The 61,780-nt window shown below is 41.1% G+C and overlaps 1 protein-coding gene and 1 non-coding gene across 2 annotated transcripts; both read right to left on the bottom strand.

Moving 5' to 3' along the window:
* Window positions 1-8,325: 8,325 nt before the first annotated feature.
* On the bottom strand, window positions 8,326-40,723 carry Sbspon (somatomedin B and thrombospondin type 1 domain containing). The gene is made up of 5 exons (XM_047561009.1): window positions 40,230-40,723; window positions 26,401-26,595; window positions 13,932-14,022; window positions 11,279-11,455; window positions 8,326-8,918 (listed from the first exon to the last, which is right to left on the bottom strand). Exons 1-5 carry the CDS (start codon window positions 40,441-40,443, stop codon window positions 8,801-8,803), a joined length of 795 nt encoding a protein of 264 aa, XP_047416965.1. The 5' UTR covers window positions 40,444-40,723; the 3' UTR covers window positions 8,326-8,800.
* A 12,331-nt stretch (window positions 40,724-53,054) lies between these two features.
* On the bottom strand, window positions 53,055-53,158 carry LOC124968218 (U6 spliceosomal RNA). The gene has a single exon (XR_007105649.1). It is a non-coding gene; the product is annotated as a U6 spliceosomal RNA (small nuclear RNA).
* Window positions 53,159-61,780: the final 8,622 nt, after the last annotated feature.

Below are 61,780 nucleotides of genomic sequence, written 5' to 3'. Positions count from 1 at the left end.
ACCATACCACTCTCCCTGGCAACCACTAACATATCCTTCATTTCTAAAGTCTGATCATGTTAGAATATTATGTAGGGTGATATAATCAAAAATAGCATAGGGAACTCCCAAACTCTGTTCCTCTACTAAAATAACCATTAAGTTAAAAGGAGTCAAATTTTTGAAACCTCAATATCTAATAAAAACCTAGAACAACCAAGGAAATGCTTAATGAAGCAATTTTTTTTTTCTTTTTTTGCAGTACTGAGGATTAAACCTAGGGGTGTTCTACTACTGAGCTACATCCCTAGCCTTTTAATTTTTTGAGACAGGTGCTAACCAAGTTGCCCAGTCTGGCCTGGAACAAGATCTTCTTGCCTCAGCCCCCTGAGTTGGTGGAATTACAGGTGTGTACCATTACTCCTGGCTGAAAACGTAAATTTTGGTGGAAGTTTTGGTGTTTTTCCTTACCCTCCTACCATACCCTAGTCCCCAGCTTGGCAACTGCTGTGACAACTTAGTGCCAAAGAATGCAATGCAGACCTTGTCTTCAAAAAACTGGTTGTGCATTTTGACCTGTTTGTTCCTGAGGTTCAGCTCAGAAGTTTGCATTTGTTTCACCCCCTCTAAGTTAGACCAACCTCCCCAGTGGTGTTTGTCAAAAGCTTTTAAAATAGGCTGCCTGCAGCCACCTGGGGCAGAGGGAAGGGGATGGCATAAGCAGCAAACAGACCAAAAAACTTGGGAGGGAAAGGATGGGGAGGAGATGTGTGGGGGAGTTCGGGCTCTCATATATATAGGGAGTCTGGACATGCCCAGGACTAGACACATTTTTCAGAAAAACACCTGAGAGTACTAGAAACCTACATCTCTGACTGATCTTTAGGTTCTACAAAAGGAGGATGCTAAGTCAGAGTTGTAGGCGGCCTGGCCATGGGTTGAAGGATTCCTGTACTCCAATCTGCAAAATGTGGGAGAGTATCTTTTTTTGTTTTACTCCTGTGACATTAAGGGAATTAAATGTTCTAAGTATTCTTCACCATCTTTGACTCAATCCAAATTGTATGTAGCTGTGGCTTATTTTCATTTCTATATCATCCATTATATGGTTTTATCAGTTATTGTGCTATTGATGAACATTTGAGTTGTGAGAGTAGAGACCACCCAATAATGAAAATAAACACATTTATTCAGCACTTGCTGTAGCAAGAGTTCGTCACAATCCCTTAAATATGGCAGATGCATGTATTATATAGTGTAAAACTAACAGACTTCATACACTGGAAGTTTTTGACATGAGCAACCTGGACACAAATTAAATAGCAGCAGGCATTTTATGTGATTATTTTGGGGGAACATTTGACTTTTTCTGAGTCAGAGGTGAGGGCAAAATATTGGAATGTTGGTAGTCATTAGCCAAGTCCTGGCCATTGAATGGATCACTTCAGGGGTTTGGGTTTGGCTTCTAGAGGGCTGGTTACTGCAGAGGTGGTGTGTCACGGTTATGTTATCATATAGACTGTCCATTTATATATTCAGTTTCAGGGTTGTTTCCAATTTCTGGCCGCTAGGCTTTTATTTTCACATGAAATGTAATATTAGCTCAAACCATGAAAAGTTAGTTATAAATATTGCAGTCATTAGATTAAAAAATACACTAAGCCAGAAGTGGTGGCACACATGTGTAATCCCAGTGACTCTGGATGCCAAGGCAGGATGATTGCAAGTTCAAGGCCAGTCTCAGCAATATACTGAGGCCCAGTGTGAAAATAAAATAAAAAGGACTGGGGAGGAAGTGAGGGGGACTGGGGATAGACCTCAGTGGTAAAGTACCCTGGGTTAAATCCTGAGTACCAAAAAAAAAAAAAAAAAAATTCACTAAGTGATAATACAACCAATAGAGACTAAAATGCTTTACTAAAAATCATTTAATCCAAAAACAAAGGAGGGAAGCAAAAACAACAAGGACAAAAAATGGCACATCTATATCAAACCCCATCAATAGTTACATTAAATACTAACAATCTTAAGTCCTGGGATGGGATGGTTGTTGGCAAACTTTTTCTATAAAGGACCAGATAGTAAATATTGTGGGCTTCATAGGCCATAGTCTCTGCATTCTCTGCTTGAAATTAATTCTAGACAATATATATATATATATATATATCGGTGAGTGGGTATGGCTGTGTTCTGATAATTTTACAAATACTTTTATATTGTCAAGGGTTTTGTTGCTTAGTTTGGTTTTGGTTTTATCACTTATAATCTCTCTCTCTCTCTCATATATATATATGTATATAATTTACACATAATTTATAAAAACAGCAGGTTAGATTTAGCCTACTTGCTAAAGTTGGCTAATCCTTGCTGTTCTTGATTTTGCTTACTTCCTTTAACATTTATTGAATTTTTTTCTGGCCAGTGGTTATTCTGTTCTTTATTCTTTGTTGGTACTGGGCATTGAACTCAGGGTTGCTTAAGCACTGAGCCATATCCCCATCCCTTTTTGTTTTTTATTTTGAAATAGGCTCTAAGTTGCTGAATCTGGCCTCAAACTTGTGATCCTCCTGCCTAATCCTCCTGAGTTGCTGGGATTATAGGTGTGTGTCACCATGCCCTGCAGTTACTCTGTTTTGGTGCTGGGGATTGAACTCTCAAGCTGAGCACACACTGCCACTGAGCTATATCACCAGCAAAGCACAGCTGGAACAGAAGCAAGATGTGCTTTAGTCAGCTTCCATTGAGTATCCTTTTAAAAACCTCTTCTATCTTTCCAGGTCATTCTCTGTATCCTACCATACTTATATATAATTTTTTTTTTAAAAGGATATAGGCTGGGGATATAGCTCAGTTGGTAGAGTACTTGCCTGTCAAGCACAAGGCCCTGGGTTCAATTCCCAGCACCACACACACACACACACACACACACACACACACATACAAGATACAGAATGGCAGTAAATTGAGAGAAGGGCTTTTGTTCCTCCCAGTTTTAGTTTTCAGAGGTTATCACCCTAGCAGTTCTTAGTTTTACATGTTCTGGTGATTCTCCTCATCCCCATTCTAAACAACATGTTTGTTTCCATTCATTCCTTGGTTACTTAACCTTTGTTTGAAACCTTAACTGCAATTCATTGATGTAAGTCAAGATATTTAGCTCCTTGTGGGAATCCCTCTTCCTTTCCTGTGGTCCTCCTGAATTTGATTCGTTCATGTACTTGGATTTCTCTTTCTTGTGCCATCAACTTTAGACAGAATTCCTTTGCTCTGCCCTGTAGGATGAGGAAATCAGGACCTCTGCTCCTCTGCAACTCCGTGTGGCCCAGCTTCCCACTCCTGCCTCTAGTTGGCTATTACTTTTACATTGACAAGGAGGTTGTTGCAGACTTTTTAGGTATGGATTGATTCTAAAAAATCATAACCAACAAACCTACATTATGATCATATAGTATGCTATTTACATTTGATCCTATAAATATGGTTAATGCAAAAAAAAAAAAATACCCGTAATCCTGCATCACAAAATTTATATAACTCAAAGAAGTTTCAAGGTTAACATATTTTCTCTCCTTGTCTCTTTTTATTCCTCAACTAAGTAGCTCAGAACCATGCCACATTTTAACTAGTGTCATATTTTGATAATTCTTCCCCAAATTTTTATTTCCAATTTTATGAAAGGAATATATGTTCATAATGTTAAAACTAAAATTGTTCTACATGACTTAAATTAGAAAACACTCTTTCCCATCAGGTGTGGTGGCTCACACCTTTAATCCTAGCTATGGGGGAGACTGAGGCAGGAGGATCACAAGTTCAAGACCAGCCTCAGCAACTTAGCAAGGCCCTAAGCAATGGAGCAAGACCCTGTCTCAAAATAAAAAAAATAAAAAGGGCTAGGGATGTAGCTCAGTGGTAAAGCATCCCTAGGTTCAAGCCTCAGTACCAAAAAAAAAAAAAAAAGAGAGAGAAAGAAAAGGGGTCGGAGTGGGTTCAGGATGTAGCTCAGTGATAGAGTGCCCCTTGAGTTCATTCCTAATAACAACAACAACAAAAAAAAAACCTCATACTTCTGCTTGCTATTTTTCAGTATGAGGTATTGACCTCTTCCTGTGCTTGATGAAGTGTTGGGCCTCTTGCATAATCCCTGACTGCGCCCCACATACAGACATCCCATCCATACATGGTCTCCACCATTCTTTCAGCACAGCTGTCAGTTTTTTGACTAAATGAGTAGTGTTTATATTATTTTAACTTTGGACCTGTTATTTACCCCTGAGCTGTGTAGTTTCTATGTGCCTGTCACATATTCATCTCTAAATTCTCTAACCCAATCAAAAATCAATAAACCCCTTGAAGTATGTCGGCCTTCCCATTGGTGTAGTCTGGTTGAAGCCATTCATCCTCTGTTCTCAGGAGGCTGTTCCCAGGCCAACAGCAAGCTGTCTTCTCTCTCCTGGGCACTCCTCATTTCCTGTACCCTCTGCCTGGTTTACAGTATTGTTTAGGTTGAGCACCTCCTCCCAGAAAAGGTGCATAGAACAGAAATTTTTTCTATCTTACATGTGTGAGAATATCATCTATCCTCACATTTGATTAGTAATAATTTTATTGGACACAGAATTTTAGTTTGGAAAATGTTTTCTTTTTATTGCTCTATTACCTTCCTTCAAATTTTGCTTATTTTAGTCAGCTTTTCACTGCTATGACTAAGAGACTCAATCAGAACAACTGTAGAGGAAGAAGAGTTTACTTGGGAGCTCACAGTTTCAGAGGTCTCAATCCACAGAAGCCTAGCTCCGTTCCTTGGGGCTCAAGGTGAGGCAGAACATCATGGCGGGAGAGTGTGGTGGAGGGAAGCAGAGAGAGAGAAAAATCCACTCTCCAGATAGAAAATATATACAACCACACACCCTACCACTTTAGTTACCACTCAATTAATCCCTATCAGGGGATTAATTCACTGATTGGGTTAAGACTCACAGCCCAATCGTTTTTCCTCTGAACCTTCTTGCATTGTCTCACACATGAGCTTTTGGGGGACATCTCACATGCAAACTGTAACATTGCTTAGGTGAATAATTCAATATCATTTTAATTCAGGTGAGTAATTCAGTATCATTCTAATATTCAATATCATTCAATATTCTAATTACTGATCCTTCACATGTGACCTGCTTTTTTCCTCTCAGGTTTTAGATTCTTCTATATATCTGAAGATCTGGAATTTCATGATAATGTGCTTTGGTGCAATGCTTTTTTTTTTTTTTTTTTTTTTTTTTTTAAAGGAAAACTAATGAGCGAGGCACTCAGTGGACATTAGAGAACTCCCATTTCTCAGATGTTGGATCTCTTTGATCCTCTTGTATTTTCGTCTCCTAATTTGTTTTTCTTTTTTTAATCCTTTTTTTTTTTAATTTTATTTGTTCTAATTGGTTATATATAACAGTAGTTTTCTTAATCCTTGATTTTAAGTTTCACATTTTTGTCTCAAGGGGAAGGAACTTTTTAAAAAAATTATCTTATGCTCCATGGGCACATAAGATGCTCCCCACTCTAAGGAATAATGGCCTTTACATCTCATTCAACCATCTTCTCTACATGTTTGCAAGAACAGGTTCCTCTGGCTTATCCATCAGTAGAATCATTTGATCGTCACAAAGATTCTTTAAAATCACTGGGCTGATTCTACCCATCCTGCTTCTCATCTGTTTATGGATTCAGTCTCTTTGGTAAGTCCTGTAACCTCAAGTGGGTTTTAGGAAGAAGAGAGAGTGAATATGTGCATCGGTTACAGAAATCTAGAAGTTTCACTTCCCTTTAAAATGTTCATCTTCTGATTGCTTAACTGCAGAATACCTCGGCCTTGCTTTCTAAGTCAACTTGCAATTGTTGGTATGAACTTTCTTCACTAGAATATTCTTAAAGGGCACAAACCAGATTCTTCTACATCAGTTTTGTGCCTACCTAGAAAAAAGTGGTTAACTAAAATTTTTATGCCAAAAGAGACCCAAACAATATAAATTATTGCTATTGCTATTTATGCTTAATTCTGACATTCTCAAATAAAAACAAAGCAAGGCTCATAAAAAAAAAATTGGTGCAGTTATAGTTCATCTTGGTTTTTTTCCCAGTCTTTATTTTTCCTTCTCTTCCACTTTTCTACATGATCATTATTTCTAATTCCTTTCCCCTTCTTTCCTGGTGGGCATATTTATTTTTGTTCACGTTACTTTCCACATTCACTTTTGAAAATCAGTCTAATAAGTGATTTTGAGTCTGTAAATCATCGTAGACTGCCTGCGGGAAGGACCCTGACACTAAGGGGCTCATTAAAAAAGAATGCCAAGAGGTCTCTAAATACTTTGATCTTTAACTTTGAAAATAAAAACTTTTGGTTCTTCATTAATCACATGGACTGCATGTTTCAGTTCTGAAATGTTTCCTAGAACTTTGCTAGAATTAATAACGAGCTTTTCAAAACCATTATTTAAATAGTTAGGTCTTTTAGCCTATGAAATTTTCTCAAGAATAGAAACAGCAAAAATATAACTTCAATGTGAAAGTAATTAGTGGTTGTGCACCAAAATTAAATGCATAAGGTGAAAAATTGATTTTATACACCACAATTATGTTAAATGTTGTAACACATATTGGAACCATAAATGCATCAGAGCAAGATTGTTCTTAGTGGTTATTTCACCTATACCTATAAATTATGAAGGTTTTTTGTTTTGCTTTTGGTGAAATTTTTATGCATTGTCTGACTGGTCCAGAAGTTTTGGGTTACTTTTTAATCAAACAAGTGAAGAACTTTTATAAATGTGACAAAGTTTATTTATTGATATAAAATTTTTAAGTAACATTGGAAAGTAACCAGATATATCTTAAAAAAATTCTGCTTTATAATTATTTTAAAATGGATTTAAAATGTTAATACTGAAATTATAGTTGAAGTCACTAGCCTTGATGAGATTCATATTTTTATCATTAATTTCTAAAATTAATTTTCCATTAAAATAACTTTGGCAGTTAAGTCAGTATATATAGTCAGAAATATTACTACTCTCAGTACTAAATACTGGGGACTTTTCCATCCCTTTTCAATCTTGCTGTTGTCAGTCTGTTATTACATGATAAATTCCAAGAAATGTGTATCTTAGGGCATGGTTGCACACGCCTATAATCCCAGTGACTCAAGAGGCTGAGACAGGAAGATTGCAAGTTTGAAGTCAGCCTGGACAACTTAGAAAAACCCTGTCTTACAAATAAAAGGGGCTGGGTCTGTAGCTCAGTGGTCAAGTGCCTCTGCATTCAATCCCTGGTACTCTGCCCTTCCCCACCAGAAAAAGAAATATCTATTTTAGTTAACTGTTTATTACTAAATAACATTGAAATCAGAGGAATTTTATATGATTTAAATCTGAAGAGTCAATTCTTCAAAGGAAATATTCTGAATATAAAACCTGCTTCAAAACTGAAATGGGCTAATAAGCTCATTCAGCACAGTGTTCAGCTTTGTCAGCCCTTTTACTGAAGCTGAGCCCCCAGTGAGGAGCTGGGTCTAGGCTCTGTGGCTGTCTGCAGAATGACTTGTCATCCCAGATACTTTAGTGCATCATGTTGCCTTCTGTTCAGTAATCTTCCCATCCTAGAGGAAGGAGAGTGAGATCTGTCTTTGTGGGTGAGATCACAGCATTCACAGTGAAATCCATACCCTCCACCCCAAACATAAGAAAATGTGCACAAGGCCCTGGGTTCAATCCCCAGCACCGCCAAGAAAAAGAAAGAAAATGTATGCTGCAGGAAAAAGGCAGTATGTATGCACACTTCAAGTTTGGTTCTGAATAATTATTTTATTCAACTTAAGGTTTTAAGCCTCGGAAATAATCTTAGATGCAAATGGTGGTAGAATTTTTCTTAATGAAAGCAATTGTTTCATTCATCAGGACCAAAATTTCTCTTCATGAAAATTATAACATTGAAAGGAATTCTTGTTGGCCTAGAATGGGCATTTCACTCATCTTCCAATTAACTGAAGAAAATATTTTTAGCATAGACATTGGCTTTTCATTATAAAATATTCACTGAAATTTTAAACAACTTGCCCCATGGAAAATTACTTGGGATAATTTGCTTGGAATTATTGATTTAGGATTTATAGAATATTATATGGGAAATATGTGAGATTTTATATACACACCCGTATATTTGTGTGTGTGTGTGTGTGTGTGTGTGTGTGTGTATTAGTTGGGGATTGAACTCAGGGGTGCTCTACCATTGAGCTACATTCCCACACCTTTTTATTTGGAGATAGGGTCTTACTAAATTGCTGAGGCTGGCGCAATTCTCCTGCCTCAGCTCCTAAGTTACTGAGATGCTGAGATTTCAGACATGTGCCACAGTGCCTGGCTATATAACATTGTTTTTTAAAGTGAGGCACTTATAAGAGATATGGAATAGAGAGAAAAAGATGCAAGAGTCAAAGCGTAGCTACCCTTAAATAATAACTTACCAAAAAAGTGGACCATGGAATAGTAATTCTAGTGCAAATGGACATGTATTCTGTGTTTGAATGGAAGGTCGAGGACATACACCCTCAGGAGGTTTTTGTAAGCCCTCAACTTAGAAAAATAAAAATATACATTCCTTGAGAATGTTCCTTGAGAATTAGCCCCTAAATTTTCTTTCTCTGCTTCAGTGTGTGGCAATGATGTGTTCAGGAACTTTGGCACAACGGTTTTTAGAGTTTATGAAGTGTCAAACACAACCTAACAATATTTAGCATGCTTACAGACACGTCTTGAAATATTTACATGATGATCTATATAAAAATGAAACTGTGAACTGCTGGACAAGAACAGTGGTCTACTCGCCGGACTTTTTTCCAGGTTCCCTGACATCGAGGATTGCCGATTGCTTGCCAATGAAGAGTCTGATTTCTGAAACAATATTTTGAAAATATTAGTCACACTGAGGGCAAACCACTGAAAATTCTAATATGCAGAACTATACATTGAAGTGGTTTTTTTTTTGTTGTTGTTTTTAAAGATACAAGACCAGGTGCAGTAGTACATGTCTGTAATCCTTGCCACTCAGGAGGCTGAGCTCCAAGCTTGAAGATCACAAGTTTGAGGCCAGCCTCAACAACTGAGCAAGACCCTGTCTTGAAATAAGTAAAAAGGACTGGGAATGAAGCTCAATAGTAGAGCACCCCTGGGTTCAATCCCCAATATGGGGGGTGGGGGGGTAAGGAATCTGATCACACAGAATTTTGAAGTTCATTACAAAAAGAATTTAAAAAATATGACCACAAAAGAGATTTCGTTCCTTAGATTCCATCAAAGTAAGTTTCCAATTGATCCCTATCTAAGGACACTCTCATGTTGGGAGAGTTGTTTGGGTTCACTGTGTTCAGTTCTCCCACTTGATCTGAACACAAGTGCCACATAAAGGTGAATGGCTATTTCATGTATATTTAAGCTAGGAAGGTCTAAGCCCAGTTACCTCTTTCATCCCTTTCCAACTCTTCGATTTTGTAATAAAAAAAATGGAGTAGTGAAAAGAAAGTGAAGCCAGATTATTAAAATTATTATTTTTAAAGTCACTAGCACCTTAGCCAGGGCTTAAGTACTTTCTTTATTGGGTACAAGTTGAATTATAAAATCATTTAAAGTCAAAGTATGGATGAGGTATTCAGAAAAATATTAAGTCTAAATATTAAGTTTCATTTGATAGGCATTCCTCACCAACTTTATTGTTTGTATGGTGTATGCAATAGAGGCCTTTGGGCACAAGTGACTAATAAACATAAATTCAAATTATTAAGTATTAAAGCATACAAAGGGAATGAAAATTGACAGAAAAGTTCAATATTTTAGTTCTTAATCTGTTTTTTGACCAGTTTCACCTGACATACTTAAAACTATAATCCAAGTGTAACCTAAATTGATCCTTGTCCAATAGCTGGTCCAGTGTGAAATTGATTCCTCTCTTAGTTATAAATGGCGTTATCAGGTCTAGGATAGATTTATAGAATGGCAAATGTCTTTGGCATCAGTTCTTTCAGAAAATTCTATAAATGTATGTGGAATTATTACCCTGCAGAGCTGAGCCCACGACTCTATCCTGGTGATGATTTCATGAAAAAGCTCCTTTGGGCAGTAGTTCTGAAATGTCCCTGTGGGTTTGAATCACTGGGCAGGGTCAGCAAGCTGTGACCCCTCATAGGTCAAATCTGACTTGCTGCCTCTTTTTATATAGACTGTGAGTTATGAATAATCCATATGTTTTCAAGTGTTCAAAGGAAAATCAAGGGACCAGAGTTGTGGCTCAGTGGTAGAATGCTTTCCTAGCATGTGTGAGGCACTGGGTTTGATTCTCAGCACTGCACATAAATAAATGACTAAAATAAAGGTCTTTCAACGTCTAAAAAATTTTTTTTAAAAGGAAAACCAATAGAATGATATTTCATGACACATGAAAACCATATGAAATTCAAATTTAAGTATCCATAAATAAAGTTTTGTTTGAACAAAGCCAACATTTTACATAGCATCTATGGCTGCTTTCATGTCACAATGTCAGAGTTGAGTAGTTAAGACAGTGGCTAATGTATGGGATGTGAAACTGAAAATATCTACTCTCTGGCATTTTATAGAAGAAGTTTTCTGACCTCTGATCTAAGATTATTAAGAATCCACCCCAGTCAGGCCCGTTAGCACACATCTATAATCCCAAAGATTTCGGAGGCTGGGGCAGGAGGATCACAAGTATTGAGGTCAGCCTCAGCAATTTAGGGAGACTCAGCAACTTATTAAAACCCTGTCTCATAATAAAAAATAATAAGACTAGGGATGTAGCTCAGTGGGTAAAAGCACCTCTGGGTTCAATCCCCAGTAACAGGAAAAAAAAAAAAAAAAAAAAAACTCCCAAAGATTCTGATTTCAGCTGGTCTGACTGAAGTGGGATTAGGAATTTGCATATTTAAAGTCTCCATGCCAAGAGATTCAGATACAAGTTGTCTTCAAAACATGGCTTTGGAGCAATCAGATTTTTGGTGGTCATCTGGGAGCTTAAACTAAACTCCCAAAATCAAATTGACCCATGCAACTGTGGTAACTGAAAGCCTCTGAGTTCGCAGACAGAGCTGCAGCCCCAGGCTCTGGGACAGCTGCACAGATTGTACTCCTCATGGCCCCAATCATGTCTTTTTGTTACATACTGGTCAGCCACTCTGGCTGTGCAGAGGACAGACCCTCAACATGAGTAACAGGTCCTTCCATCGGTTTCCCTCCCTTACCCGTCAGAGTCCAGGCCATCTCCGGAACAACGAAGGCTCACAGAATTCATGGCTGGAGGGTGACAGTCCACACACACAGTGTATCCCTCTCGGAGGTACTGCATCCATCGAGTCAGGGGCCGGTTCTCCAGAGCACAGTGAGGCGTCAGGGACTCTGTTTTGAACTCCATACAGTATCTAGAGCAAAAGAAGTAATAATGTCCTTGCTGTTATCAGAGCAGGCCTGATGTTGTGGAAAGTCTTAGGAAGTCATCATCTTCAAGGGCATTGGGCAGACTGGAGCAGAGTCTGATCTTCACAAGCTACACACCAATCACAGAGGTCTTAAAGTTTCTTATTCACTAAACTCTGACAACATGCAACCAACAACCACAGAAAACCTTTTTGACTCTTTTCAATCCATTATTGGATTACCTGGTCAACACAAGTTTGCAGATTTAAATAGCTCATATCCTTTCCAATCAGATCACTAAATTGTGTGTAAGGCACATGTTTTAGGAGCAAATTAGCCCTTGGTAGCTTGGCTTATGTTCTAAAGAATTATGTAAATTGAGTCAAGTGTGACAGCATACGCCCGTAATCTCAGCAACCCAAGAGGCTGAGGCAGAAAGTTCACAAGTTCAAGGCCAGCCTGAGCAACTATGTGAGACCTTTGTTTCAAAAATTAAAGAAATGCCCAGGGATGCAGCTCAGTGGTACCCCCCCACCCAAAAAAAGATGGGGGGGGGGATGGGAGCCAGGCATGGTGGTGTACAACTGTTATCTCAGTGACTTAGGAGGCTGAGGCAGAAGGACCCCAAATTGGAGGTCAGCCTCAATAACTTAGCAAGATCCTGTCTCCAAATTTTATAAAAGGGCTGGGTACAGTGGCACATACCTATAATCCCAGCACCTTGGGAAGCTGAGGCAAGAGGAGACCAGCCTCAGCAACTTGGCAAAGCCCTAAGCAACTTAGTGAGATCCTCTCTCAAAAAATAACAAGAGTTAAGGATTAGCTCAATGGTAAAGCACCTCTGGGTTTGATCTCTGGTATGACAGGGGGGAAAAAAGTTACATAAATTGGACAAGATCTGAGAACCCTTAAGTATGAGTTCAGGAGGGTGTACCCTCAACACCCAGGGCAGCACCTATGCTGTTCATTCTCACAAATGTTCCCAGCCCTCACATTCCCTACCCAGCCCACTTGCATGATCGGGGATCTCTGATGAACATGTAAGTTTTATCAGAATCACAGATGAAGACAGAATTGGGGACTGAGCTACGTTTACTGTGACAAGTTAGTGTCACCTTACATTGACCTGTGGAAAACTCCAACATACATGTTTAGACTCTGAAGGTCCCAGGGGAGGATCCAGATATGGGCAAATATTTGAGAGTTGTTTAGTTAAAAGTAACATCATTTTCTAGTTCTCAGGGAAACAAAACACAGTCTAAAGCCTGAGTTGTAGAAGAAACTTGTTCCATTTTCAGTTCCATGGGATAATTTCCCATCCATCAAATTATAAGTTGTAATAGGTTACATGGAAAATGTTTGGAGAGTCTACTTCAAAGATCTTTAATAGCTCAGCACAGTGCCTGGAATCCCAGCAACTCAGGAGACTGAGGCAGGAGGATTGCAAGTTCAAGGCCAGCCTCAGCAACTTAGTGAAGCCCTAAGCAACTTAGTGAGACCCTGTCTCAAAATAAAAAGTAAAAAGGGCTGGGGATGTGGCTCAGTGGTAAATGGCCTCTAGGTTAAATCTCCAGAACCTAAAAGAGAGAGAGAGAGAGATCTTTAACAATGGTAAATGCTACTTATTAGTAACTAAAGGTAACTGGTATCTAGTTATTAGGGGAGGAAATTCTAAGATGCAGTTTCAGTCAGCCTCAGACGATGTAACCCAGACTTCTCTGCAATGCTGTATTTTCCTTAAGTGCACCTACCAACCCCATGTGGTAGGTACTAATATTCTTATTCTTTAAGAAGAAAAAATAGGTGGAACAACTTAAGTCTACTGAGTGGCACTGTGGGGATCTGAGCATGCAGTCATCTGATCTCCCTTAACTAATGGCAGAAGAGTGGACCCAGGTGAGCACAGGGGTGGTTTCAATAAGAAATCCTCTACCTAGGCATGGCGGTACATCCCTATAATCCCAGCTACTAGTTGGCTGAGATAGGAGGATCCCAAGTTTCGGCAACTTAGCAAGACTGTCTCAAAATAAAAAATAAAAAGAGCTGGGCACATAGCTCATTGGTAGTGTGCCACTGGGTTCAATCTCCAGCACTGGGGCGGGGTGGGGGGTGGGGGCACCGTGCAGGGTTTGGGCAAAAATCCTCAGGCTGAAGTGTGTGCCACTTTTAAATTCACCAGAGATGGTGCTAGAATCCGTGGTTCCCTAAACCTACAAGAGGAGCACCCTTAGTGTGATTAAATAATATCATCTCATTTTTATACAGTTTGCTTCTTTTTGGAGATAAGGCATCAGACTGTTAAATACAGTCCCACACAAACAGGGAGGGGATAAGTGCATTTCAACTCTGGTGAAGAATCATATTTTACTGGAAGTCAGTGAACAAATAACAGAAGAAAACAGTGGAACCAAGTTGACTCTTGCAAACAGACTTGTATAATCAAAAACATAATAAATTGTTCTTATAAAAGAACCAAATTACCCGGCATCCTCTGTGTGCGTAGACCACTGTGGAGACACAGCTTGTCTTGTTCTCTCCTTGTTGAAGGCAGAGGTAGTTATGAAGGCAGGGACTAGAAGAGGGAGAATTAGGTTGAATCCACAGTCAAAGTACTCAAAGCTAGGTTTCTCAAACTTGGTTTCATGCCTGTCTCAAGGTCTCCATCTCCAAAACCCGCGCACTTAGTACACATTCAGGGAGTGAAGTAAGGCTTAGTTCCAAGGTCTGCAGAACCAAATTGGCTAAAGACCTGTGTGCATGAAGACGGCAGAGAGAGCAACTGCAGGCCTCTGACAAGGATGTTCATCTGCAGTAATAAACCTGAGACAAAGGTGAGGAGCCAGGAAGAAAAGCCAGGAAATAATAAAGAGATGAGGCGAAAGCAAGCGGGGCGGGGACTGAGGCGATAGAGACTACAAGAGAAAGGCCTTTTTAAAAATGAAAGAGAAATAGAGAAGAAAAGGGAAAGTGAGGGGAAATAAAGTAAAAGAATAAACAGAAAAGAGAAGGAAGGAAGACCAAAGAGAGAGGAAAGGGAATGCAAGGAGAGAGAACAATCCAAGAGAGAGGAAATGAGAAAGGACAAACACAGGAGCAGAGGAAGGTGCTCCTTAGCGCCTGGAAGCTTTGCCCTCCACACAGCCCTGGGGAAAGGAAGTTCCCAGTGACCCCCTTCTTCTTCCTCCTCTTCCCCCAACCCCACCCCAACTCTGACAGTCTGGATCAGAGAAAAGAAAAGGAACCAGGAATCCCTCCTGCCTCTGTCTTCCCTTACTCTGTGTGTCCTGTCCCCATTTCATCACACAGTGGAGGGCAGCCTCTACTGCTATACACAGTACCCAGAATAGCCTCTTGATTCCACTTCACGGTCAGCTCAAGAAAAGCAGGGTGATCCCTTGTCTATTACCATACCCCTCACACATTGACACACTCGATAAGTAGTTGTGCAGCCCAGAACAGAGGTGCATGCCTGTAATCCCAGAGACTCAAGAAATGGAGGCAGGAGGATTGCAAGTTCGAGGCCAGCCTCAGCAACTTAATGAGTCCCGACTCAAAGCAAAATAAAACAAACAAAAAAATTAAAAAAGGCTGGGGATATCACTCAGTGGTAAAGCCTTCTGAGTTCAATCCCTACCGCCAAAAAAAATAAATAAATACAATAAATAGTTGTGCGGTGAATGGATGGGCCAGTACACTAAGGAATGAAGTCATCGATCGGACTACCACCAAAACACACAGGTCCTATGGTTTCCCCCATGGTTTTCTGTTTCTACACAGTTGATCCTCAGTATCCGTGGGTACTGTTATGGGGTACAACTTAAGAACAGACTGATCACCACTGAGAAGTCCAAATTTGAGAGTCTTTATTAAACCGGCCAGCTGAATGTCTCACACAATGCCCCCAAAAATGACTACTGGTAGAACAGCCCTGACCACAGTGCTGTAGGGGTTCTTTACCAAAAATCACATTAATCATAAGTATCTGTTGCTAGGATTCGAAATTACAAACTAGCATCATGAGATCATCAACAGAGGGGTTAGTGGGTCAAAATGACCCTTACCTAGGTACAAACTAAAGAATGTTTACTAACATCCACACAATCACCGTTCACACGGTACACTGTTTAGGAGCAATAGGAATCAAAAGAGCAATTTTTCATTACATAAGAATTGTCATTTTGTATCGCTAAACATGTCACACTAAGTAACATGATGGTTAAAGAGGTGGGATGTTCCCATGGGAGAAGCTTATTCCTACATAACATGGAGTCTCAGAGCAAAATGGAGTCTGTTTAGTCATTTCCCTTATAGTCTGGCCTATAACATTCTCATGGAGCCAGATCTGTCAGCCCATCACAGTACTTAGTTCTGGGGACCCAAGAGGACACCCAAAGCAGCAGATGCTTAGGTCCCTTAAGTAAAATGGCATAGTACTTGCATGTAACCTATGCACATACTTCCATATAGTAATTTTGTGTGTGTGCATGTGTGGTGCTGAGGGTTGAACCCAAGAATTTGTGCATGCTAAGCACACACTCTATCACTGAGCTACAGCCCCTCTCTTATACTTTAAATCATCTTTTTAAAATATTTTTTTAGTTGTAGATGGACACAATATCTTTATTTTGTTTACTGTGGTGCTGAGAATCAAATCCAGTGCCTCACTTGTGCAAGGCAAGCGCTCTACCATTGAGCTACAGCCCCAGCTCTAAATCATATCTTTTTTTCTTGGCAAGAAAAAAGTCTGCACATGTTCAGTACAGAACCGTTTTTGTTTTTCACCCAAATACTCTTCAGTCCTGATTGGTTGAATCCGCAGATGTAGAGTCTGTGGCTATGGAGGCCGACTGTACTTAGCCTGGCAACTGAGATGCTCAAAAAACTTCCTGCCTTTTGTTTTATAAACTCCCAGGAAGGGCAGATAGAGACTGATGTTGCGTGAGGGCACTGGATGCAAAAAAGATGTTTGTCTGGCTCCTTACTGCCACAAGATGGCAGACCTCAATTCCTTCTTAGATTTTCTGAATGAGGAGTCCGTTCGAATCCAAGACAAGAGCAATCCAACATCAGGTAGCTACTTACTCCCAAGAGTTGCAGGTATAGTTCTTGTGTCCTGTGGTTTGGTGCCTAATCTCCCCAGTATGACAACTGTCTACACCTAGAGTAACCCTTAGAGTCCTGGCTTGTGGGACTCTTTCTTGCAAAAAGTTTGTTTTCCAAAACAAGCATGTCATTCTTTCTAAATGTGGTTGTAGCTTTTGCATTTCTAAAATCCACAGACAGAATTAAGAGGAGCAAATGAGAGCATATATCCAGATCCTTCCCTGTGTCTCTCAGACCCAATCATCAGAAACAAAACAACTAAAGGATTTTAGCTTTCCCATATGTTTTTATTTCGGTTCTTTGACATATAACTGTGAAAAATAAATTTACTGCTAAGTCCTTGTAGCTTCACATAAGTCAGATATAAAACCTTCAGGATATGTCTCTTTAGCTCAAACCATGTGATCTAATTTGTCCTGTATATATCATTACAAAAGTTCAAAGAAAGGTGTGGTGGCGCACACCTGCAATCCCAGTGGCTCAGGAGGCTAAGCAAGAGGATTTATAATTTCAAGGACAACCTCAGCAATTTAGTGAGGCCCTAAGCAACTTAGCAAGACCCTGTGTCCAAAAAAGGGGGGGTTGCTCAGTGGTTAAGCACCCGTAGGTTCAATCCCTTGTACCAAAAAATTAAAAAAATTAAAAATTAAAATAGTTCAAAGGTATGGCACTTTAAGTATAGCTCAGAAAATAATGAGGTTAGGACGTAGAAGGGAAATAAATATATGACTATAGTTTCTAAATAGAATCCTTAGATAAGGTTCTGTAGTTACACAAGTAAAAGTTGACTGTTATGCACTTCTAGCTGGGCACAGGGATGCATGCCTGAGGCAGAAGGATCATAAATTTGAGGTGAGCTTGGACAACTTAGCAAAAACTTCTCTTAAAAAAAAGGAAAGAAAGAAAGACTGGGGATATATAGCTCAGTGGTAAAAGAACCCCTGAGTTCAATCCCGAGTAGTGAAAAAAAAAAACTGTGCACTTCTACATCCAGTCACAACACAATGCTAAGTTACTTTTCATATACTAGTTTCTTTTCATTCTTAAAATGCCCTCAGAGATCGATCCTATTATTTCCCATCTTCACAGACAAGAAAACTGTGACACAGAGAGGTTAAGAAATGTGTTCAAGGTTCATGTCTAAACATGGCAGAGCCAGGCAAGGTCTCCCAAGCATACTTTTTTTTTTTTTAAAAAATAACAATACTGGGGATTAAATCCAGGAGTGTTCTACCTTCTAATCTCATCCCCAGTCACTGCTTTTTAAAAATTTTATTTTGAGGCAAGGCCTCACTAAGTTGCTGAGGCTGGCCTCCGATTTGCAATCCTCCTGCTATAGCCTCCCACATAGCTGGGATTCCAGGCATGCCCCACTGCACCCGTCCCAAAGCATACTCTTCAGAGCTGCACTACGATAATGCAGATTATAGAATTCTGCTGTTCTGTGTGGCATATTTCCCATGAAGTATTTAAATTCTGCTCTTTTTTCCTCTTCTATCCCTAATCACCACCCTCAGTATAAAGTCAGATTTAAGAAAGAAAAAGGGGAAACTGTAGCCCATTATGCTCTGTCATGCAAGAGGTGTGGGAGAAGGACGGCCGCGGGCAGATCCACGCTGTAGCATGATGCTCCCTGGTGTAGCCTGCTGGCTAATGGCGTGATTTCACATCATGCGTTCTCAGTCTTCACAGAAACGTTGCAAAGAGGTGATATGCCAATCTTATTACTCAGAAAACAGACGCATAGAGGTTACACAAAGGGAAAATTACTACATCGAGCAAGGGCCCCAGCTGAGATGTCTTCTGCTTGTGAAGACTGACTATCCATCGTTTTCTGTGCTCTGTGCTCCTGGTCTGTGGTTGTGACATATCATAAAAGCAGGCCAGTTACCCAGGGCCTTGCCTCTCCCTCCCAACCCCCTGCAGCCCCAGGGCTTGGGTGGCACATTCTACAGAGAGCACCCTTCCCCCACATGAGTCTTCCATAAACAGACCAGGAGCCTGATGGCCTGGAGCTCTCTGAACCAGAACCACTTTTTAATAGGCCCCACAGAGTTCGTTTCCATTATTCAAGGGTGGCAAATAATTTAGAAATTATTTTTGCCTTCAGTCCCATTTCTGCTTATGTGCAGAAGCACGTAGCTAGGTGCCCCAGGACAAAGGCTCTCCATAAATGTTAGCTCCCCTTCCTTTCCCTCTTCTGGCAACGACATTCGAATGTAATATATTCTTTGTGCCCAGGCCATTTGCGAACTTTGCTGGCAATCTATGTGCCTACCATTGTTCGGTTTTACAACAACTTCCACTTTTAAAAGCATGGTACTGCACATATTTCCTTTGAACATGAAAGTAAATTAAATTTGCCTTGGGAATTTTGTAAGCTCACTGACACAATATGTTACCACAAAAGCAGGCTTAAAATCACTAGTCTGTAGGTACAGCACAAGAGAATAAAATGGAAATTTGACAAAGGGCACCAACCTGGAAGCGTACAGTTTATAATACTACAGCTTGATCACCTTTTAGGAGGAAAAATGCATATAAATGTCTGACATGTGCAAAAATTCAATAATTCAGCTTTGTATATTTGTTTTTAACGATAAAATACAATCATATTTATTAAATGAAACAGGAAAAATGTAACAGCTGCTCGACCATTAACAAGAGAGGCTCGGCCATCATGTTTCGTTCACTGGCTTCATGGAGCATTTATATTTCCACTTAGTTTTCAGAAGCTAAATCACAATTTTTACCTTAATGATGACTGTTAGCGACAAAACAATATGCGGGTGCGGGGGGGGGGGGGGGGGGGCGGGTGGAAGTCCCCACAGGACCAGATCTGTGAGATCCAGGTTTAAGCTCTGTTGCATTTTGCTAGAGTTGTCTCCTCCCAGAACTCCCAAGCCCTCCTGTATAAACGATAATGACCCTGTCCTACTTCCCTGGCTGGACATGAGAACTTCCCCCCAAAGATGTCCATGACCCAATCATCAGAACCTGTGAACATGCTGTTACCTAGCAAAGAGGAATTGAAGTTACTGATGGGATTAAGATGCTACTCAGTTGAACTTTAAATGGGAAGATTCTCCAGGATTATGTGGGCATGCCCAGTGCAATCACAAGAGACTTTAAAGAGATTCAGTCATAAACCAGGCAACTGGCACACACCTGTAATCCCAGCTACTAGGGAGGCTGAGACAGCCTGGGCAATTTAGTGAGACCCTGTTTCAAAATGAAAATTTTTTAAAAGGCCAGAGATGTATCTCAGTGGTAGAGCACTTGCTTAGCATGTAAACGTCCCGGTTTCAATTCCCAGTACAGAAAAAAGCAAGAGATCCAGAGAAGATGTAACTACAGGAGAAAGGCACAGAGGGAGGCAGGGTTGCTGGCTATGAAGATGGAAGAAGGGAGCCATGAGAAAAGGAATGTGAACAGCATCCTGAGAACGGAAAATGCAAGGCAACAGATTCTCCCCTGCAGCCTCCAGAAAGGAATGCAGCCCTGCCAACGCCCCGACTTTAGTCCAGTGGGGTCCATGTCAGACTTCCAACCTTCAGAACTGCAAAACAATAAATTTGTGTAGTGCAGACCACTAAGTGTGATAATTTGTTACCTCTAACTTTCTGAGCAAAGTTGTACAGTTGCATCCTCAGTGATTTTTCTCTACAATCTGCTTTCCTAAGAGCAAACTTCTCCCTCTCTCTCTCTCTCTTTTTTATTTTCTTTTTGGTACAGGGGATTGAACCTAGAGGCACTTAACCACTGAGTCACATCCCCAGCCCTTTTTTATTTTTTATTTAGAGACAGGGTCTCCTTGAGTTGCTTAGGGCTTCGTTAAGTTGCTGAGGTTGGCATTGAACTCATGATCCTCCTGCCTCAGCCTCCCAAGTCACTGGGATTACAGATGTGCACCTCCGGGTCCAGATCTCATTTTTAAAAAAATTGGAGCCTTATAGTTATACATAGTAATTGGGTTCATCCTGATAAATTCATACATGTATGGAATTCAATTTTAGTTCGTGGTCCCCCCTTTTCCCTCCAGTCTTCCCTCCCCTCCTCCATTCTTCCTCCTCTACTAGACTTCCTATCACTCATCTATTTATTTATATTTGATTGGTTCTTTTTATTTATACATGAAAAATGAAATTCCCTGTGATATATTTATATACGTATATAACATGATTTTTTTAAGATTCATTCTGCAACATCCCTCCACTCTGCCTCTCCATCTCCTTTTACACTGCTGATCTTCCCTTTATCCTTCCCTCCCACTTTCCTTTATTTTACTCTAGTTGCCGTGGATGAAAGAAAATATTCTACCTTTCAGTTTCTGAGTCTGGTTTATTTCACTAAGATATTCTCCATTTCAATCCCTTAAGCAGCAAATGCCATAATTTCATTCTTCTTTATGGCTGAGTAGAACTCCATTGTATCAAATCTCTTAATTTTAGCATACTTTTGCCATTTTGATAGGCTGAGAATTTCCCAATTCATCAAATCCTGATTCTATTAGGATTACAATTTTTTTTTCCCTTTCAATCTAACTCTTTTCTCTCCTGTTCTACTATAAGTGGCAACAAGAAACCAGGCTTCAACACTTTGCTTGAAATTTTCCTTAGCTAAATAGCCAAGCCCAGTTCATCACCTGCAAGTTCTACTTTCCGAAAAACTGCAGGGTACAACCTGCTCTACTTTGAGCTCCTGCATATTAATTCCCTTTCATCCATGAAAAGTCAAGGAACTAGATTCCCCCTAGAGCCTTTGGAAAGGAGTTATATGTCCTGGCTGACCCCTTGATTTGAATCCAGGTAGACCTGTGTTGAAATTCTATCCCACAGAACAGCAAAATAATAAATGTCTGCAATTTAGCACTGTAACTGTAAGATAATAGATCTGTGTTATTTTAAGCCACTAAGTTTGTGAAGCTTTGTTCCAGCAGTCATAGAAAACTACTATACTCCCTGTGGTACTGCTATGAAGACTGACTCAATAATGTCTATAAAAGTCCTCGGTCATACTATTCTGGTTTGGACATGAGGTGTCCCCCAAAGGCTCCTGTGTGAGACAATGCAGGAATGCTCAAAGGTGAAATGATCAATTACGAGAGCTGCAAACTAATCAGTGGATTAATCCATTTGATGGATTAATAATTTCAATGGGTTAATGAGTGGTAACTGCAGGCAAGTAGGGCATGCCTGGAAGAAGCAGGTCACTATGGATGTGCCTTTGGGAATTACATTATCCCTGACTCCTTCCACTTGGGCCCTCTCTGCTTCTGGGTTGCCACATTGCCTGAGATGCTTTCCTCTGCCACGTCCTTCCACCATGATGTTCTGCCTCATCTTGGAGTCAGTTGACCATGGATTGAATCTCTGAAACTATGAGCCCAACAGATTAGTATGAGCCATGCCACAGATTAGTATGCCTGCCATGGATTAGTATGCCATGCCATGGATTAGTATGCCATGCCACGGATTAGTATGCCATGCTGTGTGCACAGGAAGTCTGGTGGAAGATGGCAGTTGGTAGTAACAGTACACAGGTGGCCATGCAGCAGAACTGAGAGCCCCTCTTCTCCATGGTCCCACACCAACCTCTGATCTTTCTTCCACACTGTTCATCACCCTGAATTAGAATGAGCTGTGATCTATTTGTTATTCAAGTTTGGATCTCCAAAACCTAGCAAAGTGCTGGCATGTAATAGGTGCTCAGTGAGCGTTAAATTAGTGGAAACATAAATAAATGCTCAGGAGTTGGGGTGAAACAGGGCCACAGGTCCCCAAATAATCCATCAGACAGGATGATGACTTTACTTTCTCTCAGTTTCCTCTCATTTTCCCCTAGTGGTCTATCATTTTCTGAAGCATATTTCATGGATACTAGTGATTTTAGTGAGTTTCCCCTTGAGGAGAGGGTTCATCTAATCAAATAAAGTGAGAAAACGCTTTATATCCTATCTCCCTCGTGTAAAGAGATCATGCAGATACCATCCTATGTTCTGACAAGTCTTTGGTAGAGAAAACACATCCTTCTTTTTATACACTATTATAAAAGGATGCACTTTGGGAACTTTTGCCAGCTACAATGCAGGTAGGGGCGTATATCCAAGCTTGTACATCTATACAGAAGCGATTCTCTAACTCCAGTAAGCATTAGAGCCCCTGAAGGTCTTGTTACATCTCAGAGTGCTGGGCTCACCCCAAAGGTTCTGAGCCTGTGGGTCTGGGTGGGGTCCCAGGAACTTGCAGTTCTAACAATGTAATTCCCAAGTAATGCAGAATCACAGCAACAGGAGTTAGCCTTGTAGAGACATCCCTGGTGGGCAGGAGAATCTTGAAGACTGAAGTCAGAGCTAAAAATGTGTGCAGATTCCTCTTTCCAAACCAGGAGATTATTATTTTATGTTTTAGAAAATGAGACTAAGTACAGATAACTCCTGCTAGTGTCAAACCAAAGTCACTAACAGCGCCTGGGGGTAAGAGAAGACTGTCCTGTACAGTCCTCTTAGTGGAGTGTGATCAGAAGTAGTGAGAAGAGTAATTTGGGAAGACAGGGCATTTGGAGGAAGGCAAGTAACTAGGAGACAGAAAAGGACAGAAAAGGCAGGGAGGAGACCCCTAGGGGCTATGCATGGGCCATATTTGCAACACCATCCCCTGGGCTGATGAAATGCTCCCTGGTGCCTTTGGCCCCGTATCCTATTGTATTTGTTTATTCATTGTGAGTGTGTGTGTATGTGTGTGTGTATGTTCACGTGCACGTACACACTGGGCAAGTGCTCTACCCACTGAGCTATATCCTTCAATCTCAGCATTTTTTTTTTAATACTGTGGATTGAACCCAGGGGTGCTTTACCACTGAGCCACATCCCCAATACTTTTCACTTTTTATCTTGCTAAGTTGCTGAGACTGGCTGAACTTGGGATCCTCTTGCCCCAGCCTCCAGTCACTGGGATTACAGGCATACACCACCATACTCAGCTTTGCCTAACATCCTCTTCTTGAACTTCCTGTCACACTGCCCTTTTGGAAAGAGACCCAAGGTTGGGGAGAAGCAACAGCTTAAGGTGGTACCAAGGTCTAATGTGCTAAAGAAACACTTTCCAGCAGCCAAATACCACAAAAGAATAGAAAGGTCACTTATCCCTACTGTAGGTTCTAAGAGTCCTACAGCGACTTCCTCCTGAGCCTGTTCTTTAGTGTTTCTGCAGGATGCCTGAGCTGAATGTCACTCTGTTCTACTGTTCGCCCCTAAGCAACCACTCTGGAAGCACTACATTATTTCTCCATGAGTTTAATGTGACTGTCCCATGGATGAGAGGCCTCCACCCAGGCTCACCACTACACAGTGATACTTCCCAACCAGTTCTTTTTTTTTCCGTAGGTTTTAATTTTTTTCTATTTTTCCACCCACAGTTCCGATTACAGTGGTTTTTCAGGGCTTTTAAACAAAAGATCAGAATTTAAGTACAGCACTCTCTATGCTCCCCACAGGCCTTTCTGGTTTCTCACATGGGCCTCGTGCTTCCCCAGTGTTATAAAAAATGAGCCACAACAGCCCTACGTTGGTTATTTCCTCACCCCAGGTTGAGACCCTTTAGCTCAAAAGCCTGGCACAAACCCATTCAGTTGTTTTTTAAACATAGCCAAACAGCAGTTTTTTAGCCATTTAGGACCTGCCTGCTTTGCATACCGGTGATGTTGTACCCACCATCCACTGGCCATTGATAAGATAGAGCCCAAGCTGACATTACTCTTTGGAGTTTTATTCAGAGACTCCCTGCTGTGTTGCTGAGAGACATCACCTAGACATGTAAACCCCTCTCCAATCACCACCCCCACCTTGGGAGTTGTCCCCAAGGTGGTACCCCTTGGGATGGTCCCCCTCCCCTCCTCCCAGTCCACCATAAGCCTCAACGACCTCATACTGTGAGAACTTCCTCTCTCATACTACACTGTCCAAGCATGTTACTGCCTCTCATGGTCATATCTTTGCCCTTGATTAGCCCCCAGATTCCTCAAACCCCTTACATCCACCCATCAGGTTTAATCATGTCGATCTGTTGCTTAGGCAGTTCTGCATTCACAGCTCTATCTGCAGGGAGGCACTGCCCAACCAAGACCAAAGGAGATTACCTTATTATATTTAACTCAGCTTTAAGTACTGGTCAACTCGCTTGTTTGCTGTCAGTTACACCTGTTACCACAGTTATGTTCCTGGGATTAATTTTCTGGGACCATTTGATAATGTGCTCCCACCCACTAGACAGTGATCTGAAGGACAGCAAGTTCCACGTCAATTTTCCACTCAACCCTGACCCTGACATTCAGTCCACATGTGGCATCAAGCAGACCCCTAAGAAAGAATTACAGAAGCTGAGTGTGGTGGTGCAGGCCTCTAATCCCAGCAGTTTGAGAGGCTGAGGCAGTAGAATTTCAAAGGATCAAAGACAGCCTCAGCAATTGAGCAAGGCTGCAAACAACCTAGTGAGATCCTGTCTTAAAATAAAAAATAAAAAGGGCAAGTTCAGTGGTTAAGCTACAGGAGCCAGGTGCCATAGCACATGCCTGTAATCCCAGCAACTCAATAGGCGAAGGCAGGAGGATCACAAGTTTGAGACCAGGCTCAGCAATTTAGAGAGGCTCTAAGAAACTCAGTGAGCCCCTTTCTCAAAAAATAAAATAAAAAGGGCTAGGGTGTTTTTCAGTGGTTAAACACCTCTGGGTTAAATCCCTGGTACCAAATAAGAAACAAACACATGCTTGGAATAAAGGAAGGAACAAAACAGCTTGAGAAAATTTTCCAAATTTCTATGAATCAAATAGGGTCTTCACTATCCTGAGAAGTCAGTATTTTGCTGTATCTGGTTCAATCCATATCAACACGTGGGCATTTTCATTTAATTCTTTGTGAGACTCATGGGGCTCCTAGCGTATTAGTGAGCCAGCCTCCATTGGTTACTCCACAACTACCATGAACTTTTCAAATCACCAAACAGATCACATCAGCCCAAGGCTATTCAGCTTGAGAGCAGAAGCAGGTGTTTTAAGAGAATCATTTCATCATTGTTTAGCAACATTTTTCTATAGTTCTCAAATTTGTGAGTGTGCAAATAAATTTTTAATTTAATAAGGAATCACAGTGCAGGTGAAATAGTTAACCTGGCTGGACACTTGGGTGTGAAATAGCATCATCCTATCTAAAGTTCTCAATCACAGTGGGGCATGGTGCCACACAATTGTAGTCTGTAACCTCTGCCACTCAGGAGGCTAAGGCAGAAGGAACTCACTTTCTAGATCTTGTTTTTAAAATAAAAATAAAAAGGGAGGGGGGTGGGCTGAGGATATAGTTTAGTGGTAGAGTGCCCTTGGTTCAATCCCTAGTACCTCAAAATAATTAATCAAAAAGTCCTCTCATCTGTTTGATTCACTAAAACCCACGTGAATGCAAAGGTTGCTGTGTTGCTCAGAGGCAGGTGCCTAGTTTATTGGAGACATGGGCTTGATCCTGGGTGCGCAAGGCTGAGCGCGGGAACACACACCACACACACGCACGCACACAGCCACGTGCGTGTGTTTTATTGCTGAGTCTATGTACAATGAGCATGGGCCATCGAGCTGAAAACACTGAGGGAAGCGAGGGAAAGAGAGACATTTGTACAGCTGGCCGTTAATTCCTTTTCTAAGCATTTCCTGAGCTTCCTATCTACGTTGGGCAGACCGGCCCCACCCACTCACTCCCCGCAGTGTGTGGACCTTTCCCTGCACAGCCCTGGCCTTTCATGGAATGAAGTGGCCCAAAAGTCATCAAAGATAACAAAGGCCGCCACCAGGAGAACGCCCCTACCGAAGGCGTGCGCGCAGTCCTGGCCCTGCCGCGTCGAGTACTCCAGGCAGCCGGCTCTCTCCTCCAGGGGCGGGCAGGGCGCCCCTCCGTTCTGGGGCTCCTGCCGCACCGAGCGCCTCCGCACGCGGGTGGTCGGTTTGCACTGGTCTGCGCAACCACTCCAGGGGCTCCACTCCCCCACGAAGCACGGGCGAGCTGGAAGACAGCACAAGAGGGCGCGCACCTGAGTAAGCCCAGCCAGCCAGCATGCTGATCCCGCCAACACACAGTCGAGTTTGGCCCAGGTCCACTTCACCTTGACCAGGGCCCTGCATCGGGCACACACAGAGCATTGCCTTCGCCCGCGCTGATGGTTAACTGATAATGGAGTGCGGGCGCTTGCCCCGGATCCTGAAGGTGTGTCTGAGCCAGCGACACACGCCCAGGTAAATTCCTGCAGGGAACTTCCTCATACTGTTAGATTTAGATAAGATCTTTGCTTTTGTTTGGTTTTTGATATTAACAGTATGTGCCCCTGCCTATAACATTTCTCCCTTTTCAGATCATTTCACCTGCACATATTTATGAGGTACATTATGATATCTCAATAATGTATTACATAATGTGTAATGATCAGATCAGGGCAAATGGGATATCCATTACCTCAAGCATTTATCATTTCTTTGTGTTGGGAACATCCAAAATCCTCTCTGCTGCCTCTGATTGATTGTTGCCAAACTTTGTTACCCTACTCTGTGCTACAAAACATTAAAAATTATTTCTCCTAACTGCACCCCTGTACCCAGTAGCCATCCTTTCTCCATCCCCCACGTTCCTCCACCCAGACATTTTAGTATAACAATAATACATATTCATTATAGAAAACACAGGGCTGGGGTTGTGGCTCCGAGGTAGAGTGCTCGCCTAGCATTATAGAAAACATGGGGGGGTAGGAGAAATATAAAAAATAAGATGTACTTTACTTACCAATAATCTGAATACTTTACCATGTCAATTCTTAGCAAATGTGTCTACATAAGATACATGGTTTAGGGCAACACACAGGGACCTCTATAATTCAGGCTTTCTCAGATTGCATTCCCCCCCCCCCCCCCCCCTTAGCTCACAGGCTCATAAATGTGAGAGAGCTGGAGTTTGGAGATGAGCAACCAGCACCCAGAGAAGTACTCACAGTACATGAAGAGGTACAGTTAGTTTTGATTTGGCCCTAAAGACTAGTGCTTTCCATTAGTTGTATTCCTCCAAGCATTTGGTAGAGTTCAGGGCTCCGCTGGCCTCTAGCAGTCACCCATGTGCTAGGCTGCTCCCTGGAGTCCAGTGCATGTTTTAGAATTCACCTAAGAGACAAGTCAAGCCAGTCTCTTTCTTTTATTCTCAAGTCCACTTACCAAATCTGAAGATAGAATTTAAAACTGCAATTTCCTCTCCTTGACTATAAAATCAATTGGTTTCACATTTAACTTTCCCATTGAAAATTCTAATGAGTCTTTTAAAAAGATGGCAATGAGTTTTTAAATTGAGTTATTTAAGGACTTGAAATTAAATATGAGAAGAAAAGAATAAGAAGACAGATGTGCCCCTGAAGTAGATGCCAAAACTCTCCACCAAGTGAAACCCATTTTCCCTACCACCCTCATACTTTCAAGTTCATAGTATTTCCTACAGGAAATCACTCTGACTTCTTTGAAACCTTGATTTGGACTTTTGACAGTTTATATGTGAAAACTTATTTTGCTTTTCAACATACTAGTTTAGGGTTCATGGTTGGGGAGGAAATATTTGTCAACACATAGCTTACTGATGTGAAAGGAATCTCCCACAACATAAACATCTGTTAGTAATTCACGTTTTAATACTGTTTTAAAACATGATTTTGTTATCATCTAAAAACTCGTAGGTAACTGGGCATGGTGGTACACACCTGTAATCCCAGCAACTTGGAAGTTGAGGCAGGAGGATTGAAAGTTCCAGTTCAGCCTAAGAAATTTTAGTGAGACTTTGTCTCAAAATAAAAAATAAAAAGGGCTGGGCATAGAGCTCAGTGGTAAGGTGCCCCTGGGTTCAATCCCTAGTACCAACATAAATAAATAAATAAATACCCACAGTTATCAAGTCAGCTATCTTACAGAAGCAAAAATGAACCATGTGAGTGTTCATTCCCAACATCCACCATGTATACATCCTTAGGAAAGCCAGTAAGAGGTCACTTCCCTACTGTGGTCATCTTTCGTTGACCTTGTCCTTTTAATTTTCATGATACCATTTCATTGAACCATTGGACCAGAAGACATTTAAAGAGATCTCTAGGCTGGGTACTGGTTGGGAAGGACGCCTTTGTCCTTACCTCGCTGCCCCCAAACCTCTTCATCCCTGAGTGTAGCTAGTCCTGCCCTGATGTCCTGATGTGTTGGACTCTAATAAACATTTAATATATTTGTGTTTTGTTTTGTTTTTTTCATTTTTGTTTTTGTTTGTATTGGGGATCCGGGGATTGAATCCATGTGCGCTTTACCACCCAGCTACATCCTCAGCCCATTTTATTTTTTGAGACAGGACCTCTCTAAGTTGCTTAGGACCTCACTAAATTGCTGAGGCTAGTGTCTAATTTGTGATCCTCCTGTCTCAACTTCATGAGTTGCTGGGATTATAGGTGTATAATGCCATCACATCTGGCATTAGATTTGTGGGTTTTTTTGGAGGGGGTTACTGGGGAGCCACATCCCCAGTCCTATTTTGTATTTTATTTAGAGACAGGGTCTCACTGAGTTGCTTAGTATCCCACTTTTGCTGAGGCTGGCTTTGAACTCGTGATCCTCCTGTCTCAACCTCTCAAGCCGCTGGGATTACAGGTATGTGTCACCAACGCCCAGCTATATTTTTTTAATGCATTTATTTCAAATATTAATATTTGGACATCACTATAAAATAAGATTTTGCCATGACATTAACTCAGAATTTAGTAATATGGCCTTGACTTAGTCTCTAGTCACATGGCAAAAGATGATAATAGTGTGCGTATTCTGACTAAATTTAACATCTTAGGATTTCAACATTTGTGTCTCCTGTCCAGTATTTATTTATTTAATTTGATTTGATCCCACAATCGAAGTCCTCAAAAACACAGAACCATTGCATTAATTGTAATGATAAGGTTCTTCCTTGGCAAAATGCTATTTCCTGTTTTTTTCAATTTATCTCTTTAAAAGTCCCCCAGAAAAGCATGGCACTGTGGTACAAGCCTGTAGTCCCAGCTACCCGGGAAGCTGAGGTGAGAGTATTACTTGAGCCCAGGAGTTTGAGACTAACCTGGGCAACACAGGGAGACCCAATCACAAAAACTTAAAATAAAAGCCCTTAAAGATAATCAGAAAGTTCTGGATCCAAGACAACAACATCTCAATGGTTTCATTGTAAGACAAAATGGGGAAAATTCACACAGAATCATAGAAATAAAAACGTGTTGCACAAAATATTTTTGTGTTGTAAGATTAATCTCAGGTGCTTATTTCTCTTCTACACAAAGCTTCTATTCTTCATTCACTTGTGAAGTTTTGATTATTTGGATTGCGAGTTGTTGTAGGTCACAAGAGGTCTTTGGTCACAGAGGTTAAGGGTTAGGAAGGAATTTCTGACTGATTTATTACCACAAGTCATATATTAACGACTGTGTGACACATATTTCCTTTTGAACTGTCTCATTAGTATTCTTGTTCCTTTTCCCACTAAAGCTTATCTAAATCACATCTATTTAGAGCATATCAGAATATTCTTTCTTAAAATCTGACTTTCTCAATCTTCACATTTATTTTCACCTGCTATTAATGGAACTTGCCAGGCTGTGTTACCTAGTGGTATAAATGCCTTTGACTCAGGAAGGAAACCTGGTGTTATGGGTGTCAGGAAGCTCGGTGACTTTCTTTTCTTTTGTGTTTAAACTCAACCTAATGTTCAGGTTTCCCCAGAAGCAGCCCATAAAATATGGATTTGAATGCAAGTAGTTTATCTGGGGGGCAGTGACCCCACATAGTGCTATAAGGGAGTGGAGAACAAAGTATGTATCTTACTTCCTACTATAGGCTTAGTGGCACCTCTGGCTCCCAGCTCATTGGAGAGTGAGATGATAGACAGATCCAGGGTGTAAGGAATGATCAAGTTCTTCTCTCTGACCTTTTTTTTTTTTTGAACCCAATGTCTTGTGCATGGTAGGCAGAAGCTCTACCACTGAGCTACATCCATGGGTCCCTGGTCCTTTTTATTTTGAGACAGGATCTAAGTTGCGTAGGCTGGTCTCCAATTTGCAATCCTTTCTCAGCCTCCCAAGTAGCAGATTATGGGCGTGTGCCACCATGCCTGGCAATTAGAGTCTTCTTGATTTGCCAACTGGTTTCCTTTCCTCAAGAGTTTTCTGGTTATCAGATATCTCTACCACAGCCACAAGAAAATGGCCAAGAAGAGAAAGTAAGTTATATATTCTAGCAATGAACCTAAACATAAGGGTAGGATATGTTTATTTCTTTCCTTCCTTCCTTCCTTCTTTGGAGATGCTGGGGGTTGCCGGGAGGGGGGGCGCGGACTTTGATTGAACAACATCCCCAGTCTTTCTTGTTTTTTATTTTTAAACAGGGTCTCACTGAGTTGCTGAGGCTGGCCTTGAACTTTCAATCCTCCTGCTTCAGCCTCCCAAACTGCTGGGATTACAGACATGCACTACCATGCCTGGCAAGAATAAGATATATTTTCACATAATCTAATAGAAATAGTGAGTTATATCCAAGTTCAATTACATTGAAATTTTTACCACTGATTTCTCTTCTGGGGGGGGTGACTTTACTTCATAAACTCCTTCATTTATTTCATTTGGATTTCATTAGAGTTTGGTTTTGCACTGGCAGAGTTCAAAACTAGGAACTTGAGAATGTTAGGCAAACACAGTACCACTTAGCTATGTCCCCAACCCTTGGATTTCACTTAAAATGAATCCAAACTCCCTCCTACGTCCTATAGACCCTGTGTAGGCTGACCTCTCCCTGACCCTCCACTCTCACCTGAGGCTCTGCACATCCACCCACCCCCATGCCCCACCTTTGCTCCGGCCACATTGACTTCTTTACCCCTTGAACAAAAACAAGTTTATTCACACCCTGGGATCTTTGTCCATGTTTTCACTCTGCAGAGAATATTCTTACCATGTTGGGCATGGCTGAATACAGCTCATCCTTTAGATCTCCGCTGAACTGCTTCCTCTTCAGAGTTCTCTGCTAGCTTGCCTAAGTAGCCTCCCATCCTCATCACACACACACACACACACACACACACACACACACACACAAATATAAATACACACAATTATTTCATTTTAGAGTTCAATGTTGCCTTCTAGAAGCTCCATAATTTATATATTTGTTTTATTTATGATTATTGCCCCTGAGGACTGTGATCATTTTTCTTTTCATGCCTGGTATTTGGCACATGGTAGGTCCTCAATAAATATTTGTTAAATGAATTAATGAAATGGCATGGGACTAGTCCTCCTCCCTAAATAATGTTCTACATAAAACAGACTCTGATTGGCTTATACCATTGTTTGGAAGCCAAACACAGACAGAAGCTTCAGAAAGGGAAGGACAGGGAGTGGACATAGAGGAACAAATCAGAAACTCATCCAGCCAAAATCACAGGCCTGATCTGTCTGGGCTCTCCTTGAGTCAAGTCTGGCAACCTTGGCCCCACAAGGTGACCACTGGAAGAAGCACTGTTTTCTGTGTCTTAAGGTGAGGGAGATTCAACCTCTCCTGACCCTCCCAAGTCCAAGTCCTCCCAATCCTTTCTAATCCATTTATATTACCTGCCAGGACATCTTGAAAGTCAAAGCTCCTTTAATTATACTATCTGTGATGTTAAGTAGTATTTACTTTTATTTAACCCCAATTTTCCTCACTCAAGAGTTTCAGAAAGGGTGAAAAAAAGTTGTTTGCTTCGTTTGTTCCAATCCTGGTCTGACTGTTTCCTCGTCTCCTTTCCTCCCCATGCAGGCTGCAGGTGTGTGACTCCAGTTCTGGCCCCATCTTTCTGAGGAGGCATCCTGCCTCACGGTTAGTACTGGGCTTTCCCCAAGTCCATCACAGTTCAGTGAGTTGTGCCAGTAAGACTGGACACACTATTCTCTGTCTTTGGCTACCAAAGGGCAATTTTAATAGTTTTTTTTAATGCTTTTCTTGATGATGCCAAATACACACAACACACACACACACACACACACACACACACACACACACAGAGCAGCAAATTAAGCTGCTAGCCAGAGAAGAGCCCTTAGTTTTATAAATATCATTTGGATTATTTCTTCCTCAGTGTAAGGCCTTGTTCTTGTTTTCATGTAGCAGTGTCTCCTTGTTTAATCACAGAGACTCAAGCACTCTCCTTTGTAATCTAACCCTGCCTGCTTGGCTTTTTGCCACCAAGTTTAAGGCCACCCACGATCAAGTGCTTTCTTCCTCACATTGTTAAGTTCAAATAGTCCTAATTGTTCTTATGGAAATATTCTTTCTACACTTCACTGAGAGCAGTACCCATTTATACATAGCCATTACTTCTTGACATTCCATGGAAGAGAAACTAAACAGCTTTATCTCCAGCACACAGACACATACCTCCCATGGTGTCACAACTTTAAATACCTGTCATCTGCCTTTTTCTCTATGTATCTGTATATCCTTTTTGGTATAAACTTGTCAAAGTTTCCCTGAAAATTGAATGAGACTACATCACCCAAAGGCCTATTTACCCCTCAAAAAGCTCCAATAAAACTATCAAGTATTTTTTCCTCTTGCAGAAATCATGTTGTTGGCTTTCAATAGATTTTTATTTCTCTTTTGAGATATTAATTGGACTAGCGTGTGAAATGCTAGCAAGACAATGAAACAGACTGCCTCATTAAACAGCTCCCCGCTCCCCATACTGGGGATTGAACCCAAGGCACTCTTCCACACGTTACATGTCCAGCACTTTTTATTTTTTATTTTGTGACAAGGTATGCTAAACTGCCCAGGCTGGCCTCCAACTTGTAATCCTCCTGCCCCAACCTTCCAAGTTGCTAGAATTACAAGCATGCACCACCTTGCCCAGCTAGACAAATAGAATCTCACACACCATGTAAACCTAGGGGGAGAAAATTAAGAAAGAAAAAGGAAATACAAATTTAAAAAATAATTCTTTTTTTCCCTGGGTAGCAGGTTTCCAAGTGAGTTTTTATCTTCTTCTGTGTATTCCTATGTTTTTCAAATTACCTGCAATAAATATGTATTTTGTGGTCAAGGGAAGGAAAATGTTATTTTTAAAAGGAACTGTGGTTACACCCCGATAGCAATGTTCTCTGAAGCCACAGACATTGTCCCCTCGGTGGAATGACTATGCAAGTTCTTTTGACAGACATTTAAGAGGCGTGATGATGGTCATCAGGGGTTTCAAAGAAGGCTGGGGGTGCAGCTCAGCAGTAGAGCACATGCTGAGCATGCATGAAGCCCAGGGCTCGATCCCCAGGTGAAGGGGTTACAAAGAAGAACAGGACACTACCCTCAAGAGCACAAAGTTGATGGAGAGATGGCGCACCCTCTCCACTGATATTAACTTGGCGCCTACCCTGCCAAGTACATTGCGTCCCATAAATCTCATGTCTTTGAGGCCGAAAAACATAATGTTTAAAAGGTGTGGGCCCTGGATATGGATTTCCTGGTTTCAAGTCTCACGCTCCATCATTTATTTACGATGGCACTTTTTTTCTTTCTTTCTCTCTCTCTCTCTCTCTCTCTCTCTTTTTTTTTTGTTGTTGTTGTTATTTTTGTTGCTGGGAATTGAACCCAGAGCACTCTACCACTGAGCCACATCCTCAACTCTTTTATTATTTTGAGACAGGGTCTCCCTAGGTTGCTGAGACTGACCTTGAACTTGTGATCCTCCTACCTCAGTCTCCCAGATAGCTAAGATTACAGGCATGTGACACTGTGCCCAGTAGTGATGTGACTTTTGACACGTTACCTAACCTCTCTGTGCCTTGGTTACCTTGCCCATAAAATGAGACAGAAATAAATAACTTAAGCAGGTTGGGAGACGCCAGTAAATTAACAGCTGTGAAGCACTTGGGTGAGTGCCTGAGACAGCATCAATGCAGGTGGCTGTCCAAACTTACCCCCTTCGCTGCATGGCCAGGGGCTGCACCTAACTGCCGTTGCATCAAGGTGCTTTGAATACTGGCTCCAGACCTACTCATTTTTTTCCTCCAAGACAAGAGGAAGCCAACCCTCTCAGGCTGTTCCAGCTCTTGTAAATTCTCAGCTTTCTAAATCATCATGGACTGCAGATCTGTCCTTTGGGTGAGCTTTCAAGTACCATGCCCCTGATCCCTCCAGAAATGATGTCATCATACTTCAGCCAGTTTGTTTTCTGAACTCTCCAGGAATCTTAAGAGAAGACACTGTTCCATAGGGGCTACTTTTTTTTTTTTTTTTTTTTTGTCCTGTCCTACTCGAGTTATTACCCTTTCTTTCAGTTGCTGTCAGTGATCCAAAGAAACCTACTGTTTTGACCATCTTATCATGCAAATCTTAGATGCTCAGCTGGTAAATTAGATTGGCGTTATTGTGCATAAGGCAAGGAAGTCTTCCAAGAAGACAGAGAAATTGGGATCTTCCCCCTCTTCTACCATTTATATATATATTTTGTACCAGGGGTTCAACCCAGGGGCACTTAACCACTGAGTTACACCCCAGCCCCTTTTATTTTTTATTTTGAGAGAACCTTGCTAAATTGCCTAGGGCCTCACTAAGTTCATGAAGCTGGCCTTGAACTTGTGATCCTCCTTGCCTCAGCCAGAGCTGCTGGAATTACAGGCATGTGCCACCACACTCAACTCTCAATGCAGGATTTTTTATCTTTTTTGTTTGTTTACTGTAGAGGGGGAGGAACTTATGATACATTATTGATATTAAACCAATGTTATCATCATAATGAGGTTTTCTGAGATAATTCACTTCAGAGCAGATTTCTTTGACAGTTTAGTTATTCTGCAGATCTAATAACATTTTTTATTTTCACATGAGAACACAAATAAACCTTTCAAGTTAGAAAAAGAAGTGCATTTCATCTTAACCACCCCCTCCCAAATGTGTTTATCAAGATGAAAAAAATCAGAAGGAAAAGAAGTAAAACAGGTTTAGTTATAAGGACACAGTTACATTTTCCATTCACATTGAATATAATCTCAGTCACAAAGGCTTTGGGCAGCAACAGTAGGTTCTATAACCTTGGGTAAGAAGAAAAGAGATTCTAAGAGGCTGAATGGTTCTGAGTATAGAGAGTCACTGGGGCTTCCTAGATAACCTTGCTTTATCTAGGAATATAATAATCATGAATTTACACTAACAGATGTGGCTAGTGGCAACTTTAAATCAAATGGTGTGAGTTCAAGTTCTTAGTTCTACTGCTCATTCATTTGAATTTGAGTAACCGGAACCCTTGGAAAGTCTCAGGTTCTGCTTTTGTAAAATACTAATACAGGTCCGTATCTTTCCCCAAATCCTAGAAGCAGATGAGTTTCAGAATTCAGGATTTCTAAGATTTAGGATCTAGATATCCCCTCTCCCCAGCAGGGCTGGGGTAGAACCTTACAAAACATGTTAATATTTTTGAGGCAAAAAATATTCATACTACATGGGATAGAAAAAAGAATATCAATAATCTTCTCTCATCAGTTCCAGGAAGGTGGGTTTTGGTCCAAATGACTGATGAAAAAACTTCCAAATTTTAGTACTTTTTAGACTTTGATCATCAAATTTTGGATTTTGGGATTGTGGACCAGACCTGTCTTTCTTACAGAATTTTTGGTAAGACTGAATAAAACTAAGTATGTAAGTACCTAGCACATGGTGGGAGTTCAATAAAAGATATTTATTATTTAATATTAATACAGATGACTGCACTATGTTGTTATAAATTTATTGAATACATATTTAATGAAATAAAATGTCAACCAATGCCCGGTAGTGGTAAGAGATGACCAATGATACATTTGCCTACTATATGCCACATCCCTGACCCTTTTGATAGTATCTCCTTTTGTCCACTTGATAGTCCCACGTGGTAGTTTTATCATTCCTCTTTTACAAATGAGGTATTTTAGCTGGGTGCAGTGGTGCACGCCTATAATCCCAGTGGCTCAAGAGGTTGAGGCAGGAGGATTGCAAGTTCAAAGCCAGCCTCAGCAACTTAGTGAGGCCCTAAGTAACTCAACAAGACCCTGTCTCTAAACAAAATATTTTAAAAAGGGCTCGGGATGTGGTTAAGTGCCCCTGGGTTCAATCCCTGGTACCAAAAAAAAAAAAAAAAAAAAAAAAAAAAAACAAGAAGCACTTTAGGCCCCAAGAAGTGGATATAACATTCTCCAAAGTCACAAAGTCAACAGGTGGCAGGGTAAAAGGTTGAACCCAGGATTCTGACTTTATGGGGAAGAAAATGCTGCATTTGGATTATTTCTGGAGAAAAAAAAACCCACAAGTATACAATAAATATTCGGAAGGAATTCTCTGTAAGAATGGAATCCTTCATTCCAGTCTCGCCCTTGAGCCAGCTCCCAGCTGTCATTTAGCTCTGGGCCTGTGAGGCGGACCAGTGGCAACCAGCTGAGAGCCCCCACAGTCAGCTCAGTTGTGCTCTTTCAGGGCAGAGGAGTCTGGGCCCTACCCTTAGCTCTGATGGCATCCGTCAGGCTCCTACCAGGCGGTCAGCTTCCGACTGTCTCTATTTTCTTCCCTTTACAAGAAACTTCAACTGCAGAGAATTTACCAGCAGGAACTTTTTCAGTGCTGAGTCTGCTATTCTCTTATCTAGGTCTGCAAGGTCCTCAGTTGACCCCTTGGGAAAGCACACTTAGGGATCCCTGCTCCTTTTAATTTGGTCAGATACCATTTCCTTTTCTGGCTTTGGTTCTTTCATCTACCACTCCCAGCTCTTCTCCCAGGCAGGCACTTGCTGTGATTTGTTTTGAGTTCTTCAGGAGACGGTAAGCTTGCCTATCTCTTCTGTATTTACCCAGTAAATCCCCATTCCATGATAACTCATTCTTGGTCTTAGTATTTCGACCTCCTAGACTGAAAATAAGGTGCGTGCGTGCGTGTGTGTAATGAAGACTTTGAGGGTTCTGCAACTTCTGCTAGCACTGTTAGGCCTCCTTAGAAAGCAAGTCCCTCTCTCCACACTTGCTTCATCTTGGCCCATCCCTCTCAGATGCTGAATCTCTCCAGTTATGACTGCACTCACCCTCTGTCCTGTTCACTGTTTTAGTCTCAGGGCTTGGATAGGGCCTGGCACAGATTGCCCTACACAAGTACCTGCTGGACAAAAAAATGTTAGGCTTCCCTGCCAGAGTATCACCCTCCTCCCCCTGGAGACCTCTTATTTATTTTCCTGACTAGGTCACCCATGACTTCCTCTGGGAGGTCTTCCTTGCATTCCTCCTGTCTTCTAAGTTTTTCCTGGGTCACCTATTTTGGCAGTGATCCCTCCTTATTCCCAGTTTCACTTTCTGTTGTTTCAATGACCCATGGTCAACTGCTATCTGAAACTATCAAATGGAAAATTCCAGAAATAAACAATTCATAAATTTGAAATTACAAGTCACTCTGAGTAGCATGGTTTACTCTCATACTGCCCTGCTCTGTCTCTCCTAGGATGTGAATCATACCTTTGTCCCATATATCAAAGCTGTATAGCCAGGCATGCCTGTAGTCCCAGCAGCTTGGGAGGCTGAGGCAGGAGGATTATGAGTTCAAAGCCCAAAGCCAGCCTCAGAAACTTAGGCCATGAACAACTCAGTTAGACCCTGTCTCTAAATAAAATATTAAAAAGGGCTGGGGATGTGGGAATGTGGCACGGTGATTAAGCACCCTTGTGTTCAATCCCTAGTACCAAAAAAGAAAAAAAAGCTGTATGCACTACCAACCACTTAGTAGACATCTCAGTTATGGGATCAGCTGTCCTGGTATCACAGTGCTCTGTGTTCAAGTAACCGTTGTGCCTTTGTTTTATTAATAACTCTTTGCAAAACAATGACGCAAAACATTACAAATGTGCAAAACAATGATGCAAAGGAGGCACTTGGGCAAAGAACATTGGAAGGACAGATTAACCCTGCTACTATGTGACAGTGCTTCAGGGCATATAAGAAAAAACAGTATATGTAGTGATATTACTATCCATAGTTTTAGGCATCCATTGGAGGTCTTGGAATGTATTCCCACAGATAATGGGGGACTACTGTACTGGAGCATGTTGCATGAAGTTTTGCAGGTATTCTTAGCTCAACTGTCCTGCATCTTTATCATCTTTCTGTCCCTATGCTTACCACAGACCTGGACACATCATCTGGGCTACATAAATTCCATATTTACCTTTGAAATGTAGGCAAGCCCTTCATGAGACAGAGTGATTTTGTGAGAGAGGCTTTGCTTGAGTTATTCAGGTAAGGGAGGACAACAGGGGTTTAGGATGCTCTGAGGAAGGGACAGAGACATGCAGCTTGAGGGCATTTCCCACCTTTAATAGTAAAATACCCTGGCCTTGAAGCAAGAAAGGCAAAGAAGCTTATCAAAAAGAATATTACTACTCATGGGTACATCATTAGCTCTCAACCAAGGTCAGCAAATCTTAATGTTTTTCAACTGTATTCTTGCAGCATCAGACTGAAGTGACAAGTCTGGTCAGGGGCTGGCAGCCTTCTCATGCAGCAAAGAGGCAGGAGGGGTGCTCATTCCTACTGGCATCCAATTCTTGTGGGATGGTACAACCCTGTGGGTTCCTCTCCCTAGAAGACACTGAGGACCCCACACCCTGAGATCCTTGAACTCAAACCCTGACTTATCTGTACCTTTTGGGGTGATGTGATTAGCAGGGAGCAGGACTACTTTTATTTCAAGAGCTGGCTTTTCTCAGGCAAACCAGGTTCTGCAGGGCTATACTCACCATTTCTTCCTTTACCTTTTAATTCAATTGAACCAGCATTTATTGAACCCTGCAGAGGCAAGGAACTGTGAGATACTGTGGAGATTTAAAAATTAAAAAGACAGACCCAAAGGAAAAACAAGTCAGATTAAAACTCGATAGAGATCTCAAGATAAAAATACTGATCATGCTACATAGATAGAATTGAAATCCAAGAACATAGAGAACATTTCCTAGGAGGAAGGGGCTGTTCTGTGTGGTGGGGTCCACAGATGAGCACAACCTCAGTTCTCTAAGAACTTGTTCTACAGAGCAAAGTACCCTCCCTAAGTTTGACACAGAGTGTGGGACAATCAAATGTTCCTGCCCTCATCACCGCTCACCAGCTCCAAAGAAGTTAACAGAATAAACAGGTGGAGTCTGGCCCTGCCCCAGGGCACGATGCTGGAACCTGTCGATGCCATCTCTCCAGGCACCATGTGGCCTTACCCAGCTGGAGATCCTAGGTCTCACAATTCAAGCGCAGAGGTGGCCCCACACCTTTCAAGGAGAAGAGCAGAGGGCTCCAACTCCTTCCATCCAGGCTCTGGGGGGTGGGGGGTGGAGGAGAGCTTTGGCGCTATCTAAGTGGAGAGGACTGGGAGACCTTAGGATGGATTGAGCGGGGTATGAATGGAGGTGGCTTGGAGGTATCAGGACAGCAGGACTGGACAGGCCAGAATGGAAGGGGTTGGGGAACGCCCAGCTTCTGGGTTGCGGGCCTTGGCGCCGCGCCCTGCCCAAAGCGGGTTGGCTGCGGGCAAAGGGCTGGCGCCCCCACCCTGGGCCCAGCCACCCACCTGGGCATGCCCTGGCGTAGTCGAAGCAGCAGTCCCCGGTGAGGCGGCAAGCTTGGTCGCAGAAGCAGGTCCCATAGACCCTGTCCAGCCTCCAGCCGCGAGCGAAGCAGGCAGGGTCCCGGCCAGGGCAACAGCGCCCCGCCTCGGCGCAGCCAGCTAGGACCCCGGGCCACAACCGAGTCAGAGCGCACAGCGCCATCCACAGGGTCCTCATGGCCAGCGCTCCTGTGGCTCCTGAGACGCGACCGACCCTCAGGGCAAATGCTCTGCTCCTCCGAGAGCCGCGGCCCCTGAGCTACCCCAGCGGCCCGGGAGGCGCAACCCGGCCCTGCCCAGCGCCGGGCCTCCGCCCTCCACCCTTCCGCGCGGCCCCTCCCCAGCCCTGGCGGCGCGCCCGTCGGGCTCCAAGCGGGTGGCTGCGGCTGCCCCTGCCCAGGTGGGGAGGGCGTCGCTGCCTTCCCGGGATGTGCCGGCTGTCAGCGCTCGGGACCCCACCCCCTTCCGCAGTGCCAGCGGGCCCGCGCCGGTGCCCCAGCCCCGGGACCGCCCGCGGTGGGGAGCGCAAAAACAGGTGCCCCGGGGGTGGGGTGCGGGGGCGGGGAGGAGGGCCATCCAGGAGCCCGGCCAGGGCTTCCTGCCTCCAGACTCTGCTTGCTTACGTCTAGGGACACTAGCATTACGGTATTTTCCCTCTAAAGCCATGAGACAAATAGCTCTTGACGTGCATTAAAACCCGCATCATCAGCACCCTGCGTTCCGGCCCTGACCTCGCCCAGGAAAGCCCTAGTGGTATTTTTTCCAAGTATCTGTTCACCAACCTCTGAGGCCCCCGCACCACTTTGCTTCACTTAAGAAACAGTAAATGAATGTGAAGGAAAGGATAAATAAAATATAAACGGTGCTCTGCTTTCTGTTAAAGCCGATTTCCTAAAAGAAACCCTGTTCCATATTTTAGAAATAACTTGCACTTAAATAAAATGCTCGCCTAATTTTTAAATATGCATCTTTCCTTTTTTCTAACTGTATTACGTTTTTGCAATTCACCCTTTTTGTTCACCAACATTTATCCTAGAAGTTTCATTTTCTTTTATGTTCTTAAATCATTTAAACTACTGTGGGTTTTGTGAAAAAAGTTTTCTGCATCTGTCAACCTAAGAAATCAAATTCAGAAGAATCCAGAAATTAGTTTTATTCCTTTTTCATACAAGTACCTCTCATAGAGAAATTTCCTTCACTTTTCAGAGAGAAAAGTAACTAAAGTAAAAATGAAAAAGTTTACTATGAGAGTAGTAAAAATTATATATATATATATATATCAACAAAGTATAAAAAATAAACACTGTGAAATGGAAACGATTTGCTACATTGTAAGACCTGTATCATTTTTATTTTTTACATCTATTTTTGTCCATGTTGCCAGAATGGCGTGGAACTTTCGATTCTTCTTCCTCAACCTCCTGGGATTACAAGGAATTGTATTTTATAAACTCTAATCACATTTAAAGTTTGACCAATGTAGAATGTAATCTTACTTTACTGTCCAAGGAAAACATACTTTAAAGTCAAAAAGAGATTCTTTGTGAGTTTATACAAATAAATTCTCAGCACTGGAAAATTTTTCATTTTCTCTTTGAGTAAGATTCTTTTCCTTTTGCAGTTTGAAGAAATAATGTATCTTGTGTGTGTGTGTGTGTGTGTGTGTGTGTGTGCGCGCGCATGTGTGTATTTTTAATTCTTGGTAGCTAGAACTAAACTACCTTGTCAGCAAATTATACCCTTTGCCTTTTACCCATGCAATAGGTTTTATTAGCAGTTTTGTAGGAACTCACTCATGTAATTTATCCCCCACGCCTTCTCTAGGCTGTCTGCTTTCTGGAATGCCTGTAGGCAGATACTTAATCTGTAATACCTTAAGAATCTGGAATTGTTCCAGAAAGATGTAAAGGAAAATGATCTGCTGACAAGTTCATTTTCAGGAATAAAACCTGCACTGAAGTGATAACAGGAAGGAATGATGAGGTCTAGGTTAAGAGAATTAAATGTATAATGCCAAATGCCTGATCAAATACCATCTTTTTCACCTCCATTCCTCTTATTCTTAGACTAAGCCAAAACCAAAAATTAAAAAAAGTTTGGGCTTTGAAGTTAGACAAGGCTTGGGACCAGTTCTGATGTTATGATCTCTGATGACTGCCTCCGTGTCCTCATCTCAAACATTGATATTAATTAGATTGCCATGAGATGCCTGAGAAACAGGATGACACAAGTAAATGGAGCACGAGTGGGTGCTAAATGTCAATTAGTGTTCTAATGTCTACCCCACTCCATAATTTGAGCCTGAAGTCCTGTAAAAGACAGATGCAGTTTTTGTTTGTTTGTTTGTTTGTTTTTTGTGGTGCTGGGGATTGAACCCATAGCCTTGTGCTTGCGAGGCACTCTACCAACTGAGCTATCTCCCCAGCCCCCAGATGCAGTTTTTAATAGTGTGCAACATCAGGGAAAGCACAAAGCTTAAAAAAAAGGGGGGGGGGGAGAAAACCACAAATAAATGATTATTACTTTAAAGCAAACATAAAAGGGAAGTAACATTGAAACAAACTCCCAGCCTCAAGTTAAAGCTTGCACTGTCTTGAAACATCAAGATAAGCCTTCCCTAGCAGGTCCTAGCAAAAACAGAAGTTCCTTGCAGGACTGGGCAAAGTCAGGGGACACTGACATTTAAAGCAATGGAGTTAATATCCTTATTGGAAACTGGAGGTAGTCACAAATGTAACAATGAGTTACTTTGTTTTCCAGGCTGTGTAGATGTTTGGAGACCAGAAATCATCCCATCAATCATGGGCATGAACATAGGAAGTAATCAGATGCACCTTAAAAGAAATCCTTTCTTCTGCAGTGTTGTATTTGGAAGCCGTCCAAAACTGGTAAAACTATAGAAGGAAATGAAGACCTACCTGTGCATCATATTCCAGAATACAGTAATTTTAAAAGACCTCCACCTACATGATCTCACTCAATCCTGCATAACTGTGAGGAAAATATTAGCACCCCTGTTTTGTAAGATGACAGACAGATTAGACATGTAGCTAATTAGTGCAAAATGGGTCTAGAACTGAAAATATTCTTTCCAAAACACCAAGAGGTTCTTCCCATAACTGAAAGCTTGTGGGAGGGGGTAGTGCAGGAAGATGGCAGTGGAAAGTAAAATCAGGTACTGTACTTAATACTATAACGAGGCTATGTGGAAATCAAGAGACAAATAATTTCCCAAAAGGTTTGGATACATTTAAAATATAAGTTTTACCTTTTTTTTTTAAATTTTTTTTGTAGTTGTAGATGGGCAGCATGCCTTTATTTTATTCATTTATTTATATGTGGTGCTGAGAATCGAACCCAGTACCTCACACATGCTAGGCAAGCACTCTACCACTGAACCACGACCCCAGCCCTAAGTTTTACCTTTTTGTCCATTTTAGATAGATAGGGCATTATTGAAGCCTTTGGGACATGGTGAAGGCTGTAGGGAATCTCCTGAGGTTGACAAGTGGGGTGACTGGGGCTTGAGCACAGCCCTCATGTCAGAGCTGGCACTGGCCACTTGGTTGTAGTCTTTCTCGCCTGAGGTTCAGATATCACTCTAGGCTGAGGGTCAAAGATGGGGAAACTGGTTCTCTCCTCAGAGACTAATATCTTAATGGAGAAGCTAGACATGTCAAGAGCCGCTGTAGTATATGTTGAATGTTCTTATTAAAGGAAAAGGGGAGGCTGTCTGGAGAGGGGAAGACAAAGAGGATTTTTGAATTTGGGTTATAAAGATCAGGACTGAGGTTCTATTAGCCCTGTTAGTCCCCTGATGGTCTCCCTAGAAAATGTAGTCAGTCATCAGGAAAATTTCCAATAACTTTTGTGAGGGTCCTGCTTTGATAGATTGGCATCTGGTTATTTAGTAATGCCAAAACGTGCAGATAAGGATCCAAAGATGCTCGTTTAAAGTCGGCATACATAATTCTTCCTGTATCACCTTATAACACGCAGTCAGGGACTTTGCTGCCAAGGTTTATGCTGCCAGTTCTGCTTCTTTGATCCTATCAATTAAATAAATGCAGAGTGGATACAGAGGTGGTAAAGTAAATTCCTTGGTTGCCTATAAAAGATCCATCCCCTCCCCCCCCTTTTTTTGTACTTGGAATTGAATTTAGGGACACTCTACAACTGAACTATATTCCCCAGGCCTTTCCACTTTAATTTTGAGAGTCTCACTACATTACTGAGGCTGATTTACAATTTGCCATCCTTCTGCCTTAGCCTCCCAGGTAGCTGGGATTACAAGCATGTACCACCCCACCCAGCTCCCCTTCTTCTTTGATGGCCCTCAGACTTGCCTTTCTGGAGAAGAAAGGATGTCTCCCTTAGTAGACATCACCCCAGGCTCCAGTAATGTCTCTGAGGGTTAATTTTATCCTGAGTGTATGGACCACTTAGAGACTAACCCGATCAGAACCCCAGGGATTGAGATATGTGTCCAATAGGTGATTTGGTTTCACCTGTGCTCCTACTAGAGGCAACTGATGATATGGCCCCAGGTGAAGCCAGCCTGAGATCATAGCACCAAGCCAGAGAAGACAGATCCAGGGAATCACAGAGTTTTGATTGAAATTGAAACTTGAAATCACACTTGTCCCTTCTCAATCCTCTACCCTGATAAACTGTCAGTTTCAGTTGCAATTTCTGTGGCTTAAAAGAAAGGACTTGATAGAGATGATAAGGAAACTGAAAAGAGTTGCATTTTAAAAAGAACAGTAAATTTAAACTACAGCTCGTCACTTACTAGCTACGTAACACAAAACAAAGTATTGTAAATTCTTTAGGTCTCGGTTTTCTGAGCTGCAAAATGAGATAAGGAAAGGGCTGAAGTTTATAATTTATGCATGTCTTGTATAGTTTCTGATACACAAGAATGAGCTGGTAATTAATGGTAATTACTGTATTTGTGCTCTGACTTTAACACAAAAGGCATGCTTTAATTATGAGTAGTAATTTTTTCATAAACTATTGTGTCAGGCTATATGATGCAATTGAAAGAGCTCTGCATTGGGAATCCAAAGACCTGGCTTTGATCCTGCCAATGAGTGATCTTGTGCAGTTCATTTAGGCTCTCTGGACCTTGATTTCAACCACATAATTTGATGATGTGAATCAAGAAAATTTTCAAGAACCCTTCTAGCTAAAATATTGTGACATTTAAGTAGCAACATAAGCCATAAGTAGTCTCACATTCTTTCTTTGACTGTAACAGAAGGTGGGAAGTAACAGGTGAAGAAGTGAATTTACAAAGTCCAAATCTCTCCATGTTGAGATCAGGGAGCTAATTTGGAGACAGACATTTATGTTCACAGATCAATTACAAGTTCATCATAGACACCTACATGGATGTTGTATTAGTCAGTTTCACATTACCATAACAAAATAGCTAGCGCCGTTCACTTACAAAGAGAAAGAGTTTGTTTTGGCTTGGGGTTCTGGAGGTTCCCGTCTAAGATCAAGTGGTCCTATTGCAAGGGTTCTCTAGCAAGGTTAGCATGTAATTTGCTCCACCACCCACCTCCTGAGTCAAGAAGCAGAGAAAGAAAGGAAAGGAAGAAACTGGGGGTCCCACAACTCCCTTCAAGGGCATGCCCCCAGTGACCTAAGGACTTACCATTCAACCCCACCTCCTAAAGGTTCCACTGCCCCCATGGCACCATCCTGGGGACCAAGTCTTTATTAACATAGGAACTGTTAGATGGCACTCATGCAAATCATAGAAGATATGTATAAATCATGGCAATTATTGAAGCAATGGCATGGTAAAATTTTTTTAAAAATCTGATTTAGGAACCAGATGAGCATTCATTTGCTTTCTATAACCTGCTAACTGTTGGACTTGAGGAAAGTATTGAATTTCTATGTACTTAGAATCTCAGCTCTATAAGGCAAATCCAGAACTGATTTTGAAAATACAATCCTCGAGTCCAAGAATAGGCGAATTATGCCCATTTTTTTTTTTTTGCAATGAGTGTGATTTAAGAACACTTTTTTTTTTTTTTTTTTTTTTTTTAACATGGTGGGGAAAGATCAAATGAAGAATGTTATTTTGTATTGTGGGAAAACTACATAAACTTCAGATTCCACAGTCCATAAGTAAAGTTTTATTGAAACACATTCGTTCAGTCTTGATCGGTTTTCTGTTGCTATAGTTGAAATACAGACTGGGTAATTTATAAAGAATAGATGCTTATTTTGCTCACAGTTCTGGGAAATCAAGAGCATGTCAGCCTCTGCTGGGCGTCTGGCAAGGGCCTTCTTAACTGCATCCTAGCGCCAGAGCGAGCTCATGTGGCAAACAAAGCCATTCCCAGGATAACCTCAGTCCTCAGGACCCAGTCACCTCCCAAAGGTTCTACCTCTCAACACTGTTGCCCTGTGTTAAGTTTCTAACAAAATATGCATTGGGAAGACCCGTGCAAACCAGACCACATGCCTGAATTTTCTACTTTCATGCTACTTTCATGCTACAAGAGCAAAGCTGATTAGTTACAGCCAACAGAAACTATAGGACCCACAATGTCTAAAATATCCCTTACCTGTGCCTTTACAGAAAACCAATGCATCTAGCTCTAAAATTCTGTCAATTAACACACACTAAACACTTTGTAAACTTGTTTATGTTCATTCACATGTAAGGAGTTTGTATAAAATGGAATTCTGAAATTCCATTTTATACTCATGCCCAACAAACATTGTTTATGATGGCAAAGCTCTGGATAGTGCCAAGATTAATCCTGTGCTGCTAGGAAATTCTTTGGAATTAAAAGCAAAGCTTAAAAAAATGAAAAGGAGAAAATCATCTGGATGACATTAAAGAAGTCACGTAATTTTTCTCCTTTTACAGTAAAAGAGCCTCCGATCCATAGCTGGGTTCTTTATAGGAAATTGTTCTTTCTTCCTACATGGAAACGCTCACTGTGTCAGGGAAGGGCACAAAGCCCAAAGAGGGTGCCACATGACAAGTCAGAGAGAAATGTGCCCCTTCAAGGCAGAGGAATGTTTCTACTCCACTTAGTAAGTGGGAAGTGAGCACACTCCCTGACCGGCAGGCAGCCCTGTGTGGGTGTGAATGCTCACCATGGCTGCTTGTGATGACTTTGACCTTGCTCCTAGACATTTACTTGAAAGAAAACATGCTTTTTGCACGCTAAGCCTTCAAGAACTCTCATTTACTGGGAATAATGGAGCTACTATTTGTTAAGGCCTATTGGGTACCAGGAATGATATTAAATCCTTGATGTATCATATTTTGTTAAGCCTTATAAAACAAGTGTTGTTATTTGTTTTTCATGATTGAGGAAATTGAAGTTTGATAATTAAGTAACTTCCAAACTAGAGACATTCAAGTCAGTTTTGTACAATTTCAAGAGTCTGCAATTTTTTTCTACTCAGAAAACTAATTATATAATTTACTGATATCCTATTAAAATTTCATAGATTTTGAAAAAGATTTTTTGAGGTACTAGGGATTAAACCCAGGGGCTCTTTACCACTTGAGCTATATCCCCAGAATTTTTATTTATTTTTTTTTACTTTGAGACAAAGTCTTGCTAAATTGAAGCTGGCCTCAAACTTGTGATACTCCTGCCTTAGCCTCCTGGGTTGTTGGGATTACAGAAGTGCATCATCACTCCCAGCTACTCAAATTTTATGAAATTTTAAAAATTATAAATGTCTTGACAAATAGGGCATAAGTTATAAAAAGACCAAAAACTTTAAACCATGGGTATTATTTTCTATTAATTTTTTTTTTTTTTTTTTTTTTTTTTTTTTTTTTTTTTTTGGTACTGGGGACTAAACCCAGGGGCACTTAACCACTGAAGCCCATTCCCAGTCCATTTTATATTTTATGTAGAGACAGGGTCTCCCTTAGTTGCTTAGGTCCTCACAAAATTGCTAAGGCTGACTTTGAACTTGCAATCCTCCTGCTTCAGTTTCCCGAACTGCTGGGATTATAAGCATGCACCATCACACCCAACTTTTAATGGTTTCTTGAATTCTCAAATATTTAATTAATGCTACAAAATATTAAATTGAGGTTGGAAGAAGTGGTTGTAATTTTGTTTTTGCTACTGTGGGAGTTGGGGCATTTACTTAAACTCTACCAAGTCTCAGTTTTCCTCATCTGTAAAACAGGGGTAGCAAAGAATACCTTGTAAACATCTCAGGAATTTTGTGAGGATCAAGTAAAATAATATATGCGAAAGTGCCTTATAAATACTTGTTCATAAGAATACACAACCAGTGTAACTCCACGTCATGTACAACCACAAGAATGGGAAGTTATACTCTATGTATGTATAATATGTCAAAATACATCCTACTGTCAGGTATACTAAAAAGAACAAATAAATTTAAAAAAAAATAGACACTTATTAGTTCTTGGTCACTTAAGATTCTTTTTTACCTTGATTTTTTTTGTGTGGAGGTACTAAGCATAGAACCCAGGGGTACTTTACCACCAAGTTATTTTTTAGTTTTTATTTTGAGACAGGGTCTCACTAAATGGCTTAGTACCTCACTAATTGCTCTCAGCCTCCCAAGTTGCTGGGATTAAAGACTGGGGCCACCACACCCTGCACGTTGCATTTTTTGTGTTAAGATGTTACTATCCTAAGTTAAACAGGAGCATGCCTGAAAGATTTAAATAGCTATAATGCAGGTTTTGTACATACTATTGGCTTAAAAATGTACTTTCAACAAATGTCTGCCCCTTTTAGTAAGTCTTTTAAAAGAATAAATTATTATCACAAATACAAAAATTTTCTAACTTTATATAAGATGGTATGAAAAGAAAATGGCTCAATGACAAACTCCTAGAGGGTCTGCATTTTAGAGGTAACAAAAGTTTAGATTCCATATTCACATACCACACTGTATACATGCACTCATGCCTGGATTTTAGCCCCCACAAATATTTCCAATAAGTTCCTACTTTTGCAGCCTTCCAAAAATCTCAGGGGACGCTGGGTCACATCTTATTAGTAGTCTCCAAGCTCAGCAATCACCACACCCTGGCGGCTCAGCTACCCATCTGTGAATACCTGCAAATTGAAAAGGCCACGGTAGACTAAGGGTTTTCCCTTCTTTATTGAGAGCTGTTCCGATCAACATCGCCATCTGCTGGCTGACTCCAGGAATGAAGTCAACTGTCCATATTTTTCCTCCTCAGATCTCTTTATCAGTTCTATTATTTCAGTCTACAATTAATTCGACCTCAGGAAATTTTTTTTTTCTTGAAGTACTGGATTTTGAGCCCAGGGGTTCTCTGCCACTGAGCCTCACTCCAACAAACAAACTCTCTCTTTCTTTCATATTCTCTCTCTCTCTCTCTCTCTCTCTCTCTCTCTCTCTCTCTCTCTCTCTCTCGCTCTCCAGGATCTTACTAATATTCTTGAGTCTGTGCTTACACTGGCAATCCTCCTGCCTTAGCCTCCTTTGTGCTGAGAATTATAGACATGATCCACCACGTTGGGCAAGGAAATCACTCTTTTACATGCTATCCTACTTCATTTCTGTATTAGTTTGCTAGAGTTCCTGTGGGTGGCTTAAATAGAAATTTATTGTCTCATGGTTCTGAAGGTTGGGAGTCTGAGATCAAGATCTTGGTGGGCTGGTTCCTTCTGAGAAAGAAAGGAAGACTCTGTTCCATGCTTCTCTCCTTGGCTTGTAGGTGGCCACCCTTGTGTTCACATGGTGTTCTTGTGTGCTGGTTTCTGTGTCCAAAATTTCCCTTTTTATGAGGACAACAGCCATATTGGACTATGACCCTCCCAAATGACCTCATTTGTAACTTTTTAAACTACTTACATCTGAAATGGCCTTATTTCCAAATATGGTCACTTATGAGATACTGGAGGTTAGGATTTCAACACATGAATTTGGGGGAAAACACAATTCAATACATAACAACTCATTTCTCACTTCTTCCAACTTGCTTAGATACCTCAAAGCAATCTTATATTCTAATTCTCCTCGTACCTCCCTCCAGCTCCCTTGTCAGCTAGTAAATTATCCCATATACGAAGGGACTGCATAATGGGCGTGTTTAGGAAAAAGAAGTCCATGTGCTTTGAAATTCAGCTGGACCTGTGCAGGGATGTAAGCAGCTCTGAGACCACTCAGGAGATTTGATTCTCTTCAGAAGGTCCTTTCTCATCCCCCTCTATTTCAACTGTCTGGTTTTCTTTTCTCCAAATACCATCGTGAAAGGTAACTGTTTCCTACACAGCATTTTCCCTATTCCAACCACTAATATTCAAATAGCATAATAGTATCTCCTTCCTCTGTATGTTCATTGTCCATGTGTAGTGTTTTAACTGTTATAAAATAAGCTGTAATAGAAATCCTAATGAGATGGTAACTATCCCTCCTCTACCCCCCACTCCATGCCATCTCCACCCCACAATCATCACTACAATTTTTTATCTAAGTATTTATCGAGTACCAATCATGTGCTGGGCATTGTGGTAGATGTTGGAGATACAAACTTAAGTGAGTCACACTGTCTGCTATAAAGAGATATATAATCCAGAGGAGTAGACACAACTAATGCTCTAGGTCTTATAATAGTCATATTTATAATATGATATGGCAGCAGGGAAGATGGAGGAATTATCAGAAATCAGAAATCACCAGCCCCTGTCCATCTAATCAGTGACAACCTTCTTGAAGAAGTTTCAATTTCTTAATAGGTTGAATGATAAGAGAGAAAGGCAGCCCTTGCAGAAGAGAGGGGCTTTTTAGCACATTGGGGGTAAACCATGAGATAGGTGGGGCATACGAATATGATATCAGATGAAGGGATCTTTGAGCAGTCTTGTGCCCAGCCACTGGACTCGGTCTACTGCTGAAGATTAGTTTGAATTTGTTAAAGACCCTGGTATGTTAAAGTGATGGATGCTGTCTTTGACCTCAGGGACGTGCACATTGCTCAGTGGAAATGAATGAAGTATTCCTGAACTTGCTTTAAAAAACTGCAATTCAAGCCTTTTCATCAACTTACAAGGGTCATTATAATCATCCAACCAGTGAATTGTTGACACACTATTTCATCTACCCTACAGATGACTATTATGAGCTACAATGTGGCCAGTCATCCATAGAAACTTTTAATTTTCTCTTGGTAGTTAGTTTCACATCATTTCCACTTGCACCAATTCCCTAAGTTTCTTTGAGGCTGAAATAATTCAGCACTTGCTATATATTCACCAAGTAAAACCTGGATGCACTCATAAGTAGGCTTTAGAATTATTCTTTTGGAAAAAAACAGCCTCAGAATCTCAGTTGTCACTTAAGCCATTTGATTGTGTTATCAAAGTCAAAAGGACAATGTCGGTGTTATTCTTTCCTTCTCTTTTTGTGTTGTTTTCTTTTGTTTATATTTGTAATGCCAAGATTTGGTTAGGATCTTGCACAGAGTCCTCTATAACAACTGATTTCTCACTTTTAACTTCTTAACAGTTAATAGGAGGTGAGTTTATTTGCTCTAGTTTGGATGTTGAATGTCCCTTAAAGGCTTGGTCTCCAGGGTGGTGCCACAGGAAGGTGCTGGGATTTTCAGGAGGTGGGGCCTTATAGGAGGTGCTAGGGTCATTGGGATATGCCCTTGAAGGGGACTATGGAACTCTGGTCTCTTCTTCTTTTGCTTCTTGGCCATGATTTGAGCAGTTTGCTCCACCACACACTTCCTGCTATTGCCATCAGGCACCAGAGGTCTAAAAGGAGTGGATCTGACCATGAACTGGAACCTCGGAAACCATAAGCCATAATAAACCTTTTCTCTTTATAAGTTAAATATCTTAGGTATTTTGTCATAGTTACAGAATATTGACTACAGTATTCATGACTCATAATTTTAGTCAGTTTTGTTTTGTTTTGTTTTGTTTTGTCACTTTGGCCAAAATCCTGACAAGAACAACGTAGACGAGACAAGTTTATTTTAGGCTCACAGTTTCAGAGGTCTTACTCCATAAATGGCCAACTGCATTGCCCTAGGCCCAATGTGAGATAGCACATCATGGGGAAAAAGACCCAGCAGAAGAAAGTTTCTCAGTTTGTGGCAGGGTCAGGAATCAGAGAGAGAGAGGGAGAGAGAGAGAGAGAGAGGGAAGGAGAAGGAGAGTTTTCTAAGGAAGGGGAATGGGCTGCTGTAGGAAGAACATCCCTTCTAGGCATCCCTTCTAGGACAGGTCCCAGTGACCCACCTCCTCCAGCCACACCTCACCTGTCTACAGTTTCCACTCAGTCCATTTAAACTAGGATGGACTGACTAGGTTACAGCTCTCCTAATTTAATCATTCCACCTCTGAATATCCCTGCATTAACAGGAACTTTTGGGGGATACTTCATATCCAAACTAACACTCATGTTGTTCCAACCAAATCTGTCTCCCAAAATGTGCAGAACCAAGACCTTTCAGAATTTTAAACCTGAGAATTTTAAAGCTGAAGCACTCATTTTATCCTTCATGTCCTTTTTTTATTCTTGTCACTCTGGCCAAAATCCTGACTCACGCATGCCAGGCAGGTGTTCTACCACTGAGCCACATCCTCAGCCTTCCACCATGTACTTTTTTTTTTTTAGAGACCTCTCCCTGACTGGCTTTTTTTTTTTTTTTTTAAATTGTAAACAAATGGGATACATGTTGTTTCTCTGTTTGTACATGGAGTAAAGGCGTACCATTTGTGTAATCATAAATTTACATAGGGTAATGTTGTTTGATTCATTCTGTTATTTAAAAATATGGAACGCTTCACGAATTTGCGTGTCATCCTTGCGCAGGGGCCCTGCTAATCTCTGTATCGTTCCAATTTTAGTATATATGCTGCCGAAGCGAGCACTCCACCATGTACTTTTATGGTAAAGAAGCTGAGATGAGAGAAATGATCTGATTAGCAGAATACAAACAGAATCCAACCTCCCTCCCCTAACATTTGGTTAACACTGGGGATTGAACCCAGGTGTGCTCTGCCACCGAGCTGCATTCCCAGACCTTTTTATTTCATGGTGAGACAGGCTGGCCAAGCTGGCCTTGAACTTGAGATCCTCCTGTCTCACCCTCCCAAACTGCTGGGATTACAGGCGTGAGTCACCACACCAGGCTCCTAAAGGTTTTGCTTTTAGTGTTTCCCATTCTATATTATTTCTTGTTTCCACCCTCACCTCTCTCTACATGTGAGCCAGGTTAAGGATTTTGATTCTTAGCTAAAGAGATAGGGGGTCAATGGAAGGGTTTTTAAGCCAGGGTGAGCATGACCCAATTTATACACTTTTTCAAAAACTCTCTAATTGCAGGTAGAGAATGGATCCGGGAATACTATAACAAATATGTCATGGGGTTTCCCTGACCACAGCGGTGACTTGGCTCCATGTGCCTCTTGAAGCCCATTCACCCAGACCACAGTTCAGTGTCACTGGATGGACACCCAAGGACAACAAATCAGTGGCCAAGTCTACCCAGATAGAGATACCCTGGTTACACCTTACTGCTTCTCTCCCCCAGAGATTATGATTGGATTATCAAGGATGAGACTCCTTTTAAATGGAGACTTTATTTTTTAGTGTGTGGTACAGGACAAACCTAGGTCCTTGAGCACACCAGGCAGGTGCTCCACCGCAGAGCTCCATCCTCAGAAAGCCTGTAATTTTTCCAATGCCCCAAGTGACTTCATTGACAAGCCCATCTTGGGAACCATTACTTTAGCCAATCTGAATTAAGAGACACAGAAACAATTCTCAGCCATGATGGGCACTGGACTAGGGTTGTAGTATTGGAGTTTGAGATAATTTTGGGCCAAGTACCAAGTGAATGTTTAGAAGACAAACACAGGGAAGGGAGTGAGGGACTCTGTTTCTGAATTCCGAGCTGCTCAGGACTTGCTGTACTTTATTTTGTATCCCCAATAACTTATAAGAATATTGGATCTTTACAGTTATCCTTCCTTCTTCCCTCTGGGTTTGTGTCTGTGTGCATGAATGTGTGCACGCACACACCATCTTGAGTGGGTTTCTGGTCCTTGCTACAAGCACACCCATGAAGTTAGAGAAGTATGCAGGCTCAGAACCTTTCCTTATCTTTTCCTTCCTTAACTCTCTCTTCTCCTTCCTTCCCTCCCACCACAATCCATATCTTTGTCAAGCTCTTCCTCCCTTCTCAGGAATGATCTAATCCAACTTGGGGTGTTATCGAATACTAGATAAAGCGTTGCTGTGGTGTCTGTAGGCAGGCACATTTCCACTGGACAGCCCTTCCAGAATTCCCATAGCACACAGAATACTGGGTTCTTGGAAACCACAGGGACCAGAGTGAGCTGAGGAGAAGGAGGGTGGTTTATGATGGCCGTGTTGGGGGGCTGCCTTACTTCACATTTTTTTTAAATCACACTTTGTTAGTAGAGATCAGACAAGCCTGCTCAGAAAACTCTGATTTCAGCATTTATTCAGTATCCTGAAATTTTAAACTCACATCACTAACAGAAACTTTAGTACTGGCCTTGTCAAGTAACAAGGATCATGGACCTGAAAAGCACATTGTATTACATGGTCAAAGACTTAGATCCTTGTAGATGAAGCTAAAAAGTATCTACTAAAAGACATGAGTGCAAAATTTTATTAAGAAGTGGGTCAAATAAGCTGGTTATGGTGGTGCACACCGGCAATCCCAGTAATCCAGAGGCTGAGGTAGGAGGATCTCAACTTCAAATCCAAATCTCAGCAATTCAGCAACATCCTGTTTCAAAACAAAAAAAAAAACAAAAAACAAAAAACAAAAAAGCAAAAAAAAAGGGTTGGGGATGTGGTTCAGTGGTAGAGTGCCCTTGGGTTCAATCCCCAGTGACATAAATCAAACCAAACCAATAGAATTGGATCAAATTGAGGGAAATGAGAGTCTACTAGAAATTTTATTTCTAGTAGAGTTCTAGTAGAGTAATCTTCATGTGTGAACACACACACACACACACACACACACACACAGAAGAGAGAGAGAGAGAGAGAGAGAGAGAGAGAGAGAGAGAGAAAGTGTAGATGGAAATTTTGGATTTCCAGAATGTTAACTGAGATTAACTTTGGATGAAGCGAGTCATATGTTTTTATTTTTACATGTTTAGTCTTTGCTTATCTGTTTTAAAAAACTTTTATAATGAACATGATAATGATACTTGCAAATATTTTTGCATTCCTATTGGAAGAAAATAAAGCCTAAAAATCCTTTTTGTAAGAAAAAAAGAAAGAAAATATGGGGAGAAAAAAAGGAAAGGAAATAAAATGCAGAAGAGGGAGGGAGGCAGGAAGCAATCTCTTGGAATCGTGCTCTCGTGGTCTAGAGCCCATAGTGAATCGTGGTGGGTGTTTTGTGAACCTACTCTGCAAAGAGATGGGTCTCCAAGCCGCGTGTGTGAAAGGTGGAGACTAACAGTGCCACCAAGAAGGGAAAAACAGAGAGCCACCATCTGCAGGCGGAGAAGTTCCTCCAACAGAGGATTTACTCAATAGTAAAAACACTTTGTTCCTGTTTCAAGTTTAAATTATAGTCACAGCGATATTGAAAACTTGATGAAAGGATCGTTCAGGTCAACTTCAAAGCAGGGCCGAGACACTGCCTCTGTCAGGGGAGATGCCCGCCACACCTCCACCTCCTCGCGGACCCGCCCAGCCGGGGACTAAAACAAGCCCCGCTCGCTTTGTTTGTTCTCCAGGGAATTTAACTGATGGAATCAAGATGAGGAGGCTTCAAACATGCTGCAGTTTTCTGTTTTCTTTTTCCCTCTTTACTCCCTTGCTATGTCTTTATATCTGTTTACTCTTTATAGAGATAAAATTCACACCCCTCCCTACCTTCTCTCTCTTTCTCTCGGTCAAAAGCGTTGAATGAAAATCTCCTAAAACCTGGAGCTGCCTGGTTGTGTGTGCAGGGGCTGTGACTCAGTGAATCACAAGCTCCTTCCTAAGTGACTGGCTGCATTATATACCAGGGCTACAGTCCTGACGGGGATAGAACTTCTGGCCAGAGTCATCAGTGCATCTTTTAGGATTATTAAGAATCCTTTTAAGGGCTGGGGATGTTGTTCAGTGGTTAAGTACCCCTGGGTTCAATCCCCAGTACCAAGAAAAAAAAAAAAGTATCCTTTAGAATCCCTTTAGTTTTATTTTTAAGATTGCTTCAAGAATCCCTAAAGATATTTATGTTTTTCTCTAAAAAAAAAATATATATATATATATATATATATATATATATATAAATTTAAAAATACATTAATACATTAATTTTAATTCTTATAGTACAGATAAGCCTCAAGGTGATACCAAACAGGTCAGATTACAACAGCATTACAGCAAAACTGCAATTTAAATTCTGAGCCTCAGAGGTAATTGCCCTCAGAAAGGAGACTTCCTTCTTTTACTAATCCGCAATTGTGTTTTGTTTCTCATGCATACAAAGCATTTTTATTTATCTGATTGCACATACTAGGCAAGCCTACTACCACTAAGCTATATGCCCAGTCCCTCATTTTCACTGTTTTAAGAGAACCTTTCTACAACTCTGCAAAGGAAACACGGAAAGCATATATTCACTCCAGTGTATAATGATGGGAAAGACTAGAAGAACCAGCGACTCTGAGAAGAAGGTAGCCAACTGGGAAGAAACTGAGGTGCCGCTGTTGGGCCCAAGTCTAGGGTTCTCTCCCGCTCTGCTCCACTCCCAAAAAGAACGCAGTTCCTCCCCTGGACTTACCCTCAGCGCCGTGTTTAAATTGGGTCTGGGGAAGAAGCTGGAGGATCCCTACAATAAATACATTGTTAGTATTTCTTAAAATATTTTATGTCTAATAATTATTTATCTAAAAATTTAAAAATATATATATGCTGTTGTGATTAATTGAAACCTAATAATATTTAACTCATTCTAGAATAAATTTTTAAACCATCTTAGAGACCTAGGAAATGAACACATTTACATTTACATGAATATTGTTACTGTAGAAAATTGTGATAAGGTAGTCAGTAAAAACTTCCAAGCATAACAAGATAACTGGATAAAATTTAGGGGGAGAAGTGAAATGGAAATGCAAGTCTAGGAAGGAAAGGAACATTCCAAACTGGCCCACATTAGAGAAGAGCTTTTCAAAGTACTGTGAATTCATTCCTAGATTTGTAGTTTGTCAGCCAACTAGTTGATAATAGTGGTTATAAATTAAATAAACTATTTGTATTTCAATAGATATATTCAAAAGAGAGAGATGATGGTGTTGTTTTCAAGTGTTAATATTTATAATACAATAGAAATCACACCATTTCCATCAAATTACCTTAGTGATAAAAAGTAGATGTCAAAAATATTTAAGTGTGACGGGTAAACATTTTTTCAAGATTCTTTGAAACAATTATTTTGATGCCTTAGAGAAACTGCTGCCTCATCCAAGCTGGAAGCAACAGTGAAAGGTGCTTTTCTATTTAGTGGGAGAGAGGAACTTTCAATGGACTAATACAGGCCTATTGCCAAACTGGACATGAGACTTTTTTTGCATTGGATTGCACTTGGCATTTTAAAAGCCTCTAATGAACTAAGAACTGTGGGATGGGGGATTTGACAGAGTACTTTTAAAGGCGATGATAATGGGATACTAAATTGAACTGTTTTGTGTTTGTAATCAGTCAAGTCCTGACTGTTCAACAAACCATTTATAGGTCTTTCTGCCAAAACCATAGTCTTCTTCCTCTAATTAATTCAGCTGAGCAGTGCTAATGGCCTACGGAGAACCACAGTAAGTTTTCCTTAATTAAGGCAGGGCACTGGTCAGTCTGCACACTCCCAGGAAAGGGTGTGAGGCAGGAAGTGCTTTTCCTAATTTGTAGAAACTTCAAGAAGGGATCCCAGTAGTGAGAGATCCTAGGGTATTCTGTGTATTTATACTCGTGCAAGGTGTCCTGAAATATCTCTCTTGAGGTTAGCTGGAATTTTTAAAAAATCATTCATATATCCATGAATACATATATTTATTGCTCTAATGAGATAGGGTTAGTATAACTTTATATCAATTGAACTCAGGGCTTTGCTAGACAAGTGCTTGATCACTGAGCTGCATCAACAACCCTTTTAAAAAAAAATTGATTTTAAGTTGTCCAGGATAGCCTTGAACTTGTGATCCTCCTACCTGAGCTTCCCAAGTAGCTGGGATTACAAGTGTATGCCAAACACATCCCACAGGTTAGTTATAAATTTTATTCCTTTTAAAATGTAAAAGCTGAGAACTTCTGTTCATGAAAATAATTAAATGAAAATGAAAGGTGCTTATTTTTTTTTTACAGTGAAATCCCTTAGCCTCTTGACCTTTATTGGAGTATACTATAATCAAAATTATTTTTAATGATCAGCCAAAAAGGTTACCCTTCAATTTTATTGAAAACAAATGCAAAAATATGTACCTGATCATGAGAATCACTTTCTTAACACCGCCTGATACAATCTGTTTAATCGACCTTTTGTTAGGTACCCAGGGCCATGCAGTGTAGTGGTGAGATGTGAGATGGGTTTTATCTTTCTTTGGTAAAATGGAAGAGGGACCATTTTTAAAGGAGGAGTGGGGAATGAGGGTCTTCAGGCCTATAGGTACCTGGCTGGGCATAATATTTTAAGAAATAGAAAAAACAGACCCTGACTTTTGATAGCTCAACTTAGAATTTTCTTACTTTCTTGAAGGTGCAAAATTGATATGCATTTGATAGAAACTGTGCTTTGAATTTTGAATTTTGAGATTTTTCCAGCTGGCAGGAATTCCTCACCTTCCTCTCTCGAAATGCTGACCATAACTACCAGGCAGCCACGTGATCATGAGGAGAAACAACTGATACTCTACAGGTACTGGGTTGCCAGTATTTTTTGGATTCAGGTATTTAATAAGTGACATGACATGTTCAACACTTTATTATAAAATAGGCTTCATGTTGGGTGATTTCCCCAACTGTAGGCTAATATAAGTGTTCTGAGCAAATTTAAGGTAGGAGGAACTAAGTTGTTATATTTGGTAGTTAGGTGTATTAAAGGGTGTTTTCAACTTGGATGCTTTTTACAATTGCGTGTGGACCATCTCCACACTCTTAACGATTTCCAAAAATTACTAGGGGATATCCAATGGCTGTAAAAATTTGAATGTCTCAGAGCAATCACTAAATGTCATAATCCCTACATTTAAATCCCAGGTATTATTATAGCCAGGTGAGAAAAAGCAAGTAGTATTGGAAAATGTGAATGGCTGTACCAAAAATGGTGGAGTCGGTAGACAATTTTTACTGGTTAAATTGGACCATGGTGTATTAGGATAGGTTACATTTCCAGCAATTTTTCTAGTAGGGGTAGCAGCTGAGTCATTTCTATAATCAATTGGAATAGCTAATGGAGCGGGATATCCTAACTGCAAAGCCAACAATCTGCAGTCAAGGGAGAATTAGACCGATTAAGCAAGGCATAAGTGACTTCAAGAATATCGTAAGTGGCAGGGTCTATCTCAGAAGGTCTGTGTTTAGGTAATGCTAGTGGGTGATATAAGAGACTAGGATGCAGTTCCTCGTACATCCGTTGAATTTTCTCATAGACTTGTTTGGCTCTATTAGAATCTTGGGGCTGCTTGTTCTTGATCTAAAATACAAGCTGAGCCTCGTCCCCAAATGAGGACGGGATCTGGGCCTTTCCATTTATTTGTTAAAGGATCGCGCCACATAACAGATGGGCGAGCAGAATTAGAAGAGGGATGCCAATGTCTGTCTGCGGTCGAATATCCTTCATTGTCTAGGGTAAGAAAGTTAAGAGCAAATAATGCATGATTAAGGCGATCCCTGGGAGTGGTAAATGCAAGGGAAGAGGCCTTAAGGCGGGTAAGCCAGGTTTTTAAGGTGAGGTGTGCACATTCCACAATGCCTTGACCTTGAGGGTTATATGGAATTCCAGTAGTATGAGAGATTTGAAGAGTGGCACAAAACTGTTTGAACTTGGTACTGGTATATGCAGGGCCATTATCTGTCTTAATATGTGCTGGCTTTCCCATTATGGAAAAGGCTGAGACAAGATGAGAAATGACATCCTTGGTAGCTTCTCCGCAATGCGGTGATGCAAAAATAAAGCCACTAAAGGTATCTATGGAAACATGTATGTACTTTGTTTTCCCAAATTCAGGAAAGTGAGTAACATCCATCTGCCAAATCTGATTGGGCAGTAATCCTCGAGGGTTAACACCCAGATGTTGAATAGGAAGGGAGACAACGCAAGCAGGACACGCTTTTACAATTTCCCTTGCTTGTTGCCTGGTAATTTTACAGAGTAACCAAAGGCTCTGAGAATTTAAGTGGTGAAGTTTGTGTAAATCTGTGGCCTCTTGGATGGATCCAATAAGAACTGGGAAAAGGGACCGAGTGGCTGCATCAGCCTGAGCATTACCCCGTGATAGGGGACCGGGAAGATCAGAATGTGCTCTAATGTGTCCTAAGAAAAATGGATGTTTTCTAGCCTGAATTAGTTGTTGAAGCTGGTTAAACAAAAAGGCTGCGTTGGAGGAAGCCTTAATGGCGGGTGAAATCTCCAATAGGGGCACAGAATGGGCAATGTAAGCACTGTCTGTATAAATATTAATAGGTTTATCAAAAAATGTCATAAAGACTTGTGTTATAGCAAACAATTCTACAAGCTGTGCTGATGGATAAGCAGTGTCAAAGGTGGTAGGCTGATTATCAACAACAAAGGCTGCACGGCCATTGCTGGAGCCATCTGTAAAAACAGTAAGGGCTTGTGGAATAGGAGCCTTCCGAGTAACCCAAGGAAAAATAAATGGATGTAACTGAGCAAAATGCAAAAGGGGGTCATTGGGAAGGTGGTTATCGATTATTCCCAAAAAGCCTGGTAGAGCAATACCCCATTCATCCCTCGTCTGTAGCAAAAATTGGGTTTGATCCTTAGTGTATGGAATCAGAATGTTATCAGGGTCTTTGCCAAAATGTTGTCGAGAAAGCAAGCGACCTTTAATAATGATAGAGGCTACCTGAGCAGGATAGACAGCAATAACTTTAGAGGATGTGGCGGGCAAATGAACCCAGAGCAAGGGGCAACCCTTATTTTTAAAATGTGGATCCCGCTGCCAGAATAGTCCCGTGGGTGTATGAGGGGTGTGTAATATAACCAAAACCAAAGGAAGGTTATAAGATATTTGTGTAACAAATTGTTGAGCGATGGCTTCTGTGACTTGAATTAATGCTTGCCGTGCCTCGGGAGTAAGCTCTCGAGGAGAAGAAGGGTCAGAACCTCCCCTTAAAATATCATTAAGAGGCAAAAGCACATAGGTGGGTAGTTTTAAATATGGTCTTAGCCATTGGATATCCCCTAGTAGTTTTTGGAAATCGTTAAGAGTGTGGAGATGGTCCACACGCAATTGTATATTAGGGATTTGAATTTGATTAGTTTGAAGTTTGAGGCCCAA

Source organism: Sciurus carolinensis, chromosome 1 (assembly GCF_902686445.1).
Source record: "Sciurus carolinensis chromosome 1, mSciCar1.2, whole genome shotgun sequence".
Classification (NCBI taxonomy): domain Eukaryota; kingdom Metazoa; phylum Chordata; class Mammalia; order Rodentia; family Sciuridae; genus Sciurus; species Sciurus carolinensis.
Note: the sequence above shows the minus strand (reverse complement) of the source record. Positions and strands in the feature narration are given on the sequence as shown.

Excerpts from the sequence above, each read along its gene's own strand:
- Sbspon (XM_047561009.1), bottom strand. The coding sequence starts at position 40,443 with ATGAGGACCCTGTGGATGGCGCTGTGCGCTCTGACTCGGTTGTGGCCC. Across the intron at positions 26,596-40,229 it reads CTACGCCAGGGCATGCCCAG|CTCGCCCGTGCTTCGTGGGG; the intron begins GTGGGTGGCTGG and ends GCTGTCTTCCAG. Across the intron at positions 14,023-26,400 it reads GGACTGCGCGCACGCCTTCG|TCCCTGCCTTCATAACTACC; the intron begins GTAGGGGCGTTC and ends TCCCTCTTCTAG.